The sequence below is a fragment of the Mastigoproctus giganteus genome, chromosome 13, assembly GCF_048544385.1.
Source record: "Mastigoproctus giganteus isolate SK-2022 chromosome 13, ASM4854438v1, whole genome shotgun sequence".
Taxonomy (NCBI): Eukaryota; Metazoa; Arthropoda; class Arachnida; order Uropygi; family Thelyphonidae; genus Mastigoproctus; species Mastigoproctus giganteus.
Genome location: NC_143587.1, coordinates 87,464,765 through 87,536,853, shown reverse-complemented (window position 1 = coordinate 87,536,853; position 72,089 = coordinate 87,464,765). Strand labels below are relative to the sequence as shown.

The 72,089-nt window shown below is 37.1% G+C and overlaps 1 protein-coding gene across 2 annotated transcripts; it reads left to right on the top strand.

The window, feature by feature from the left end:
* Window positions 1-26,378: 26,378 nt before the first annotated feature.
* On the top strand, window positions 26,379-56,157 carry LOC150076247 (uncharacterized). Of its 2 annotated transcripts, none has more exons than XM_090388166.1 (4): window positions 26,379-26,480; window positions 35,654-35,784; window positions 37,794-37,878; window positions 55,196-56,157. In XM_090388166.1, exons 2-4 carry the CDS (start codon window positions 35,665-35,667, stop codon window positions 56,116-56,118), a joined length of 1,128 nt encoding a protein of 375 aa, XP_090244292.1. In that variant the 5' UTR covers window positions 26,379-26,480; window positions 35,654-35,664; the 3' UTR covers window positions 56,119-56,157. The 2 variants fall into 2 exon arrangements, with proteins under 2 accessions (XP_090244292.1, XP_090244291.1); XM_090388165.1 differs by having other exon boundaries at window positions 37,791-37,878.
* The last annotated feature ends 15,932 nt before the right edge of the window (window positions 56,158-72,089 follow it).

Below are 72,089 nucleotides of genomic sequence, written 5' to 3'. Positions count from 1 at the left end.
TGGTCGTGACATGTTCTCAGGGTTGTAAATCTATCCTCCAAACATATAATAGAATATATAATATTTTTTTACACTTGAATTACAAACTTGAATTATATATCCCGTATATATCCTTTTATTTTAACACGTCAAAAGGTGTACGTTGGTACACCTTTTGACGTGATAGAGACTTTTTTATGGTGATTTTCGGAAGCAGTGCGTTTATTTCCTCCAAAATCACATATCTTCATTGCGAAGGTATTACAAAAAATATTTTTTGTTGGCTAGTGTAAAAACAGCCCGAACAGAACAATGCTAATAAATATAATTTCAAGGCACTATGCAATGTGAAAAATGCAACACACTGATAAAATGAAGGCTTAAATTAAATTGCAATAAGAACCACTTACTAAAAGTAAAATAATCTTTATTTTCTCAAGAAAAAATAAAAATGTAAAAAAAAAAACAAACTGAAGCTTTTTGGCTTATTCTATTATATATTTGGAGAATAGAATTACAACCCTGAGAACATGTCACGATCACTTAATACTTGGAAAACCTTGGCACAGCCTACAAAATAATCCAAGTGAAATTTAGTAAATAAGCCAAAAGTCCTCTCATACAATTAAATAATATCTGCTGAATACTTCTGCTGTTTGTTGTTAATATAAATGAGCAGTTAATATAAATGTTGGTATCCCATTAAATATAAATAGGATGACTTGTCAGATATGTAAATTGAATTGTATTACTAGGATTTAGAGTCAAAATTTTATTATCTTTTGTACATATGTAAATATTTACTTCGTTTTTTTTTTTTTTTTTGCTGGTTTCCAGGTTTGGGCAACCTGGGGACGGGATTGCTGGCACCCACCGGTATTGCACTATCTCCGGTGGGTGTGGGATTTGTGCCCATGGCACTAAAGGTAATAGTAGACCCAGGCTTGGCTGCTTGTGCCTGGGGGGCAGGCAGCGGCTGCCTGGGTGTTGGCTGCTCCCTGGTGGCAAGGTGGACATACACAAGCGATAAAAAGCTTGCTGAGTTTCTGCACCACCACAGACGTGCAAGGTGGAGATGGGCTAAGGCCTAGGAGCTACCCTTGATACAGGTAAAACACACACACACACACACGTGTTCATATATAATATAGTATATATATAGGTATAATGAGAATGATAATGCTAATGTATATAAAATTGTATATATATATATTCTCTGTAAGTTCTTGTATATAAAATGTAAAGAATTGTGTGTACAAATAAATGGAAAAAAAAACATGGAATGCTGTTTGTTGTGTTGACTATGTCTTGAAAATGCTGTCCTTTCCTTGAGATCTTTCATGATTTTTGAGTAATATAATTTCATGTGGTATAACAACATGTGTTTATTTGAATTATTATTTATTAAAAGATTACGAACTTATCATTCCTACTCTGAGATTTGTAACGGTGGCGAAATTATCATATCGCCAAGTCAGCCATTGCAGGGAGGTGGGAGCGGTTGGTGTGAAGTGGGTTTAACGAGTAGATAAAAATTCTGTTTATTTGCTTTACAAATTAAAAAAGAGACAAACAAAACATTTACAATTTTAATAATGTTTATAAATTTGAATAAAAATTAATAAAATGTAATGCACAGTAATTAGCAGAAATTACTCATAAATTTGGTTTAAATGTGAACAAAAATCAAAACTTCATTTTATTTTCCATGAAGTATTTTCGAAGAGAGTAATCAGAAGGAAATGGTGGGTCGATAAAGCTGGTTTTTTTTTTTTTTTTTTGCTCTTGGTGTCCCTGCTGATCATGATTGCCTTAACTGGACTGTAAACGATTATAATTCTGTTAAAATACGTGCCACAAGAAGAAAACTTTTACCTACTTTGCCAAAAAATCTATAAGTCCTAACAGACATTGACATGTAAGAAATCAACAATCAAATCCTTGTAACATAATATTTTTCTGAAAAACGAAGTTGAAAAATTTGTGCATGGAAGTTACTGCCCAAATATTTTTTCGAGCTTTTACACTCCATGGAAAATATAACAAACACTTCATAGAATTAGTGATACATGTAGACATGTATAGTCCTTGTGGGTAGCACAGTTGGTGGGATCGCAGTCCTCTTTACCCAAGATTTGTAAACAATATTCCATGATAAGGCGGATTTGGAATTTGCACATAGTGAATAGCTAATTAGAAGAAAAGAAACGATGAGAGCGAAGGAGAGAAAATTTTGTGTTTTAGATGCAGAGGAAGAAATATTTGTGATGTGCTTATACCAAGAGAGAGAGAGAGAGATTAGAAGTTAGGGCAATCCCTAATAGAGATATGTGATCTTGTCTAGAAATCTGAGTGTCATCGAAGATAAGTACAGGAGCAGAAGAATTCATTTTGCTGGATATAAGACAGGACGGAGTTTAAGAAGGATTGAAATTGACTAAGTTATCTTCACCCAACTGGAGAATTACCTGGAGATCAGCATTTAAGGAATTGGTAGTCGATATTCGAGAAGTTGAAGCTTTTTCCGCATGGCAAGGCTTCTCAGACTGGAAGGTGGAATGTAATTTGCTATCATCAGCAAAACTACGGATAAGATTTGCAGTCAATGGAAGAAGGTCATTAATATACAAGAGGAAAACAGTGGGAGAAACTTGGGGACAACGCATTAGGTGAGAAATTAGAAGACAGAGCCGTCTACCATCACCTGCAGTGAGTGGTCAGAGAGAAAACTCGATATTCAATTACAGAAAACAATCGGCAACCAATAAGATAGAAGCTTATTCATAAGACCTTTACGACAAACACGAGCAAAGCCTTCGAAATATAATAACAATAATAAATGGTAATAATTCACAATTTATAACAAAATAAGTCAACCTATCGACATGAAAATTTGTTACAGAGATTCCTAAAATATTCCAAGAAAGCACTGAAATTTTGAAATGGATCAGAACTACTGTTCCAAATTTATAGTAATATTTCTGAAAATGGGAAGGGACTGCTATGAAATCGAAATTGAACTTAGAACCATCCCTGGGTCAAATAGAATACACGTTGAAAATTTGGTAGCCATCTGCATATTTCTTTTCGATTAATAAGAAAACATACTTTCATTTTATGCCGATTTTTGTATGGGAGGAAGGCTGTGAAATCGTAACTAGACCTGAAATTTTCCCAAGGACCAACAGAAGAATATATATTGAAAGTTTGCTTCGATCCGACTTTTCGTTCTACAGTAATACGCGAAATAACTTTCATTTACACGGATGAGCCAAAACATTATGACCACCTACCTAATATGATGTTGGTCCTCCACGTGCAGCCAAAACAACTCGTACCCGGCGAGGCATGGAAGCTACAAGATTTCTAAATGTGTCTTGTGGTATCTGGTACCAACACGTAACCAGCAGATTCTTTAACTCCTGTAAGGTCCGTGGTTGAGACGCTGCAGATCGGAGTTGCTGTTCTAACACAAACCACAGATGCTCGATGAGATTGATGTCTGGGGAATTTGCAGGCCAAGGCAATACATGGAAGTCTTCCTCATGTTCCGCGAACCAGTCTCGAACAATCCGGGCGGTGTGGCATGGCACATTATCCTGCTGAAAGACGGCACTCCCAGAGGAGAAGACCGTTGCCATGAAAGGGTATACCTGGTCAACAATGATGTTTAGGTATGACCAGACCAGAGGAACAACGGTACACGACACTACACATATACAAGATCCATACACTTTGAAACCTCTGGCATTGATAGTGTTCTCTTTCACACCTACAATGTATACTACGCTTAGATGAGGAAACCCCTGGTGCCGTTTGACACTAAACACACTCTACACTCTTATAGGTATAGGTATGTTGAGGGTCAGACAACTCCGGGGATTTCTCTCATCTCCGCATATGTTCTATGTATCGAGTGACAGTACCCTGTCTATAACAGAGATTTAAAAATAATGTATGGGTCATGTGGTATGTAGTTTGTTGTGCCCATTGTTCTTCTGGTCTGTTGGCTGCCAGGCTCCTAGTGAGACCCGACGTTACCATACCTAGCGATAGGGACGCCGGCCAGGTGTACCAAGAGACTATTATTGGAGGCTTGAAGTGGTGAAACCTATGTTTAGTCTCTAGAGCAAAGTTTCTGGCATCCACCTCCCCCCATACTTCTCCTACCACCCATGCACGGTACTAAGTACTACTGTATAGGTTTTGATACCTTTCGTGTTTGGGGTTTTCATTAAAAAAAAAAAAAAATACTCTGGCAGGTCCTCCCACTTACTTTCCTGGGATTTCGATGTTCAGGTAAGGTGTAAGGTACGTTAGTGTCTAACGGCTCCTAGGATTTCTCCCATCTCCACGGGTGCACATTATATCGGGCCAGAGATTTGAATGTGTGTGCTGTATATTGTGTTGTGCCCTTTTTTCCTCCAGTCTATTAGCCGCCAAACCCCTAGTGGGACCCGACGTTACCACACCGTGCCACGGGGAGGCTGACCGGGTGTACCACTGATTCTACAGTACTCTGGCGGGTACTGCCACCTACTTTCCTGGGATTTCAGTGGCTAGGACCAGATTTAGGAATAAGATGATCGCTGTTTCTTGAGTAACGGTAGTGATTTTAACAGAGCGTAGGGTTGTTCGCTGATAACTTTTTGCTAGGGCCAAATAGGTCGGGCAATAATTTTGATGTATTTAGATTTAAACCTGTGGGGCATATAGGCCGCCGTAGCCTAGTGGTTAGGCGCGCGGGTACATAAGTACACGTGCCTTGAGTGACCGGGGTTCAAGCCCGTGACTACTGAATACGGTGCTATTTCTTGTATTCTGTCTATCTTGTTAACTCCTCTGACTGTTTGGTTGTCCCGCAGTATAAACAGAAAATTTATTTATACATACGTATAGACCAGAGGTCGCTGGCTGGACGCACAGTTCTTATGCTCCTCGGATTATAGTGTTAATTAGTTATTCAAAGTGATTAAAGTGGACTTATTTTGTGTTCAGAAAATACTATTCGTCAAGATCGGCAAAGGTAATGAGAAGTTATGACTATTTCAACATTTTGACTTGTAGCGTGTGATTACTACGTACAACGGCACACAGCATGGTGAAGCTATATAGGTCCGGCCGTTATTCAACATAGGTTTTTTTTTTTTTTTTTTATTTATTAAGGAGTTTGCAACTTTATTGTTTATTTAGATGTTTGACGTTATGCAGGATTGAAGCTGTTTCATTCCGATTTAGTTATATTTAATTTTTAGAAAGATTGTATTTGTCATTAATGAAATAGATACTCATGAAGATTTCGTTGAAATAATTACGTACATCGGCGGCGGCCATAACTTTACCATCAGGGGTAAAAGAAAGGGTTTTTGCTTCCGTAAAGGTGAGTACAGTGGTCTCCGACAGTTTTTAAATTCTGTACAGTGGGATCAACTGACGATGTTACCAACAGTAAATTCTAAGTGGGAAGCATTCAAGGAATTAATCGTGGAAGCTACTACAAGTTTCATACATATTAAGAAATATTGTTCAAGGTTTAGGTTATCTAATGGTTATCTAATGAACTAATGAGACTCGTAATAGAGAAGAAAAATGCATGGGATGCATATAAATTATCAAGCGACTCAGAAGCCTATGGCAGATATAAGCTAGTCTGTAATCAGGTGACAAAGGAGGTTAGGCAGGCGAAGGCAGATTACGAGAAATCCTTGGCAAAAGATGCTAAGAAAAACAGCAAGGATTTCTTTACTTATATAAACTCTAAAAGGAAGGGGATGAATCTGATTGGTCCACTTGACATCGATGGTTCGACTGTTGATGATCCTGCTCAGATAGCAAACAAACTGAATGAGTATTTTGCATCTACATTCACATATGAGGAATTATTAAGGTTTGAAAATGGCAGAAGGTTATCAAATTGTAGCAGGATACTTAATGATTTTGTAATAACTGAAAGCAAAGTGGAAGAGAAATTGTTGAAGTTAAACATAAGAAAAGCACCTGGGGTGGATGGGATCTATCCAATTATATTAAAGGAGGCGGCAAAGCAACTAAGCAAACCCTTAGCCATAATTATCAGAGCATTATTGGACTGAGGGGAGGTTCCCACGGACTGGAGATGTGCAAATGTATCCCCAATTCACAAAGGGGGATCGTAGGGTGACACGAGTAATTACAGACCACTTAGTTTAACTTCTGTTCCCGGTAAAATAATGGACTCACTGGTTAAAGATGCATTGCAGGATCATCTAGACAAGACTGCAGCAATAATTCAGACACAGCATGGGTTTGTTAAGGGAAAGTCTTGTCTGACAAATTTGATAGGATATTATGATGTGGTTACAAAGGAACTGGATGCAAAAAATAATTTTGATATCATATATTTGGATTTCAGGAAAGCTTTTGACACTGTTGCGCATGGAAGACTATTGTACAAATTGGAGCAGAATGGTATTAAGGGTAAGTTGCTACAATGGATAAAAGTATGGTTGAGTGGGAGAAGACAGAGGGTGGTAATTAATGGGTGCTGCTCTTCTTGGACTAATGTTATTAGTGGAGTCCCACAGGATTAGCTGTTGGGTCCACTGTTGTTTTGTATATTTATCAATGATATTGATGAAGGCATATCAGGCTTAATGTTGAAGTTTGCAGATGATACAAAGGTTGGCAGGGTTGTTAATGACAGTAATGGCAGTGTGCTACTGCAACAGAATCTAGATAATTTGGGCAGATGGGCTAAGAAGTGGCAACTGAAGTTTAACCTTGACAAATGCAAAGTACTGCATATGGGTAGAAATAACCCCAGAGAAACGTACCAACTGTGTGGTACTACACTTAAGGTGGTAGAAAATGAAAAAGACCTGGGAGTAATTGTGCAGGCAGATATGAAGTTTTCTGAGCAATGCAGACAGGCTGCCAGGGCAGGTCATGGGGTTTTGTCAATGATATATAGGAATTTTGCTAGCAGGGAAAAGGAGGTGATTATCCCTCTGTATAAGGCAATGGTCAGGCCACGCCTTGAATACTGCGTACAGGTCTGGAGGCGTCATTTTAGGAAGGATGCAGATTTACTTGAGCGTGTACAGAGAAGGGCAACAAGATTGGTGAGGGGAATGAAGGGATCCTCTTACCAAGAGAGGCTTAAGTTCTGCAAATTGCAGTTAGTGGAGACTAGGCACCTGCGCGGTGATCTGATTGAGGTATATAAGGCCTTGATTGGGTTGAGCACGCTGAATTCTGATGGGATCCTTGCACTTGTTCAGATTATGAACCTAAGGGGGCATAAATTCAAATTAAGAAAAGTCAGATTGAGATTAGATGTGCGGAAATTTGCCTTTAGCCAGCGGATGGTTAATTGTTGGAACAAGCTTCCATCTGTTGTTGTGGAAGTTGATAGGTTGAATAAATTTAAGGAGGAACTGGACAGGCATTTGGAGGGAATGGTGTGATTTTTTTTTTTTTTTTTGGCTGATGCTGCATAAGCTCATACACTTGCTTTCTTGCATCAAATGCCACTGCTTCTACTACTACTGCTACTACTTCTTCCCCAACCACTAAAATCCGAGGGCATTGTTTCCGTTATTTTGGTCACGTGACCATCAGCAACACCTCTCATTGGCCGGACCACTCTATGAGCAATATGTCGTCAGAAGATTTTTTACACACCTCTCAGGCCTGTCTGAAGAAGGTAAAACACAATAATCTGCAATGGCGACTGCGGCCGATCCCTATGCGGAAATTGCTCAGGACGATCACTGATTTCTAAAATGACAAAGGTAGCTAAAGAGCGTTACGTTTGGCCCCAATGCCAGTGCAAACCTGCCCCAAGGGCCGCCACAGAAGCTAACGTGTTGCCGGAGCAAAATGACGACCCCAAAGACTCTACATCACTGAATACAGATGCTAACACCATACAGGCACTAGATGGATCTATAACAGAACAAATTCATTCACTGCGCCTAAACCCGGAGGCAATAAAGAAATGCCACAGCGCCTCCTATCCTACGCCCAAGCGCTGAGGACAACTCCAGATACAACCGCAAGCATCAAACCACCATCAGCAATGAAGAAAACACTACTCAGCACGCCACATCTGGTCATAATAAAGCCAGTGGAAAACTCGACTATAGAGAGTAGCGAAGCAGTAAAAACTACCGTTGTCCAGAAACTGGCCAAGGACTTTAAAACCACAAGAATAAAGTCTATCCGAGAAACAAGAAATGTTGTAGTAATCATTGAAACAACAACCAAGCAAGAGGCTCACTCTATCATCACCAATCCAACAGTCAGCACCCTAGGTCTCACAGCAGAAATCCCTAAAAAGAGAGGCCCATCCATACGTATATTTGATGTGGGCAAGGATATCACTCCAGAGCCCATCACACATGAACTCTTCAACAGAAACTTCCAAGAATTAATTGACATAAGTAATGCCAAGGATCACATCAAACCAAAATATCACACTAGCTCCAAATCTCCCCAGTTATACGATTGGGTGGTGGAACTTTCTACACAGGCATGGAATATCCTCAAACTACAGGACAGAGTCTTTATGGGTTGGAGCAGTTAACCCCTCAAGGAGCATGTGCCTGTTCCAAAGTGCTTCCGATGCTGCCGTTTTGGGCGCACCACCCACACATGCATGCAAAACGTGTCTACCTGTGGGCACTGTGCCCAAAAAGGGCATGCCTATAATTCTTGCCCAAACAGATCCACAGATGCAGCTTGCGCAAACTGCAAAACAGCAAAACTTGATGCAACACATTCTCTCAGGGACAGTGAGTACTCTGTTTATCTAACAGCTTACAGGAACCAACAAATAAAGACCGATTATGGCAGCACGCCCTAAATTATTCAACAGCAATATCATAAAGTTTATCCAACTAAACGCCCAGCGAGCCCGGGCAGTAAGTGTCCAGATTAGAATCAGGGCTGAAGAGGAAAATGCTGACATATTAATTCTACAGGAGTCATATACCCATTCAAAGCTAGTCAGGGTATATCTCCCTGACTTTCAAAATCATACACACAGATGAAGACACGTCCTGGGCTGCCATAGCTGTCCGTAACCCTAACATCATGGTTACAAGGATTTCCTCCATATGCACTGCATGGGTGGCGTGTGCCCATGTAATTTTCCTGTTGGGTGCCTTTTACCTCATCTCCCTCTACTGCAGACCTGGCAAAGATATCACTCCAACAATAAATTATCTACGTACAGGCCTTGCTACACTTCCCATCAGCAAGATTATTCTTGGGGCAGATGTAAATTGCTGCTCTCCTACCTGGTACAGCGTGACCACTGATCGCTCTGGGTGCCACAATGGGCAGCTTCTTGAAGATTTCCTGGCCACTTTTCCCTTCCTGGTTCTGAACAAGCCCAATAACCTGCCTACCTATTCCAGCACTCTGTGGGAATCCACAATAGATATCTCCATAGCCACACGATCCATTTCCAGCAAAATTTCTGGGTGGCAGGTCAATGAGGCCTGGACCACATCACTACAATATCATCTACCGCCTCACTACAATATTAGTCGCTTTGCTATTAACAAGGCCAATTGGGAAATCTTTTGCTCCACGCTGCAGACCATGATCCAGGACCACAACTCTTCTGATCTTCCAGCACTGGACCCCGACCAACATCAAAAGCTCACAACAGAAATCATCATCCAGGCCTGCAATCAATCAATTAGAAAGAAAAGACCAATGCCTAATGCCATCCCATGGCTGTCCTAAGAGATGGAGCACCTTCGCCAAATTGTACACTCCAAAAGATAAGCCTTTCAGAGAGCTCGTACCTCTTGAACCTCCAAATGAGGTCAAGACTCTCGGTGAAGAATATCGAAGAGTCGGAAACGACTACACCTCCCTTATAAGGCAGCGTAAAAGATCATCTTGGGAACGACTCGTGAAAACGACTGGCAATACTGAACCTTGGGGGGGGGGTACCGCATCACCACTAACAAGCTCCCCAGGGGCGAAGTTATCCAATCCACTCTCACACCACAAGGCACTATGACTACATCGTGGGAGCAATCTATGGCCAATATTCTGGACACACTTTCTGGCACAGTTACTGATCCTCTGACAGTACAACAGCAAGAAATACCAGGCAAACAACACCTACTTCAACAATACTGTAGAAGACCAATTTACCACCAATGAACTGCAGCAGGCTCTTACCAAAATGAAGGAGAGGAAATGTCCTGAACCAGACCTCATTGAACCCGAAGTCCTTAAAAAGACGGCCCAAATCCACATCCAGTTTCTACTTGACCTCTTCAATAAGTGCTTGTCCCATGGATCTTTCCCAGAAGAATGGAAAAACGCCAACGTAAAACTCATCATAAAAAATCCGTCTAAACCGCTCCAACAACCAGAGACATGACCCATTGCTCTTTTATCCATGGTCAGTAAACTGTTTGAACGTCTACTCCTAGTACGGCTCCAAGACCATTATACCAAAGCTGGGCTCCAGTCCAACTTCCAGTTTGGATTTCGACTGGGGCGGTGCACAGAAGATGCACTGCAGAGGATCATCTCTGCAGTCTCAACTGCTACCTTCAAATACTACCTACTAATAGCAATAGATTTCGCAGGCGCCTTCGACAGGCTCTGGTAGGCAACTATCCTTCGCAGACTTAGGCAAGCAAATATTCCATTAAATTTATACAAATGCATCGAAAACTACTTGTCAAATAGGAAGGTTCTGTACAAATCTCAACGCACCGAAGAATCACCAGGTCTATCAACAGAGGTTGCCCTCAGGGTTCAGTCCTTGGTCCTTTTCTGTGGAACATTGTCCTGGATGAGCTCCTAAGTCCTGTAGCTATACAAGCCTTTGCTGATGATGATGTGACCATCTCGATTGAGGCTGTCAGCAGAGCTTCTCTGAAAGCCAGAGGAAACCAGGCACTTCAAATCCTTCAGAACTGGGTAGCCCTACACAAAGACTACACTAAGACCCTCACCCCAAAAGACACAATCCATTCTCCTGAAGGGATCACTGCAGCCTACTAGAAACGCCACTATCAAACTTCAAGGCCAAACCATCAAGCTAGTTTCTACGTTAAAACTACTGGGAATACTTGACCCTAAGCTCACTTTCTCTCCGCATCTTGCACACCTCCACGCGAAAGGGAGAAACTACACTGCTCCCATTGCACAGGTGAGTCGTCGTGATTGGGGATTGAACCGACGCATCCTTAAGGTTCTGTACAAATCAATCTGCCTTCCCTTCATAACGTATGGATCAGGGGTCTGGTTTCGCAGGGCAACTCTTTACAACAACAAACTTAAACTGGGAGCCATCCAGCGCACCATCCTTCTTACTATTACAAGGGCATGCTGCACAGTTAGCAACCCAGCCCTTCAGGTTCTTGCGGGTGTCCTTCTGCTTGATCTGGAGGTTATTCGAAGGGGCCTCCACTACTATCTATCCAGGGGTATACCAGCAACTATCCTTGGACACTCCATCAATAACTTGAATGAAATCAGCAGGAAAAGAAACAAATTGCCATCCTGCTACTTCAGACTTGGCAGGACATATGGACTGCTACCGACAAGGGCCCAATCACCAAGAAATTTATACCTTATGTGAATGCCGTATTTCCCAAACCTTCAAATTGGTTTTCTCCTGGTCTTTATACCACCTACCTCATTACCGGACACGGATCAATAAACCATAAACTAACATCCATGGGAATCATTCACAAGCCCTACTGTGCATGTGGTGAAATAGAAGACTGTAACCATCTAATATATACCTATCAACACTATGAGGACCTATGCAGCATCCTGTTTACTTGTATATAAGATAACCCTCAAGGAAATGAACACTTATTCATCACAGAAGAAAATTACTACTATGAGTTTACCAAGTTTGCACAAGCCCTCTTCAAAAGACGGAGCACCTTATTGCCAACACAAAATAGGAACAATCCAAACATCTGATCCTTACTTAACTGGCCAACTGATCTTAACCTGGATAGGATCAACTGGCGTACGGGCCACCTGATTCCTCAGTGGCAACTTACACGCAGCTCTCTTGCTGTCTTATTTATCGTCCTTCCCGGGTTCCCCTTTCAACTGATGGCGCTTATTACTCCATTGATAACCTGGAGGATGCCTTCGCCTACATCCTCCATATTTCTAGCTATATTCTCCTTTCTTGCGTACACTCTGTACTTCTCCGACTCTACGTTTTTTTTTTTTCTCCTTCCAGGAAGCTCTGGCGACCCTGACGGAGAGGCAAGCCAGAGAATAATGGGCAGACTGGCTATCTCCTAGTGGTGTGTGTGTGTGTGTGTGTGTGTGTGTGTGTGTGTGGGCAATGTGGAATCCCACCAGGGACCACAATATGTCGTATACAACACACAACACTTTTTTTTAGCATTTACAGTACTGTATTCCTTCACAGCGAACATATGGTGCAGATGTGGGAAACCACAGGTGCTGCCTGACCCTAATACTATGCACACTATACATATGTATACATATATACATGTGTAAAAAAAAAAAAAAAAAACCATTGTGTAAGAGAAAAGTAAGAAAAGTAATGTATATATACATATATATATGTACAGTATACATATATACACATATAAACAAAAAAAAAACCCTTGTGTAAGAGAAAAGTAAGGGAGGATGGCAGAAAACTGGACGGTAGGAAACAGAAGGAGGGGCCGACAAGGAAGATGGCCCCCTGCTGACAGTGTGGCATGCCAAGTGCCTCACCAGAGGGAAGAGTGGGGTGGCGGATGGATGAAACCCCCCCACACGAATAGAAAAAAATAATAATAATAACAAAAAAAAAAAAAGCATTGTGTAAGAGAAAAATAAAGGGGGAGAGTAAAAGGCCGGATGGTAGGAAACAAGAGAAAGAAGCCGATAGGGAAGATCGCCCCTGCTGACAGTGCGGCATGCCCAATGTCTCACCAGAGGGAAGAGTGGGTTGGCGTGGTGGGTTGAAAACCACCCAAAAAGAGAGAGAGAGAGAGAGAGAGAGAGAGATCAGGTAGGTGGTAGACGTCAGAGTGTCCGGCACATGAATGATGGTTGTTGTTGTTATTTGGTTTTTAGGAGCATTAGCCACTAAGGCCATATTGCTCTGGGGATATGCAGTGGTCATTCCCTGACCTTTCCGCATATCCGTATTTGGTGGTCACGGGCTCGAACCCCAGTCTAATCAAGAAGTGTGTGCTACGCACTGCTGCTGCTCCTGCCCACCTGACTACGGAGGCGGCCATGAATGATTGGACCCAGGGTATCCCAACAGAACAACGCCCAAAGCATGACATCACCGCCACCGGCTTCTTTTCGTTTCACAGTGCATCCAGGCTGGCACCCACTGGTATTGCACTACCTCCAGTGGGTGTGGGATTTCGTGCACTTTGGCATGTAAAAGGTTTAAAAAAAAAAAAAAAAAAAAACCAGGCCTGGCTACTCGTGCCTGGGGACAGGCACCAGACAGCAGCTGCACAGGTGTTGGCTGCTCCTTTGCAGAGGTCCTACATTCAATACAGATCCACTAGGTGGAGATGGGCTATGCCTAGGGGCCACCCTTGATACCAGGACACACACACACACGTATTTTGTACTGTGTTTCCTCAACTGTATTGTAAACAAAATATATATATATATATATATATATGCTAGGGTAATTATATATATGAGAATGAAAATGTACATAAAATTGTATATAGATTATTGTTTATGTTTCTTGAAATTGTACATAATATTTGGGTGTGTAAATAAATGAAAAAAATGAATGAGTGCATCCAGGCTGGAATCTCAATCACCAGATTAACTTACTTACCTCAGGACCGAGAACACCATCTCCTGGGCAGCTTCGATGAATATCTTGCGCTCACCAAATTTGCACAAGACTTATTTGCAAGAAGGAGAACACAAATTGCAATCAATGATGCATGTCGTTAGCCCAAGACTCCCTGCACATGAGCATCCAAACTGAACCAGACTATGACCGTTATGGTGGGACCTCACTCCCTCTCCCAGGATTGAACATCCATCGCAAAGGATAGATGGTCTGTCACCATCTATGCGGCTTCTACTAGACAATGATCTTTCTGGACAGGACTCTTTTTTCCATGTTCGACGCAACGACTGGACTTGACCACAGCAGCTCTGCTGCAGCACGACACCTGGTGTTCTGAACTGGGCACCCTTTCCCAGACTTAAAACCCCATTCCTAGGCAGGGAGAGGAAGAGATGGGCCTCTGTCTCAACCCCCTGCTCCCCTTCTTCCCCTGGTGGGGCTTGCTCCACTGACACTCCTGGGATCGCCTTCTCTTTCGTTCTACCTGTTTCCCCCAATCTTCACTCTCCCCCCCACTCTACCTTTACCGACCGACCGTGAATGTCCCAACTGCAAGCTGCTAAACTTTAATATGAAAAATTAACCCAACCTTCATTTAAAACCTATCTCGGCCTTATCTAAACCTCTAGCGTCTATCCCATTTTTTTTAACATAGGCCCTAGCCACTGAAATCTCGGGAAATTAGGTGGCAGGGCCTGCCAGAATAAATAATTGTAATACTGGTGTACCTGGTCTGCCTCCACGGAGCCAAGTGTGGGCAACGTTGGGCCTCAGTAGGGGTCCAGCGGCTAAATGACCAGATGAACAATGGTACATGACAGTGCACATGTACAATATCCATACACTTTTAAATCTCTGGCCTCAACAGTGTTCTGTTTCACATGACAATGTATACTACGCGTGAATACACTTTACAGAGCATTCAGGCGCCATCACTTACGCAGGTAAACGACGCACACGTACCCGACCGTCCACATGGTGCAACAGGAAACGTGATTCATCGGACCAGACGACCTTCTTCCTCAAGGTCCAGCTTCGATGCCTGCGTGTCCATTGTAGGCACTGTCGCTGGTGAATCATGGTTAGCTTGGGCACTCGTAGCGGCCTGCAGCTATACAACCCCATTTTCAGCAAGGTTCGATGTACTGTGTGTTGTGACACATTACTCCCGTCACCAGAGCAATCCAAATACCGGCTAGTTGCACCACAGTCGCCTTCTGTTGCCACCTACCATATGAGAGAGCCTTCGCTCACCTCGAGCATCGATGAGCCGTGGTCGTCCAACACGTCGCCGGGTTCGTGGGTTTCCCTCCTCGGACCACTTTCGGTAGGTACTAACCACGGCTGACCGTGAATATCCCACCAGCCGTGCCGTTTCGGATATGCTCTGACCCAGTCGTCTGACCATTACAATTTGGCGTTTGTCAAACTCGCTAAGTCCGCTGCCTTTCTCATCTGAAGAACAAGAGTAACACTGATTAACGGAGCTCAGTATCAGTTGTTTTTTATACTGTGTATCGACCCGCACACGGTTCACAGGCAGTTGCTTCGATTTGCATAACGACTCGCTGGTAATAGTGTTTTGGCCCATCGGTGTGTACATATATATATATATATATATATATTTATTTATTTATTTTTATTTATTTTTTATTTATTTATTTTTTATTATTATTATTTTTTTTTTTTTGCTTGTATTTTAACTCGACGGGCTTTGCCGTAAGTTTTTTTTAATTTAGGAGGTTTGATGTAGTTGGATGTCGTCAGCAAAACAACTTTCAGGCCTTTTTTTGTTGTTGTTTTTTAAGTTTCGTATATTCTTTATTCCAGCAGCGGTTAGTGTGGTATCAAGTGTGGTTTGACGATGATGAGACAGCAGTACTTGCAGCAGTAAGAATGGAGAAGTGATATATCCAGTGGCATTGTCTATAGATTGCTGTTTAATGGAATTATCATCAATAGAAATAACTTGTTTACACTTAGCCCAATGAGCTTGAGGGAATTTCTATTTCTTACATGGGCTGACTTGTGGAACACATGATATCTGTATACGGAAAATTATTGGAAAATGGTTACTGCTGAGAAGGTCATCTAGGACTGTTAGTTCTATGATTGGGTATAGGGTAGAAGAACAATTGGATAGGTCTATTGCTGAAATTTTTCGAGTGGGAAAACTTATATGTATATTACAACCATTATTAAGTATGATTAAGTTTTGTGTATCAAGTAATTTTTATTTTAGTGATCTCTATATCAAGTAATCATTCTTTCTCGCCCCATCTAATTTGGTTGATCCCCATAATGGGTTATGTCCATTAAAGTCGACCAAATTGTATATAGGTAGAGGCAAATTGAATAGGAGTTCTTCAAGACCTTTCCTTGTTAATGTTCCTTTGGTGGAAGACATAAGGACAAAGGTAAATGTGATGTTAATATTTAGGCATACAGCTATAGCTTCAACGAGATTGTAGAAGGATGTCTAAATGGAATTTTTGAATTTACTAAAATAGCTACACCACCATGAGTAGCATTTGCTGCGTTGCTGTCTCTACGGAAGAATGTGTAATTTTTTATATAACTGGAGACTTCTGCGTTTAGGTGAACCCTCTCTTAACACAGACCTGCAGGGCCTGTGTTAAGGGATAATTAATTCTTTGATATCATGAAATTGGGCGAAATCCTTTGCAATTCCATTGTATGATATTATACATTATTTGAATTTGGTTGATTATGAATGTGATATTTTTTAACAAATTTTAATTTTATGTTTTTTTAGAAAATGGTAGTCGCTCTGTATCCATATCATCTTCCTTGTGGATCTCTAGTATTGGTTCACCTTGGTTGCTTTTGTCGTCGATGACCATATTAGCTGCATATACATGCCTTTACAATTTTATATCAACTATTGCAAGAGAATACGATTCCACGCTCCTTTCGATTTGGCCATTCGGTATAGACTCATGGTAAAAAAACTCATGGTTTTTTTACCAGAATAATGTCCCATGCCATGCAGTCGCAGAAGAAGTTCTCTCCCCCCCCCAAGATCACCTTTAGCACCAAGACTTGGGGAGGGAGGATAATTGCCCTTGGTTACACCATCCACGTGGGTCGTATGGCCGCATGACATGATTCAACTTACACGTCAAAAAAACTTGTGCAATTTATTTATTTATCATATCTGCCAAAGGGGGCTAGACACGCTGTTTAAGTGAGTGGCAGTGATAACAATGCGAAACCGATATGTGCTGGCATATTTTTTGAAAGGCAATGTATATACACTCAGTAATCACTGAATTGTGGCGACCAACCTAATATTGTGTTGGGCCACAGTTTGCACTGTTAACAGCCGCTATTCACCTTGACATTGAATTTAGTACATGTCTGAAGACGTCCGCAGGAATCCTCAGCGATACTACCTGCAAGACAGTGTCGGAATAGGTGACGGTTGCGTGTCCATACGCCTCACTTTCCGTTCAAAAGCTTCTCACAAGTGTTCAATTAGATTGAGGTCAGGAGAATGTGGCAGTTAATGAAGGTCAGGGATATCTTTACTGTGTTCCTAGAGCTACTCGTGCGCAGTGAGGCCGATACACGGCGCGTCGTAGTCTTGGAAGATCCCGTTTTTGTCCGGGAAAAAAAAAATGCAACATGACAAGGTGCACATGGTCTACCTAGGAGTTGTCGGGAGACCTCACCAGTGAAACGTGATCCATACGCACCAGAGATCCTAGTTCTTGCCCCATATTAAGCAACCACCGCGACCTGCCTGGACAGTGGGCACCATGCACGATTGATCTGATCTGTGGACTCGTTGCTTACGCCACATACGAAGACGACCGTCGCCGTGTTGCACCAGGTATTTGTACTCATCGGACCAACACACTAATTCCTAATCCTCCGTTTCCAACCAGCGTGTTGTTAACACTACAGAATTCGCCGTCGACGATGATCAGCGGTGAGGAGGAAGTTTCTCTTCGGTCGTCTGCAGTGGTACCCCATACGTCTGAGTGTGCGGCACATCACCATTTGGGATATCGTTCTTGCATTCCCCATATTATATTGCTATGTCAACTGTCGCACAGTGACCTGCCGTTGAGCCCATACAACGCGCTGCACCCTTCGCTCTCCACGAATATATTCCTTGCGTAATCCTTTACAGCTCTATCGTTGGGAGGTGGTTTGACACCGTTCTTTTTACACCTTAAACAGAGTGGGCCGTAAGCAACCGACAAGGCGTGCCGTTTACGATATGGAAGCACACGACGCACGAGCTCCCACAATAATGTCCTTTTGAAACTCCATGATACCTTTACTACGTCCCATAACTGGTACTTGATCAATTTGACCTGCTCGACTAGATGCAAATTACCACTCCTCTAGCGTAGGAAGCTGTTCGACTTTTTAAACTGCGAGCTATAGTCCATTACAAATGGGGTGGTCATATTTCAGTGACCGCTGAGTGTAGACAGAAATACAGTTTAAAATTAAATCGGCATGTGTTGTTTTATATTAACACCTTATTGCAATATTTACTTGATATGCATCCAAATAAGGGATACTGTTCTGTCATATCGTTTCCAACGTAAATAGCTGGGCATTATTAATTTACACAAAGTTTTCTCTTATTTGAGAGTTTTTTTATTTTTTTATTTTTTTTATTGTTATTAGAGTCAACCCAGAATTTCTTCTATATACCCATTTATGTAATGTGTCTGTAAATTGCGGGCGTTCTCTGGTCGGCGTGCCTGTTTTTTCAAAATATCCAAAATACAGAACTAATCAGAATAAACAGCACGTCCAAACATTTTGGTTGGTTAGGGCCAAAAAAAAAAAAAAAAGCATTAAATATTTATCAAAAAATAAGGGCACACACACACACATTTTATTTATTATTATTATTATTATTATATATTTTTTTAATGTATACAAAGGTTGGATGAGAATATTTCCGTAAAAATGATGTATCCTTGTGAAGCTGTGGAATACTAAATAATTAAACCTGAAATCTTTCTATATATTAAAATAATTTTCCTCCTAGTGATATTTGTTCAGCCAATGGGAGAAGAGGGATGTGGGTTACGTGGTAACACGTAACAAATACGTAACACAAGCTTGCTTTTGATTTGGTAGTTGTTGGTGCATCAGCTTCTGTGGCCATATTGCACCTCCCAAGGTTTTTGCAGTACTTTGATCCAAGCCCGAGGCGTGAATCGAACCCGCGACCTTTGGGTTGCGGGGCAGGTACTTTACCCACTCGGCTAGCCCGGTCGGCTATAAGCTTGCTTTACTGTTGTAAAACATTCTTCTGTTTTAGCGTGATCATGCTAGATAAACCTCGTATACGCGCTTTGTTTATCTCGAATGGTCACGCGGTACCATTCTTGATTTCCATATGTAACGTATACTGGTGTGCAAAATATAAGGACCAGTCAGGTTTTTACCTGTAGCTTCTCATACGAGTGGCCTGGATGTGGGAAAAGCATACCAAAGAACCTCGTGAGGTACAGAAATGACGAAGGAAACAACACCGACACAACAACGGAAACAAAACGGTACAGAGGGACTTTATGCAAAAATGGCAACATAGCACTGGCTGCCATGACACAGATGCATCACTGCCAAAGATGGAACAAAGGGAAGAGGTGGTTCTCAGTAGGAGATATGGCTACCCCTAATGTCAATGTAGGTCCTGTCCATACTTAGAACAATGTTGTTGATAAGTTCTTGAGGTAACATCGTCCATTCCTCTGTCAGTGCCATCTTCAGCTGGTGAACATTTTCTGGTGGGTATGGACGTGCCGCAAAACGGTACAGGGCTGCTCTCGGGCGTCTCCCGAGAGCGTCCCATATGTGTTTGATGGGATTTAGAACAATGGAACGGGCAAGACAATACATACGAACAATGTGCTCACTTTTCCAAAGCATATCAACAGCTGCAGTACGATGGAGTGTGGCGTTATCATCCATAAACACACGAACTCGGGGCCAATGGCACCTCGGAACAGATGCACATGGGGAAGGATTGCCTCACTACAGTAGCGTGCACTGGTTATAGTACCGCCTTCCAGTATCTGGAGTTCAGTACGTCCATCCAAGATAACGCCTCCCCAGACGAGAAAATCTCGACCACCATATCGATCCCTTTCAGTGATGTTTGCGGGGTGATACCGTGTGCCAACCTCTCTCTAGATTAGCTGACGTCCAGAATCGCTGCTGAGACTGAATCTACTCTCATCAGTAAAAGTACCTTAAGAAAAGATTTTGTGGTTATAACCTTTAGAAATAGTGTTGGTCCGTACGTTTTGTACGACAGTGTATTTATGTATGCATAGCTGAATGAAGAGACACACACACAGTGTCGAAAGCTTCTGTAAGTATTTTATTTTATTTTATTAAAAGAAGCGAGCGCAGCGAGAAGGGCCGAAGCCCCCTAGTATATATTATTATTATTTACCCTGAGAGAGAGAGAGAGAAAACAAGATTCAGAAGTAGAAAGGAATCACCAAGAAAGAGAAGAATGATGATATCCAGCTCAAAACCCTTGGTGTGCCAATCCTCACCAGATACGAGCCCCTGGGGTTATATATATTCTGTATTTGCAAAAATTATTAGTATAAAAAATCATTTTTACCACAAAATCTACCTGTTGACGATCTCTGGTGCCATTGTTTAATCAAACATTACGCGATCGCAATATGTATGCGCAATTTTACTAGAATGTTTTTATGTCCTTAATTTTATATACCCAAGTTATCACCAACCGGTAACTATATGTGCGTACTGTATCAATGGCATGCTATGCAAAAGCACTGCATTAATTAGTACTTAAACAGGCAATAATTAGTTCTTATTTAGTATTTTCTTTCATGCTTTTATTTAGTATTTATTTCCTGCTTTTATTTAGTGTTTTATTTTATTGATAGTAGGGATAAGGAGGTGATTATCCCCTTGTGTAAGGCAATGGTGAGGCCGCGCCTTGAGTACAGGTACAGGTGATGAAGCTTCTCGGCTCCTCATTTGGTTCATCTTGAGCTTCGTCAGCATTTTCTTCTTTCACTATCGCTACCTGCAAGTCAATAATTTTTTCGTTAGATAATTCCTTGTCTTCTTCCTCTATTAACTCCTCCACGTCTTTAGCATCAACCTGCAACTGAAGTAGCTCTGCAACCTTTACAATCTTATCTGTAACCTCCTCATATGATTCGTCTTTTTCAAATTCTTCGAAGCCTTTTACGTGCCGTGGGCATATTTTCTTCCCTGCGCCATTTAAACAACTTTTAGTAATTTCCGCCCAGGCCTTATTAATGTTTAACATGTCGTGATAAATACTGTAAGATTTCCCAAAGTCTCTTAACGTAAATTTTTATCATCTTCTACTGCAGACAATGCCTAAGAAAATGTTGTGCGTAAATAGTATGCTTTTAAATTCTAAATAACACCCTGATGCATAGGTTGGATGAGTGAAGTCGTGTTTGACGGTAGAAATATGACTCTCACTTTCGAATTGAAATTATCTAAATACGTAGGATGTCCAAGAGCATTATCTAATAGAAGCAAAACTTTGAAAGGAACGTCGTTGTCTTTACAATATTTTTCAGCCTCGGGAATGAAGCAGCATTTAAACCAATCCTCAAAGAGAGATATTTTTATCCATGCTCTCTGGTTCGATCGGAAATCCACGGGTAGGGTGGCTTTATTGATGCCCTTAAATGCACGAGGATTTCCAGAATGGTACACAAGCAGTGTTTTAATCTGTAATCTCCCGCTGCATTAGCCCCAAGCAAGAGCGTGGCCTTATCTTTTGAAGCCTTGAAACCTGGCATTGTTTTTTACTCATTGGCAAAGTATGTTCGATTTTTTTTTTTTTTTTTCCAATACAGAGCAGTCTCATCAACGTTAAAAATTTGCTGCGTTGAATAGCCGCCTTCATCAATAATTTTTTTCCAACGCATCACAAAATTTCTGTGCAGCTGGAGAATCGGCACTAGCAACTTCACCGCATTCTTTAACGTTTTGGAAACTAGCGCGATGCTTGAACCTATTAAACTACCCGTCGCTTGCGACGAACTTGGGTTGGGGCTCGCCGTACTTATCCTTAATATCTTTATAAATACTTTTAGCTTTTGTTTGAATGGTCATTAGACTTTGGGGCACTCGCTTCTGAATTTGATTTTCCATCCATATTATTAACAGCTGTTCCATCTTCGATATAGCACCTGAAAGCTGTTTTGTAATCACTGTTGAACTTAAGTGCGTGGTTCCTTTGACATGTTCTTTTATACGCGCACTGTCCTTTAAAATAGTATTCACTGTTGAAGCAGCGAGACCCTCCCATGCAATAGATGACAAACTTTGTCCTGCTTCGTACTTCTTTAATCATTTTCATTTTCATTTCTAAACCAATTTTGTTTCGTTTCCTGGCACTACCACTTTCCGTTGGTCCCTTTCCCTTCACCATTGTAATACGTAAATAGGAATGAAGAGAAGATTTTTCATAACAATCATATAAAAAACAAATTTCTGAAAATTTGTTTTTTATATGATTGAAAATTCAGTGAAGAGGAACACATTTCACCATAATAGCGTAAAAACTCACACTTTGCATTTATCGGTATTATCGCAAATGCAATAAGATCGAGTTTACTACCCGTTTATAATTAGATGCACTAACAGAAAATCCCAATAAACCGGAAAGTGCATATTGTTTTTTGGTCGTAACCTCCAGAAACGTCCTTTAGAAAAATATCATGACCTTTTAGAGAGATAAATAGCTTAGTTATATAGCGAAAATTTCAACTTCCAAAATCTTGGAACGAATTACCAAAAAAAAAAAAAAAAAAACCAGTGTGTTATTGTGTTCACATTACGATATTTTCACGATACCTCCATTTACTCCTACGGGGAAGCAAAATATGTTTCCACGATTTTTTTAAAGTTTGCACCTGCCTGCAACAACTTACGTAAAGTCAAATTTCCGTAAATCGAGTATTTCGAAAGTCGGGGAGTTCCTGTAAATGGTATCTCTCTTACTCCATGTGCAATAAATTATTGAAAGTGTTCCCACTTCACTACTTTTTACGTTATTTTATATTTTATATAATCATCTGTAATTAGACATATAGAAAAAATATGTGCAATTTCTACACAAAAATATTAAACTTTGGAGAAATAAAATTCGTAAATGAATTCTGCTCTGATAAATTTGGTTGGGCAAATTTATAGGCAGAGTTTTTAAAACACTTTGAGTTTTATTATTTTAGTAATATCAATAAGCAAGGGAAAGAGGAGAAACTTAAATGCTGAAAACATTTAATTTTATTTCAGAACGATTAATTTCATCCTAGAATTTTCTCCAAATACACATGTTCAATAAAGGTTTTTACCACTTCGCCCGCGCCATCTGACCTTATGGAGGGTCCCGCGATGAAAAACCGAGGCTAGAGCAGTGGTTTTTTTTTTTTTTTTTAGTCTGTTCCGCAGAACAATGATGTTTCGCAAAGAGATCTCACGGTTCTGAAAACTTTCAGTTAATTTTTTATCATTGATTTTTTGAATTTAGACTATACACGCCTTACCCATTTAATTTGTTTAATAAATGTTTTTAAATGGTCGAAACGGGAAATTTTATGAAATTAAAAATGTTTGTGGACGCTTGTTATTAAATATCTTATGTTTAATAATCAAGTATGTAAGTATTTTAACTTATACGTGATCTTACAGATGATTGTGATGAATTGAAACGGCGTTCCGGTTGATCTCGAGCAGCCCTGAATATTATTATTATTATTATTAACCATATGATGCAAAGAAGTCTGAGGCTTTTGCTGCACCAGCCAAATAAAAAAAAAAAATTCTGAGTTACCCTTAGAGAGAGAGAGAGAGAGTCAGAAGTAGACGGGAATCTCCAAGAAAGAGAAGAATGATGACATCCAGCTCACGACCCTGGGTGTGCTAAGCCCATACTCACCAGATGTGAATTCCACGGAAGATAAATAAAAAATCCCCTATTGTAATTAGAAGCAGGTATACCACATCCTATCACAGCTAGTAGCCTGGGATTAACATTGTATACCAGTGAAACGAAAATTTAGATTTGTAGAAGAGTTCAGCTGTCAGAAAAAGATTGAAACCCTGCTTTAGAACATGGTATACTGCGGTGAAAATGGCTTTTGAATAACTAATGGGGGGGGAGATACTTTAGCTTTGTAGTTCTAGGAAGCTACCCAACCCCCAGTAACATTAGTACAGCAATACCCCGCATAGCACTGACAATTGGTACCGAAAGTGTTCCGTGTTATGTGAAACCATGCTGATTAAGGTATAATTATAATGGGTTTTAATTGAATGCGTACCAGAGAAAGTAAATAGATAAATAAAAAATCCCCTATTGTAATTAGAAGCAGGTATACCACATCCTATCACAGCTAGTAGCCTGGGATTAACATTGTATACCAGTGAAACGAAAATTTAGATTTGTAGAAGAGTTCAGCTGTCAGAAAAAGATTGAAACCCTGCTTTAGAACATGGTATACTGCGGTGAAAATGGCTTTTGAATGACTAATGGGGGGGGGGAGATACTTTAGCTTTGTAGTTCTAGGAAGCTACCCAACCCCCAGTAACATTAGTACAGCAATACCCCGCATAGCACTGACAATTGGTACCGAAAGTGTTCCGTGTTATGTGAAACCATGCTGATTAAGGTATAATTATAATGGGTTTTAATTGAATGCGTACCAGAGAAAGTCTATAAACAAATTATAATAAATCTATAAACAATTTGCACTTGATAGCCAATTAAAAGGATTTGAAATAAAAAAATATTGCAAAAATTTTATTAATGAAAAGGTAACAACATGAGAGATGAGAAAAAAGCTTTGTTTATTTAGTATTTTAATAATAAAGTTTGGTGAAGTTGTTTCTTCTTTTTCTTGGCATACAAGTTTTTGTGGCATCGAATCCCATCTTGTAAAATTTGCTACGTCGATGCTACGTTCAACATCCGGATCTCAATTCATAATTACCTCTCAGGCCACGTCAATCCCCCAAACAACTTTCTCCAATTCTCTGTTGAAAATTATTTCGGTTCCACTTCAGTGTTATCCTCTTCAGAATTGCTTTCCTCTTTTTCATATGCAGTTTGCTCATCAATTTCAAGGAGAGTTGCATCATCTAAGTCATTTGCATGTGAGTCAGTGCAGTCACGTACATTTGCAATGTCCAAAGTTTCGAATCCCAAATCTCTTCCAATCTTCACAACGTCTTCGGTGATTGTCTGAATTTGCGATTCAAAACCAGCGAAATCATTTGCCAAATGGGGCAAAACATGCTGCCAAACAGAACGCATGTTGGGGGCAGTGATTTCTAGCCAAGATGCAAATATAGTTTTGATCGTATTTAGAGGGGTAAAAAATAAATTGTGAAATGAAAAGCTATCACATCATCTTGTCAGGATGGAATTAAAAATACTGAACACTGTTGCACGTTGCTACTGGCTGCCCGAAGGGAGCTATTGGCACATGTGCATGTGAGACAATAGAGTTGGCACCGTAACATAGGGCTCACATCTGGTGAGTATGGGCTTGGCAAACCCAAGGTCCTGAGCTGGATATCATCATTCTTCTCTTTCTTGGTGATGCCTTTCTACTTCTCTCTCTCGCTCTCTCTCTCACACACACACAGGGGGTAACTCGGAAATTTTTTTTAATAATAATAATAATATATTTATGCGTACCTAGGCTATGACAATGCAGCATATATGTAGAGTAAGTGTCTAGGCTATTGAATGTGTTTTAATATTATTAATTATTATTATTATTAATAGCCATATGGTGCAAGGAAGCCTGAGGCTTATGCTACACCAGGAAAAAAAAAATTCCCGAGTTACCCTGAGAGAGAGGGAGAGAGTCAAAAGTAGAAGGGAATCACCAAGAAAGAGAAGAATGATGATATCCAGCTCAGCACCCTGGGTGTGCCAAGCCCATACTCACCAGATGTGAGCCCCCGGGATTAATATATGTACAGTCAATTTTTGACTTTAAATTTTTAAATTTTTGACCCCCCCCCAATGTTCCTCTGCATTTCTATCCCTTTTTATTTACACCAATTTAACTATATATATATATATTTATTTATTTATTTTTAATAAAAAAAAAAGCCTCTTATTAGTGTATCTAACATTATTACTGTATTTGAAAATTTTCTCTTGGCGTTTGGGCTTATATTTATAAATGCGTCCCTGATATTTAGGGCCGAAAAGAGAAAGAGAGAGTTTCAGAAAATGCAAAAATTAGATATTTCTTGGTGATGATCAAAATAGTGCTTCTCATTATTGTTTACTGTAGTTGTTTGTCACGATGTCGGGCTGTCCGTTTTTTTCCCCTCTTCCCATCTTTAATTGTTCTTTTGCCTCCCTAACCCAGCTGAGAATAACACATACATTTTTTTGTTGTTTCCGCTCCGCGAGTTGTGCGCATGACAGGACGGCTGCCTGAGTTTTGCAACGCTCTTAAAAACGGCTGACTGAAGCGGAACGTGGGTCTTTTATCCGTCTGAGTGCGAGTCTGTCGTTTGTTGTTGTATTACTGGTCCGACAGCGCTTTGTTCTTTATATTTTTTAAATATTTATTTATTATTTCTGTAGCTGGCACTACCTGTTTGTTATAAGGTAAATACTTTAGATATAGCGGTGTACATATTTTAATTAAATTTTCATTTGAGTTATTGAAGCTTTTAGAGGTTGCTTTAGTTTGTTGTTTCCCTCGTTAAGGTGAGGTTAGATTGGATGAATGATTGCTCCTAACTTTTCGCTTTTGAAGTTGAAACTCAACACAAAGTGGCTCTGTGGTGTTACGTCTTGGCAGAGTTATCGGGTATATCTCTTGGCGTTATTAAACGTTATTGTATGGTCGCTTTATTCTGGAAAGTGACAATGGGTTTAATGACAATTGAGCTATGTGGGAAAGGGGATTCTCTTTTTCCAGAAATTCTTCCCCTGGTGTCTTTTTAAATGTTTATCAACGGATAATCTTATACAAAGCAGAGGAAAACAACCTTTTTTTTTTTAAGGTTGTTTTCCTCTGCTTTGTATAAGATTATCCGTTGATAAACATTTGGCTACTTTGAAAGCCTGAACCTCTATTACTTTCTTTCATAAACATTATTGAAACATCCTTTTAGTACATAGGGTAACTTCTTGTATCCCTAGAAAATATTGGCGGCTGGTAGGCGCTATAAAGCTAGATTTATTGACGGGCAGTGATCATTTGCTTCAGGGGTTCTAAAGTCATGGGGCCCCTTTAGTTGTATTAAATTTGCCGTAATTATTGTCTTTTTCGTTTATTAAATTAATGTCGTAATTAGTCTTTCGAATTTTAAGTCTTTATTACCATTCCTGAGCAATTCCCCTCACTCTCCTAGTTAGGAGTGCTGGTCATCTGCGCTCAACTAGTAGCTGGAAACAGCTCCTCCAATAACAACTGACAATGTTCCACAATACTCAATGTCAATATTCTATAATTCAATTAGTGTTGTTTTTTTTTTTTTTTTTTTCTTATCAGCTTGGTAATGGGTAAAAGGAATTTTTGAAAGTCCTCTTGGCATCAAGGATAACTTGGGAGTAGGAATTTGACTTTATTCTTGTAACTATCTTGTGATTTTATCGAAATTTAATCTTACAAGATTGGTATCTTGTATTTAAGTAAAGGATGAATAATTCATAAAAAAACTGGCAGTAGTTAATGCCTGTGCTGTTTACTAGTATGATGGATTCATACTTAAGTGGTGATGTGAAGGTATGACTTTTTTGCAATGCAGAAAGTAAGTCTCCTTGCATTATTTATCCTTTATAACAAGTCTTCCAACCATATTTGGCTGCAATGTAAAAAAAAAAAAACTTTTGATTAAAGTAGAAAACACTATATACCCAAGAAAGTAAATACTTAATTTTGGTTCTAAACTCCTAGCTGGGAAATCCTGGTTATGAGTGAAAGTCTGTGTAGCAGGTACAGCCTTTCTTAATAAGACTAAGGAGATGTGAATTAAGTCTTTCCTTAGGCTGTTATCAATAGTGGCAAATGATAAATTTTTATAAAGCATAGCTAAAAAAAAAAAATAGACTATTCATTCCCTCCAATAATTTGTCTAGTTCTTCCTTGAATTTATTCAAACTGCCCACTTCCACACCAGATGAAAGTCTGTTCTAACAATCAGCTGGCTGAAGGCAAACTTCTACACAATCTGTCCTGCAACCATCCTCAACTTGAATTTGTTCTCATGTCTTCTTAGGAAGAATGCCATCAGAATTGAGCTTACTCAATCCAGACCCTTAACTACCTCAGTCAAATCTCCTTGTAGGTGCCTAGTCTGCAGATGTTGCAATTTAAACAGAGGCCTTTCTTTGTAAGACCACCCTCTTGTTCCCTTGGCCAATCTTAGTCAGAGATTGAGGGGAACAAAAGGGTGGTCTAACTAAGGAAGGTTCTGATTCTGCATTGTAGATTTACAATGACAATTCTAAACTTGATTAAATATACCATTTTTGAATTTCAAGAATTTCTTGCCCTAAAAGAGGAAATATTTTAATTGATCATAACATTATTTGTTATGTTTAGTCATCAGACTAAATCCTATCAAGGATAGTCTAATGATAGCTGCTATCATTAGACTTAAACTCCATAATGCAACTTGTGTGGATTTGACTTGATCATTTAATGTTTAGTACCAAATTAAAGGACTGGCATATTAGGTAGTGATATCAATTTGTGTAATTTTTTTAACTTAAACTAACTGGAACTTCATCTCTTTCAAAGTTTGAATTTTGATATGCTAGTTGTGGATAGCTTTCAGCTGGTATTCTAGTTTGAAACATGGATTAGTGTTTTGAACCTACCACTGAGTGACTTAGCAGTATTCTGCTACAGTGATTCCACTGTAGCAGAATATTGCTAGGTGTGAGAGTTGCTACCATGTTATAAACTTATATTTAATCCTCTGCTGCTCATATGGTATCAGATGCCACTGCCATTTTGATTAGGAAGTAATCAGTCCTGTGTACCCTTTACTACTATTCTCTAAATGATTATATAGCATTCCTTTCTATTTTGATATACTAAATTCTCTTTGGTATTTAACAGATGAGAGATAGCTATAGAGCTTGTTTTGATAGCTTGTCAGAAACTACACCAGATAATCTGGCAGATGCCACTACAAGCTTCTACTTGTATGAGTGTCTTTTAAATTCTAAGAAATAAACATTCATTAGTTTCTTTGTTCTTGTGCAGTATTTTGCAGTTAAGTGTAGCAAATCATTTAATAGAGTACTTCTTTAAAAGCTTAATTAAAGCCAAGATGGCATCAAATGCCATGTGATCCTTTGCACTAATTTAGGCCATGAGTGCCTACCCTTCCGTAAGTAAAACTTTTTTTTTTTTTTTTTTCCAAAAGTTTTTTCTTGCCTCTCATTTATCAGGCTTGTCTGCTCAAATCTTTCAGTTAAAGTAAAACTAACTTAATTCTTAAGTACATAATCTAGTACAATTCTATGTACTCTAACCATTATGGTTAGTAAATAAATGGCATGTGGACTTTTATATTTAGATTCCCTTTAGAAATTCTTTCCCATTATTTGAGAAAGAACTTCTGAATATCAGATTTTAAGTAAAATGAGATGACTTAAGCATCACTACCCAAAAATATGATGGAAAAGTTTATTCTATATTATTGAGGATAATGAGAAAAATTTTTTTTCTTTCTTCATAGGATGAATGAATACAATCAGTTCTGTTATAGGACAACTTAAGATTTGATAGCTTTAATATCAAAGATTAGAATAAAACTGGTACTACAGACACCTAGATACAATGTTTTCTGCCACATTAGCAGAGGCATATGATATAAGAAAGCAAGCTTATATAGCATAAGCCAAAAACCCCCTTCCCATTTTGCCTATCCATTCCCTCCAAATGCTTATCTAGTTTAACTTAAATTGTTGATCTCCACTACAACAGTTTTTGTTCCAAGTTTCAACCACCTGCTGGCTAAAGGCAAATTTCTGCAAATCTCTTCTACAATTGTCTTTCCTCAATGTGAAGAATCACATTAAGCTTGCTCAAACCACCTCAGTTAGATCCTCACAGGTGTCTAGTTTACAGACACTTAAATTTCAAGAATTTAAGCCTTTCTTTGTAACAGCAACCCTTTGGTCCACTCAGTGTCTTTGACTTTCATTAAGATATTTCTATTATAAACTAAGTTTTTTGCACAATTAGAGCAGTTCTAATACTTTCTCCACTCTTGGAGAAATATAGGAAACAAGCTTTACAAACAATCTTGCAGTTTACTTTCTCTATCCTTGATATTATGATCTACACTGATCCAAAACGACCAGAGAGTCTTTATGCAAATTAAAGCAACTGCAGGTGAACTACAGCATGGGTTGGGACACTGCAAAAAAAACCTGATACTGAGCTCCATTAATCAGTGTCCCATCTTGTTCTTCAGATGGGAAAGACAGCAGACTTAAGCAAGTTTGACAAAGGCCAAATTGTAATGGCCAGACAACTGGGTCAGAGGATATCCTTCATTCATCTCTAGCATTGATGAGCCATGGTTGACCATGGCTCATCAATGCTAGAGATGAATGAAGGTTCTCCTGGACAGTGTGTGGCAACACAGTGGAGACTGGTCCAATTAGCTAGTAATTGGAATGCTGGTGACGGGAGTACTGTGTCACAGTACATCAAACCCTGTTGAAAATGGGGTTGTGTAGCCACTCAGTGCCCATTCAGTTTACTGGTGACAGTGTCTATAATGGGTACACAAGCATAGAAACTGGACCTTGAGTGATTGGAAGAAGGTAGTCTGGTCCAATGAATCTTGTTCCACCATGTGGATGGCCTGGAACACGTTTATCTGGGGAAGTGATGTACCATGGGATGAAAACAAGCCAGTGTCATGCTTTGGGCAATGTTCTGCTGGGATATCCTGGGTCTATTCATCCATGTGCTGAGCACTTGCACCTACCTAAACATTGCTGACCATGTATATCCTTTCATGGCAATGGTCTTCCTCTCTTGTGGGGCAGTCTTTCAACAGGATAATGTGCCACACCACCCAGATTGTTCAAGACTGGCTTGCAGAACATGAGGAAGATTTCCAGGTATTTCCCTGGCCTCCAAATTCACCAGACATCCAACATCTGTGGCTTGTGTTGGAACAGCAACTCCAATCTGTGGCATCTCAACCACACTCCTTCAGGAGTTAAAGGATCTGCTGGTTACTTCTTGGTATCAGATACCACAAGACTTAGAAATCATGTCCATGCCTTGCTGGGTATATGCTGTTTTGGCTGCATGTGGAGGACCAACATATTAGGTAGGTGGTAATAATATTTTCTCTCATTGGTGTATATTTAAAGCACTTGTTTCTGTTCTAGAACAGTGAATTTGAGGATCTGCCTATGAAGCTCTGCCACATTTTTAATGGAAATACTTAGCCTGAACTTGATGTAATCCATAAAGTTCTATCATTGCACCTTGGCTTTAGTTTTTTTGATTTTGCTTCATTGAGATTAGTAACAAGGGCAATATGTTGGTACAAGCTAGCCATTTTCACAACAAATGATAAGCTTAGTAAGATTGATAATGTGAGATCTAATTAATTTAGATGACTTTCAACCAGTGAAATACCACCACTTTGCTTATTGGAGGCTTCAAGTGGTGAAACCCATGTTTAGTCTCTAGAGCAAAGTTTCCTGCATTCCCCCCTCCCCCATACTTCTCCTTCAACCCATGCATGGTACTAAGTACTATAGGTTTTGATACCTTTTTGTGTTTGGGGTTTCCATAAAAAACTTAATTTAAAATTTAAGAACAATTGCCTTTATTAAATTATTAGTATATAAAATCAATAACAAAAATAGTTTTTATACTATTAACCCACCTTATAGCTTTTAAGGTCTTGTCCTTAACTTGAGAAGATTACTTAAATCTTTTAGTATAAAAAGAATAGATATTGTTACTCTAAATGGGTATCACATTTGTTAACACACAAAGATTAAGTGTGGTATGGGATGGCAAACTTGTTTTGCACCTGGCTTTACAAATACAAAAGCTCTTTGTGTTTGTAGCACTTTAGACAAAGCTGACCAACTGGAATTATAGCATTCCAACCTTATAACACATATCCTCAGTTGCTCTATATGCTTCTGCTCCCACAGTTCACCTTAACCACAGAATATTGGATTCTGTGGTGGCCAAACTTAACTGGGAAAGCAGTTTACCATCTGTAGTAATAGCACTTACTTTCCTGAACTGGATCTCCTGGTAATTAATTTAAATGTATCCTTCCCGTCAAAGCTGATTTCTGAAGAGATTCCAAATCTTACTAAGATTGTCCTCCACCAACAGGCCTTATCATGGTAAAGCCTTACTGCAGCAACCTAACTGGAGAAAGAACCTTCATTTGGTGTTATTGGTCTTGACATGGATTGAACAGCCTTTGCAAAGAAAAGGCCTAGCAGATTGATGCTAGGCCCTAGTAAGCAAACATTAATAAATAATTTTTAATTATAATTGTTATTATTGTACATAATCTTTATCTAAACCTCATAACTGAGGCTTTAGCTTGTGGCACACCTACATCAGTATAATTATCACTGATATAAAGTGAGTGAGTTCACCTGCTTTGTTGGGAGATGGATTGACAGGCAATGGTCAAATCAGGCTTGAAAGTAAAACTTCCAGATGGAAAAAAGTACAAAACTGGGGAGCCTCTTCCCAATAAGTGTTTAAGTGAGTAATTCCAAGACTTAAGCTTGGAATATGGATTCCCAAAAACTTGTTCAACAGGATGAATAAATATTAATATGATGGTTAATATCTTGTAACTATGCATTATAGGTAATGTAATACAGAATAAGAGTATTGACAGCCTAGTTTAGTTAACTATTTCCCTGTAGGCAGGTTAAGGCACAACTAAGTCCAATGTCAACAAATATCTTTCGTCTTCTCAACCCAAGCACGGTACTATAGGTTCTAACACCTCGTGTTTGGGGTTTACATAAAAAAGACAAGACATGGACATGACCAGCATTTCAACTAGACAAACTGACAAGTTTCTGTAGATGCTTTGAATTTGAAGAATTCATATAGAATGACAGAACTTTTTGTATTTAAAGTTTTACACTTAACTTTAAATAGAACTAATTTGAGTCTTGAGAGGAAGTATACAGAAACTAGTATTTTAATACTTTTCTATTGAATCTCAAATGGCTATAACTGACCACTTGTAACCAGAAAACCAAGCTATTAGAAACTTGGTTCAAAAGTATGATCACACAATTTAATCAGACAAAGAATGCCAAACTATCTTGTTTGAATGGAGATATTCTAGTACTTCAAAATATCTCCATTAGTATAACTTCTCATCTGCCATAAGATTGAACTTTGGCCTTCAGTGCCAGACCTGAAGTTTTTATAGGCATTGACCCTTGCAGAACAAGATAAGTAAATATCTAAATTTTATAACAAATAAAGTAGTACTTTCCTTTATTTGCTCAATTTCATAATTGAGCAAACAGTATCTACCAGCTATACAATTCCCTAAAAGTCTGGCCTCAAAGGAATAAGCCCTTTTCAACAATCTCAATTTAACCTCGAGGATGAAAAGAAGTACTAGAGTTCTGAATTAGACTAAGAATGTAAGTAAACTGGATTTTGGAATCAAAAGATGGAAATTTCTTTTGGAGAACTTTAAACAGTGACTAAATTCTTTAGTCACAGCTTATGTTTCTATGGTACTTGCCTCAAATTAATAGGACTGAATTACTCTAATGATGAATATATATCTGGATGGCCAAAAAAGTTAAGGTCTCTTTTCCTTCTAAAGCAAAAGGAAATCCTTGCTATCTTAAGCCTTTGTTGGCAGTTAAGACAGTAGGCTAGGTTCTGTGCTACTTAGCAGGGGTAGCAAATGCCTTTCCATCTGTATTAGGTTCCTCAGTATAATTTTGAACTCTGTTTCTGTTATAGATGAACAGTCATACTTGATCATGTACTTTAATCTAATCTAAAGTCTCAGACTTTTTTGCTTTGGTCAAACTTGAACAGCTGCCATTTTTCAGAAACTAACAAAGAGCAAGGATTTAAAATAATAGCAATGCATATTAAAGCAGATATGGAATAGTCTGTCCCTAACATACATAAGATGTTCCAGGACTTTTTTAAGTAACTTTGGAATGAATAATAAAATTGCTAGTATATTCCTTTTATGCTAAAATTATAAAAACTACATAACTTCTTTTATCCTTCTTAGGATATTAATATGCCATGACAATTAAACTATCTAGGGACAGTGTGGAGTGGCACATAAGGAAAGAAAATATAAAAGGAAGAAATAAATGTTATTGTGCATATAAAAACTATTTCCTACACTGTGTAGGCTTTATAAGGGCTAACTAAGGGAATCAAAACCAAAGTGTACATAATTAAGAAAATTGGTCTAAACCACACAATGAATCAGTCCATTCACTTCAGGTGATGAACTGAAGGTAACTTAAAACAAACCTGAATCATTAATAAAACATTAATCACAGGGTGTAGGCAATTAAGTAGAGGTTGGTGGGGGAAGTACATGATATGAACTCTTTGATTTTCATATGCTTTTTTCTCTTTATAAATTTCATAATAAGCAATCTTAAATTTTCAAGAAACATTTGGTGTTTTCATCTATTGCATCAAATAGACTTCCTGAATTTTACAAAGCATTTCTGCCATTTCCTTTAGTTTGAACTGCTTCTTGGGTTGCTCTGATTCCTCAATAGATTTGGCTCTATGCATTTAACTGGGCTAGGTCTTCTGTTAAATCTTCACTTGTTCATCCACAGGCTCTTCTACATCTTGGTCCTTCAGGACCAGCTATAACTCTTGGGCTAAGTTTACAATTTCTTTGGTAACAGAAGACATCTTGGGAGCCCAAATTATGCAAGTCCAAAATTACATAACTTGGGCTTCCATAAGTTGGATTAACTACAGTGTTGAATGCCCAAATATCTTGCTTCACTAGATACTAGCCTCCACTATTGAATAAGCAAATTGTCTACTTCAAAGTACATGCCTAACTTAACTAGTTCATTTCACATAATACAGTTTAATTTATTGGTATTAGATGTTGGTAATTTAAGCCAGATCTTTAATAATTTTTATAGTTTGCTTACTATTGATATTATTAATTGACTTATTTCTGTTTTTAAGTCAACTAATAAAGGGGTAACTAGCCTGAATGATATTTAAACTTAATGGTTAAAATCCAGAATAACTTAGGAACCCCTGCTTTTTCCTGAGTTAGCAGTACTACATCTAATCTATCATTCAGGCTGGTATGTTGTCTATCTGGTGTTTGTAATTAAATTAAGCTTTCTAGAACATTTGTGTGTATATATATTCAATTAACTTGTTCTTTCTTTCAGTTTTTTCTCATTAGTTTATCCTGTCTGTCAAACTGATTTATTGAAGTACTATAATCAGGTATAGTACTAAGGACTCTAAGCTAATTTGGTAGTTGCCCAAATAGTCATCAGAATCTTCCTGAATTTTAATAAAACAATGACATAACTTCAGCCTTAATACAAACTAATTGTCAATTAATTATATATAGTGAATTGACCTAATTCACTTGGTTTTTTGATAGTTTTGATGACCATTTCAATTGTTACCTCTTGAACATAGCAAGGATTATACATTTTTAAAATAGACTACCATTTGGAAGTTTGTAACTTAAAGGGTATTCTTACACTTAATTTTAAGAAAACTTGTACCACATTCTAAAGGTGGAATCTTATAGGTATTCCAAAAATGGCTTCTGAAGCTGAAAATGCCCCATCCTGTCACCTAGCTTCAATCTCCTTAGCATTAGGATTCCTGGTGATCTGGACAGCAGTATTAGCAGGTGTGCTTGTTTCCCATACACTTAAGGTAATTTGTTTCTAAATATAATAATCTTTTGGATTAGGTTTAAATATTTACACAAAACAGATTTTTATCTTAATGTAATAAGTTTTAAGTATACATGTCAACTTTCTTTAAAGATCACTAAACAGGTAATTCCTTAATTATTACCTGTTTTTTAAATAAAAAAACCAGTCCAATTAAATATCTAGTCTATTATTAAATAGATACTGCCTCAAATATCAAGACAAAATTTTGTATTAACTTTACTGCCACTTGCTTCAAAACTCCCTTTGGGTATGTTACTCTCCTGGGTAAGCTTCACTAATAGTTGGATTGCAATAGGTAGTCATGAAGAATGGTAACACATTGAGTTATTGACAAGATGTTAGACTGCTTGACTGACCATTTCATCCCACAGTTGTTTCTATAGGGATTCACATTGGGATTTTTTCAAAGTATTTTATTAAATTTTTGCAGGCTCCAGAGGTTCCCCCTATATGCCAGATTGGGATTGTTTTAAGCATTTTACTGTTAAAACCAACATTATTAGCCATATGGTACAAAAAAGCCTGAGACTTGCTGCACCAGCCAAAAAAAAAATTGAGTTACCTTGTGAGAGTAGAAATGAATTGCCAAGAAAGAATGGATTATATCCAGCTTAGGACCTTGGGTTTGCCAAGCCCATACTCACCAGATATGAGTTCATGGGTATAAAAAGAACCATTCCATCCTAAGGAGCATAGAAGCCTTCAATGTTAAGGCAGCCAGCAGTGTTTGTTCCCCATGTAGCCACTAAAGATCCTAAGCCATACTGTGGGAAGTGGTGTCAACCATAACTGTTTTCAACTTCATTATTTGTATAATGCTTCTTAGCAGCACTCTTCAAGTATCCCTTATACCTGCCAGTCTAATTAGTGTAGGGTGTTATGATCTATTCTTGACATAAGACACCTACTGCAGTGGACCAACTAGGCAAGCCTGATCTGGCTTATGCCTCAACTCTCCCATAAATGTACCAGGTTTTCATCAATTTGAATATCAACTCCTGGTTGATATTTTATAGGGATTGAGTACTCAAATGAAGTGAACCTCCATGGTCTTTGTGTTGCCAGCTACTGGTATAACCCAGCTTGATAGTTACTTCATAGCTTATCCATTCCTAATTACTAAGCTTATAGATGTGATATCTAACAATAGCCCCCAGTCAGTTGGCTCTAAATGCTATGAAAATGTAGAGTACTGTTCAAGTACTTTGAAGGTATAGTGTACCTTCAAATAGTTAACTTCCAGCTTCTGTTCTAGAAGCTTTAAATGAGGATGGGCTCTTCTAGCTATAAAATGTGGTTTAAAAAGCTGTCTACTTAGCTAGCAGTATATTAACTAATAAGTTAACTTTTGATTATGAGCATGTTATAACATGCTAGGCTAGAGTACCAAAACTCACTGAAACAATATTTTGTTACCTAGTAACACAAAGCTATGTTAAACACTACTTGGAAACTGCCTTTAGAAGTCAGTGGATTTGGCAATATTTAAGTCATTCAGTCCTCTACTGGTACTGCAGTTTAATTTACAGATTTTAATAAGCAATACAAATACTATTCATCTTGACAATAGCTCTGATTGGAGCTATTGTTGGAGTAACTTAAATACATTAAATTAACACTGAATTTATTTCAGACATTCTGGGAAATGTTAGCCATTTTGAAGAACAGCTAATTTACATTTAAACCAGTCTCTTAAACTATATTTAAGATCTTTTAATTTAAGACAATTGAGTCTAAGGTGGCTAGACATTTGTTAATTTTTTTACTATTTGGCATTTAGTAAGTAAGGCTTCAATTCTAAAGGGCAAAGATGTGTTAATTGTTTGGGAACTAAGCATTCCACCACTCAACTAATAAAATTGTGACTATTATTACTACAATAGATATTTTAAGTAACTTATATTACTAATCTAAATAGTAATTCTTGGCTATTTGAACACTACCAGCATATCTAGAGACTAACTAAAACTTCCTTTTTAAAAGGAGGAAGCCAAAGCTAAAGAGACAGTAACAGTCTTCAGCACTCATGAAGATATTGGGAAAATCTCATTTGCAATGGGGCATGAAATGGGTGAGTATGGTTTCAATCTTTACAAAGCAGTTCAATTTTTTAAAATAAATTGAATCACAATAATTAAAGATAAACTTAAACAGAAGAAACTTGAGCAAATGCCACTACTAAAGATAGTGGCCATTCTTCAGACAAATTTGTGCAGGGTCTTTTGAGACCCTGCACAAATTAACCTCCATACCTTTCTACTCATCCATATAGCTAGCATTTCCAATAAATTTCTATTAAATTCCAGAAATTGTATTATGCAAACAGGAAACTTTCAAAATAAGTATGAAATAAGCCTTTTATTTACTCCACTTGTAAGTAAGTTGCTCTCATTAAAGCTTAATTATTGGAATTGCTGTTCTTGGGTTCCCCCTGGTGAGATAGGATTTAGCTAAAGATGCTATAGCAGCCTTTCTCAGCTAAGGCACCTATCACATTATAGAAGTTCTTCAGTGTCTATATTGTATCCATTAATTTCATAAATTAATATTGATAGCTGCAACTTCTATTTAATTCAAATAGAAAGTGCCATGTTATGTAGTAGATCTACTCTTGCTCATAAGTTTATATTATGAAAATATTTTTTCAAGAAAACTTTCTATTGGAATCTTTGCAATTTGCAGATACCAGCAATAAAATCTAATTGGAACAACTAACTCTTGCAGTTAAGATTTTTAGAAACTATTGGGCCTCTTGGACTATGCATGGCTCCAACTTAAGTAGTAAAGAATCTAAAACAAAAGGTCAAGGAAATATTCAAGTTTTAAATGTCTGTTTCTTGATGTACTTGACTAACATTTGTTAGTCTGTTCATTGACAATTTGTTTTTACTAGTTGTGTACCCTAGCAGGAATGGGTCAATTTTCTAATCAAACAAATATTGATTGCCCTGCCTTTTTGATAGCAACAACTAACTTGTATTGTACTATAAGATGACAAATAAATACTATCCACAAATTCTGGATCATTCGGTTAAAAGAACTTGGTAAGACCTCAGTTGAAAGAGCAGATTCTTATTGTAATACAATATAAGATTATTCTGCACTGATTACTCTCAAGAAAAGTGGTATTATATTAACTTAATATCATATAAAGGAAGATATCCTAAGGAGCCTAAAATTACTAAGGAAGTGGTGGCAACTAGTTAAGTATTTTGAAGTGCTCAGTAACTAATAAATCTAAAGTGAATCTATTCAAGGAGATTACTATAAATCAGGAGAACAGAGGCTTTATTTCACAACTCTTTTCCTATGTTTTGGTTAGCAATTTAACTTTTTTAGCTCTTTTTGAATTGCTAACAGAAGTTATTCCATATTTGTGAGATTCTATTAACCATGCTTAATGATTTTTCTCTTTCTGAACATTAAAAAACCTATATTATACTTCCTACTCTACCTTCAAGAGAAGGTGATACAAACTTCTCCCATAAAGAGATTACTTAAATACTCTCTGCCAGGGATACTGCAACTATTCCAGTTAATGCAGGTTTAGTCAAACCAAGCATTCTTTTTGTTAGCCATATTTTCCTTAGTTACCATCAGTTGTGTAAACTAAATTTTGGATTTGAGCCTTGTTTTTCTGTATAATTTAAGCTATCAACTTAGCTAACACAGTAGCACTCTATATGGGTGATCACTTTATTAGAGTAACTAAAATGCTCCCCTGTGTTAGAAGCTTGTTCTTCTACCCTGGAATATATTGAAGCTATGGAATTTTAGTCCATTTTCCAGTCTTAAAACTAAAGGACATTTGAACCTTTAACAACTAACAGTTAATTACTTAACTATAAATAATAGTGCCAAGGATATTGTTTTGACAAATGGATATTCCTAAGATTGGTCTAAACATTGAAGTTGGATTACTTTTAGTATAGTAATTGATTTTTTGTTAACATCAATTTAAAGTTACTAAAGCAGACTAGCTGGCTGCTGGTCTAGGTTCCTCAAATTTGGAGGAAGACTTGTACAGGTGACCCCCACTTAATGCAGACTCTTTCCTGAAAAACAGTGCTAAGAGAGCACTGTATTCCCATAATGTAACATATATGTATTTGAGTCATAGTCTATGCCATAGGATTATTTTCTAATCAATAATAAATGGTAACAAAAATAATTACAAGTCAGTCAAAATACTTAATATTAAAAATTTGTACATGTAAGATACTCCATTATGAACTTACTTATGTGGTAAGTAAATACATTTGTATCAAAATTACTTAATGTCAGTTAAAATCATTGATTTATTAATCAATGGCCCTGGGCTACAGAGTTTTTATATCTTTGATAGATTTTGGGTTGTACTTTGGCCATCTTCTTAATAAACTTAAGGGTTTTACTTAAATCCCGACAGTTACCACCCAACAATAAAGTCAACCGATCCTTTGCCACTTTGAAGCCTGGCGTGTTTTCTTTCAATATGAAACATGCCTTTAGGCATTAGTTTCCAAAAAGCTAAGTTTTTGTATATGTTAAAAACTTAGTTTAACACCACTCTTCAATAATTTTTAGTTCTTTTGAAAGTTTTGGCTCATTGATCTACACTTTTGGCTTCTCCCTAGATTTTAAATCTATTTTGCCAGCCCTTACTAGTTAAATGGTTCACCTTTTTTTAGGTGAGCTTTCTTCAGATCATTATATAGGCCAATTGATTTTTCTTTAATACTTAACTTAATGGAATTGTGCATTGGATTTAATCTTCAGTAAAATTATTCAGTCTCTGTTTCAATTATAATAGCTGGCTTAGTTGCTTGCAGTGGAACAGCAGTCTTTCCCACTGCAACAATTTATTTATAATTGTTCTTACAGTTGAATCTGCCAGTCCTGAATTATTGCAATATCCACTTGTCACTGAATGGAATAATTTGCTTCAAAACAATTAATTTTTAAATTAGGTATTTTTCTTACCTTAGGCTTGGTGCCATGTCCAGATGTTGTTCCTTTTTAATTATCTGCCATTATTAATCTTCAAAAATGTAACTGTTGCATTAATTATGATACAATGTTAGAGTAGAGTCTTATGGACTGTCTGTCACTGTACAAAGTGACACTAGACTTCAGATAAATGCAAATATTATAAGCAATATACATTAAACATTTTAAAAAATGTTTATCTGGGAAGTACATAAGTCACCATAGTGCAGTTGGCTTGGGAGAAATTTCACAATCAGCATGGGAAACTTTGCTATTCATTTTCAAGTTATCAACTACATGTTTTTGTTAAACATGCCAAAAATTCAATCTTTACACTGGTAAAAGAGCATAGTGAGTTCTCAGCATTAGAGTAAGATATGGGTTATAATATAATAACAGCATTATAGCAAACAATGTTATAACAAGGGTCTGCTGTACTTTCATGGTACATCCAATGCCCAGAGAAATTTTGGTCAAAAACATTTCATGTTTCCATGAAATGTATGATTTTAAAATCTGACTAGTTCTCATTTTTGAAAAACTAAATGGCAATTTCAGTAGCTAAAAGATTTAAGTAAATTTTCAACTAAAATGATATGTCATTAACCAATCTCTTGGAGGGAAGCCTTGACTGCACAATTATCAAGTCTTTCATTTTACATATCCTGGGTGTAGTATCACCCAGTTGCTATGTTAAACTTCAACTGCCTAACTTCTAGTAGTAGGTTACCTTGATTACTGTCATTAACCACCCTGCTAAGCTTTGTAGCTACAAACTTAGACATTAAGCCTGATGTACCTTTTTTTAATAAATATCAAAAACAATGTGCCTGTCCTGAACCTTTAACTCCATTTAATAACGTTAGTCCAAGAAGAGCAGTGTCCATCAATAAATTATCTTCTCCCACTCAACCATCCCTTTATCCATAACAGTAAAGCCCTTAATGCTATTCTGCTCCAATTTATATATCAGTCTTTATGTGCAACATTATTCAGGACTTTGAAGTACAAAAATATTACATCAATTATTTTGCATCCAGTTACATACTTAAATTTTATAGTACATCCTATAGTTTTCATTGTTCATGAAGCTGTACTGTTTCTATCAAGAAATGGACAGATTGATTAGAATTAATCTCTAAGACAAGATTATAAGTACCTTAAATCTTTCAAGAGTTTGATTGGTAGCAAGCATTGAGTAGTTCCTGAATTTATGTGGAGGAAAATGTTGCTGATAGCACCTGAAGGATATAAGGCATAATAGATGTAATTATGCAAACAGCTTTTTCTGTATTTAATTCAAAGGTTAGTCAACTAGAACTCATTTTCCACTAAGTTTTTTTGTACTTGTTCTGCAAACAAGCCACACTTGTTTGCAGAAAATTTTTTTTTTTCTGAGGCTGGATTCATAAATGGCTTGATTAATTTCCTTCCCTTATGATATGACTAAGAAGAGAATCAACATGCCCTCAGTCAGTAAGGCACAAGCAATTTGGTATTCTTCTATAGGAAAGTCATTATTGGCATCACTTCTCTGAAAGAGGAACTAGAAAACTTAGACTTAAAGAGCAACTTACTCAGACCATTTACCAGATGGTCTTTTGTTAGCCACTATATGGCTGTTATAATTGTACTTAACTTACAGTATCCCCAAAATACTGTACAGGACCCATGGTGTGGCTTACTGAGTTCCTAGACCTGAATCCACTACTTTGTCATGTAAAACCCATTTTACATGACCCCCCCCTTAATAAAGAGCCTTGTTAGAACAAGGATATCAGCAAACTTGATAACTGGAATCAGTGGACAGTCTATAATAAGGTGAATAATCCACAGAGCTAGAAAATTAAGTGAATTTCAGATTAGTGTTAATTTTTTTCTTTCAAATCATGAAAGTGCAACTCACATGTTAACCACCTGTATTTTTGTAGTGAATTGAAGAACCAAGGTGGTTCTCCATAAGTATCACAAACTTCCTATATCTTCCATCTACAGGTGGTAGATGACTCATCAACTGGTGCAATACCACCACTTTGCTTATTGGAGGCTTGAAGTGGTGGGAGCCAAGTTCCAGTCAGCCCTTCCCTATCTCTTCCATCATGCAGTATGATTGACTTGAGGTTATGATGAACATCGTGGCAAGATCCAATATTCCTTACATTTCAAGGGTACAGCTCTAAAACAGTGTTTGCAGGCTGGCTGCTAGTTAGTACACTGGACTGAACCTATTGGTAACTCTCTAGGAGGCTTCCAGATCAGCTAGCATATAATCTTGCTACCTCTACTCTGCCAGATACTGACTGGAGGGACTCAGTAGTGTATGTGGGGAGCATTGTCAAGGTCATGTTATGTCAAGAATCTGGGTATATTCTTACCATGTGTACACAATACCAAAAATTTATTACTTCATACAGCATGTCCTGCCCACTTTTTCTTATCATTGAATACACCATGAATTGTCAAACTAATAGAGCAAGCTTATCTGCAAAAAGATCTAAACCTACCAAGCACTTCCTAATTCATTTCACATATGTGGTTTCAATTCTAATCTCAATGATGTCCATTTCCACTTGCAGTCTGCCAAACCCATGTACTTTTTCTGACAATCTCAGTTATCAGTTGATTCAACTACTGCTAATCTCAGATGCCCAAATTATTTGATGTATGATTCCTTTTGCCTCAAAGGTGGTACTTATGCATATCTGTTCTGATATTCCCTGTCAGAGACTTGGCAATTTGAAATCTTCTCTGGCTTAAAATCTCTACCTCATTGTGTCAAATTAATCTGTGTGTACCATTCTCCCAACTCTACTAAGCTCTTTGACTTTTTCTCTTTGCAACTTTACTTTCTCTAGTCCAATTTTCCTTGGTGATTTTAATGTTCACAACTCCAGCTGGCTTCCATTTTCTAATCACACCAACCCAGCTGGTCAAAATGCTGAGGCTCTTGCAATTACTAATGACCTTACACAGATTGTTCATTTACCTACAAGAATACCAGACAATCCTAATCATACAGCCAATACGCTTGATCTTTTCTCACAAACAAACCTAAGTAAATGGTCGAAGTGAGAGGTCCTTTAGGCACTTCAGATCACAACTTGGTGATTGTCTTCTCCAATGGAACCTTTATCTCATGGCTATTCCTAACCTAGTGTTTGGTATTACAAGAATGCAAAATGGGATGACCTGCGAGACTTCTTTTCCTTGGTCAGATTACTGTTTCAAAACTTCTGATGTCAAAGTTTGCTCAGATCATGTCAGTGAAATTATTCTTGCAGGAATAGAATCCTTATCCCACACTCCACTTTAAAATCTAGTCCTTTATCTAAACCTTGGTTTTTTTTTTTTCCAATAAATGTGCTAAGGCTCTTCAAGAGAAGAATGTTGCATATCATAATTGGCTTGTTTCTAATTCTTCAGTTTCATTTTTCTGCATACACCAAAGCTTGCAACAATTGTAAAGCAGTTATTAGTCCAAACTAGTTTGAACAGGCTAAGAGTAGAAAACTTGCATTCTTGCCATAATGGTAGCCGAGCATTCTGGTCTCTTGCCAAGCTATTGGCCGCAATGTTTGCCCATCTCTGCTCCCACCTCTGTCCAAACCAGATGGTTCTGTTGTCACTTTGGCAAAGGATAAAGCTGACCTGCTAGCATCCCATTTTTTCCAACTCATATATTAATGATCTTGGTAAAACACCTCCCATTCCCAACACACTCCATTCCATGCCCCCTGTGGTCTTCTGTGAAAAGGATGTCAGTTTTTTTTTTTTTAATCTTGATGCTAAGAAAGCTCCAGGTCTCAATGGTATTTTTCCACTTGTTCTCAAAACCTGTGCTCCTGAACTTACTCCTATTCTTTGCCACTTTTTCACTTTCTTATTCCAAAGGTGTTTTTCCTTCTGCTTGTAAATTTGCTACTATCCAGCCAGTTACTAAAAAGGGTGCCAAATTCATTCCCATCCAATTATCTTCCCATTTGAAATTACAAATCAATTAACCTCCAACTCTTAAACAACATAGAAACCTTCAATCTGATCAAAGATCACCAGTATGGATTCTGTCAATGTCAATCCACTGGTGATATTCTGGCTTATGTTAACCATTTTTGTACAAATTCAATGGAAAGTTTTTTAGTGTAACACAAGTAGTTGCTCTTGACATCTCAAAGGCTTTCAATCATGTTTGGCATAAAGGTCTTCTAAACAAGCTTCTATCTTATGGTTGTATCCCATTGTCACCAGATACAGAGGATGTAGAAAGGTCTGGGAATGACCACTCCATATTCCTGGAGCAATATGGCATTAGTTGCTAATGCTCCTAAAAACCAAAACTATCATATGGTTTGCCAACTGTTTTTTAATAATTGGTTATCCAGTTTTCTCTCTGATTGCTCACTGAGAGTAATGGTAGATGGCTCTGTCTTCTAACTTCTCCACTAATACTGGTGACCCCCAAGATTCAGTTCTTTCCCCCACTCTTTTCCTCTTGTATATTAATGACATTCTTCCATTGACTAGAAATCCTATCCATAGTCTTGCTGATGGAACATTTCTTTTCATTTTGAGAAACTTTGTCCTGCTCAATCAGCTTCAACTTCTCAAATCTGCTACCAATACCTTAAATGCCAATCTTCAGGTAATTCTCCAGTGGGGCAAAGACAACTTAGTTGATTTCAACCCTTCTAAAACTCAATCTTGTCTTATATCTTGCAAAAAGGATTCTTCTGCTCCTATGCTTATCTTTAGTGACACTCCGATTTCTAGGCAAAATAATCTCTTTTGGGATTACCCTGACTTCTAATCTCTCTTGGCACAAGCACATTACAAATATTGCTTTCTTTCCATCTAAAAATCTTGGTTTTCTCTTTTGCTCCCAGTGTTACTTTTCTTCCAAACAGCTGTTCACTGTGTGCAAATCCACCCTACCACAGAATATTGTTCCCACATCTGGGGCAGCCCCAAAACATCTCTCTCAGGCTTCTAGATTCCATTCATAAGAGGGCAGTTAGGTTAATTAATGACTTCTCTCTAACAGTCTCTCCACTCACTGTCTCATAGATGTACTGTTTCTGCTGCATGCCTTTTTCTACAGTTACTTCTATGGCACTGTTCTTCTGAATTGGATTCTATAATTCCCACTCTTTCAAAACAGTCTGAACATGTGCTGCCACCAGCAGACATCCATTTACTGTCCAACTTGCAGAACCAACTTTTCATCTTCCTCATTTATTCATTCAACTCCAATTTTCTGGAACCACCTTCCTTCATACTGTATTTCCTGAAAATTACAGTCTACAGAAGTTAAAGTCCAATGTCAACCAATATCTTTCGTCTTAACCTCCAACCCAAGCACAGTACTAAGTACTATAGGTTCTAATACCTTATGTTTTGGGTTTACATAAAAAAAGTAAATGAGTTTATCCACAATTTCCCAATTGATGGATGCTTTAATAGTGCCTTCTAGGCAAAGGATAGGTATAATTGCCTCTTATTTGTAACAAATATTTCCCCAGTTTATCTTACTTCAGCTGTCCTTGAAGCATTTCATTGGAGTCTTAACATTCCAAAGGCTCTTCCTTTTTTTTTTAGGAAGAAAAATTGTAAGGAATAATTGGTCTTTTTACATAAAAGAACCATTCTTTTGTATATTCCTTCTCATATATTCCTTCTTGTAACTGGCCCACTTTCTCTAATCTGATTGGCTTAATCAGGTCAAGAAACTTGGTGTACTTTAAGACTTGATGTTCTCTTGTAATACTTCATTCAATCTTTGCTGTGTGGATCTATAGAACTATTCCAAGCTCAACAGGAATCCTAATCAAGTATTCATATTTTTAGTCACTTATAATAATGGATGTATAAAATTAATCTTTCTAGAAGATTCCAGAACCAAATTGGCTTTTTTATTTTTTTAGAAATAGTGATCACATTTGTTTATCTGACATGAACAGCTTCAACATTTCAGTGACATTAAAGTAAACCACCTTATAAGAACAAAAGTGGTCCATGACAGTAAGCATGGTTTGTTACTGCAACAAAATCTAGAAAAATTAGGCAGATGGGCTAAGAAGTAGCAATGGGATGTTTAGCTTTACTAAACTTCCCAAATTTGAAGTTTTGGTCAAGACATCAAAAGTGAATATTGTTGTGATATCAGAGACATGGTATCACAAATATTAGGAATGCAGAATTGGAATTTGGGGAGTATGTGTATGGGAAGGAGGGGTTATGCTGTTAAGAAAAACAAAACCAAAGGAAGTGCATCCAGTTGACATAGATGGACAGTGCAATGTTGTCAGTTTGTGCATTGGGAAAGCAAAAATAACCTACTTTTCTCTGTACAACAAACAATTGTACAGAGAAAAGTAGGCAAGTAAATCAATGTCTTATGGGTGATTTTAACTTCCCAGATTGACTAACTTGAGTTGGACACTACCAAGACTTGTGGATTTACTGGATGATTGTTTTCTGCAGCAGCATGTTAGATAGGGTAAGACTCTTGATCTGGTTATCAGCAGTGATCATTTGTGTATTAATAATTTGCAGCTGAAGGAACTACTAGATGGCAGTCAGCTGGGGCAAGACAAACAAGGCTCTTGCCCAGCTTAAAAGCTGAAAGGGTTACCAAAAGGAAATTCTTTTTAATCAAAAGATTAAAAATATCACTAACTATAATTTGTGATATTTTTGACAAAACATTTGTTTTAAGTATTAATGTTATTTTTGAAATGAATGATATTTATATTATAATAAATACTGCTTATGAGAATAATCACTTTAAAAAATTTAATTTTTTTTATTAAAACATATACCAGAAACTTTTTTTTTTAATATTTTAGGGAGGGTGCAATCTCTCATTCTTGCCTCTGGTACAAAATGGCTCTGGTGGCAGTGATCATACTGATGTGAGATTTACTTAAAGATATAATTGCCATCAGGGGTAAATTAAAAGGGTTTTTGCTTCCATAAAGGTGGCTACAGTGGTCTCAGACAGTTTAAATTTTGTATAGTGGGACCAAATGTTACCAACATCAAATTCTAAGTGGGAAGCATCCAAGGAATTAATCATGGAAGCTACTAGTCTTTTCATACCTAATTAAGAAATTGTTCAAGGCCTAAATGGTTGTCAAATGAGCTGAGATTTGTGGCAGAGAAGAAAAGATGCATAAATTATTGGGTGGCAGATTACAATGAATCTTTGGCAAAGGATGCTAAGAAAAACAGCAAGGATTTCTTTTCTTTTTAGAGTTCATATAAGTAAAGATGACTCAGATTGGTCTACTTGATATCAGTGGTTTGACTGTTCATGATCCTTCTCAGATAGTAAACAAACTATAAATGAGTATTTTGCATCCTCCTTCCCAGAAGTTTTTTATCAAATTGTAACAGGGTGCTTAATGATTTTGTAATAACTGAGCACAGTGGAGATGAAATTGTTGAAGTTAAACATAAGAAAGCCACCTGGGGTGGCTGGATCTATCCAATTACATTAAAGGAGGCAGCAAAGGAACTAAGCAAACCCTTTCTTATAATTATGAGAGCATCCTTGCACTTGGGAAGTCCCCCCCAGACTGGAGATGTGCAAATGTATCCCCAATTCACAAAAGGTGACAACAGTAATTACAGACCAGTTAGTTTAACTTCTGTTCCAGGTAAAATAATGGAGTCACTGGTTAAAGATGTATTGCTAGATCATCTAGACAAGACTGTAGTAATAATTTGGACATAGCATGGGATTGTTAAGGGAAGTCTTGTCTAACAAATTTGATTGGATACTATGGTGTGGTTATAAAGGAACTGGATGCAAAAAATAATTTTGATATACTTGGATTTCAGGAAAGCTTTTGACACTGCATGGAAAACTGCAAATTGGAGCAGAATGGTATTAAGGGCAAGTTGCTACAATGGATAAAAGGTTGGATGAGTGAAGACAGGGTGGTAATCAATGTCCACTGTTCTTTGTGGACTGATGTTATTATTGGAGTCCCACAGGGTTTGGTGTTGGGCCCACTGCTTTATATATTTATCAGTGATATTGATGATGGTATATCAGGCTTAATGTTGAAGTTTGCAGATGATACAAAGGTTGGCAGGGTTGTTAAGCACAGTGTGCTACTGTCATTTCTATAGGATCTAGAAAATTTGGGCAGATGGCCTGAGAAGTGTCAACTGAAGTTTAACATTGACAAATGCAAAGTACTGAATATGGGTAGAAGTAACCCCAGAGGAATGTATCAACTATGTGGTACTCTACTTAAGGTGGTAGAAAATGAAAAAGACCTGGGAGTAATTGTGCAGTCAGATATGAAGCTTTCTGAGCAACACTGCCAGAGCAGGTCATGGGGTTTTGTCAATGATATATAAGAATTTTTCTAGCAGGCAAAAGGAGGTGATTGTCCCTCTGTATAAGGCAATGGTCAGGCCATGTCTTGAGTACTGTGTACAGGTCTGGAGGCTTCATTTTAGGAAGGATGTGGATTTGATTATGTACAGAGAAGGGCAACAAGATTGGGAATGAAGGGATCCTCTTACCAAGAGACTAAAGTTCTACAAATTGCAGTGGCTGGAAACTAGGGCACCTGCAAGGTGATCTGATTGAGGTGTATAAGGCCTTGAATGAGTTGAGCATGCTGAATTCTGATATAACTCTACTTGCTCAGATTATGAACCTAAGGGGACAATTTTTTTAAATTGAGGAAAGACAGTTGTAGAACAAATGTGGAAGTTTGCCTTTAGCCAGTGAGTGGTTAATTGCTGGAACAGACATCTGTTTTTGTGGAAGTTGAGAGCTTAAAGAAATTAAAGGAGGAACTTTCCATTCTTTTAGAGGAATGGTTGTGTGAAACTTTTTTTTTTTTTTTTTTGGCTGATTCTACATAAGCTCATGCACTTGCTTTCTTGCATCACATGCCTCTATTACTATCACCTTGCTGTAAACAAGCTTCCCATAAGCTAGCTTTCTTGTATTTACTACCAAGTCTAGGCAGTAGCCAATTGGCTTTAAATTTAATATGGTATTAAGGACCATATATCCTTACATTACATGGTGTAAGTATAGTTTTATGAACTTACTTATATAAGGCAAGTTGAAAGCCTAGTAATTCTGCTTTCAATTTTCATTACTTGAAGAAACTTCAATTGCATATTTTTAGTAGCTTGGAAATTGGTCCAAGCATACTGAGTTTTTACTCCCACAAATGTGGGTGGGTAGTTAATGTAAATCTACTTGTGCTGCTTTCATGATAGTTGATCTGTCTTGCAAAATCAGAATTTGGCAACCTTGAGTACTGCTGTCACTGTATGTATCTTCTCTATTAAGAAAACAACTTATAAGCCTTGATAAACTTCAACTTGTGATCTTCATTTCATATTGAAATGACTATCTCAGGTCATTCAATAACCTTCATATAATGTATATGTACTAGGTGAAGTCTTCATTATTAAGGAACATTATTTATCCAAAAGTACTTTAAACACTTAAATTCAGCTCATCTCCTTCCCTTGCCTACTTCTGCTTAGGCATACAATTTAATTTTCTATTCTAGAATAGTTGTGTAGCATAACTTCATGTGCTTCTAGTTTAGTCATGAATTCATTTAATGCTTTGCAGAAGCAAATTAGCATAGCTATCTGGGAAATGTCAAATTAAGTTGCTTGTCAGGTTTAATGAGGCCCCTTGTCCAAGTCATGGACAAACTTTATTTTCAGTATAACTGACATCTGTTTCATATTTGGTTTGTCTGCTTTTTTGATCATATTACCACATCCATTCCAATTCTAACAATGATTACTATAATGAAAGTTAGATAGCTTTAGCTATCAGTAAAGCACCTTATCTAACTGGCTTTACTTTCCTTTTCAATGTGGCAAGTTTGCCATTTCACTTCCAGCTCAGTGGGTCTGTATAATTACTTCCTATATAATAAACATTATCCTGTCTTTATTTATAAATTGATGTCATAAACATGTACTTAAAGGAATAGACTGACCCCTTCCTATCTCAGGAAGGACAGGACAGGGTACTTAAGTTCCTTTATCCAACAGTCTGGAATCCATAAACAGATTCAGTTTTCTACTGAATCATTGATTGCCATTTTCAGCAGCACATCTAATAAACTTTCATAGGCCAACTTATAGTGAACCAGGTACTAAAGTTTGTTCCTTGTTATGGGATCATTTAAATTGTAAGAAACTCCTGTCAGTTCAAGACAACTTGGTGCATGATATTTTGCTGTCTGACAATGAGTGACTACAAAACTTCTCTAAAAGTAAAGTAAAAGGTCTGGAAAACCTAGATTTTCTTCACTTAGAAAGGGAAAAAGTCAATTTTAGATTATCAGTTTATTTAGTAAAGTCTTTGAACTGATTCTGTCAACAGGCATGTTATCTTTATGGTAACTGTTATCTAGAGCAACTTCTCTATATGCAAGAACAGTATGTAGATCAAGAGCATTCTTGGGCAAAGGCTGCAAGCTATGTGGGAGTTTACTGATGTACAGGTTAGTGCAATTGCATCATTTTTGTATGTGGCAAACTACCCAAAGTAGATAAATAGCATGGGTTTTAATTATCTCATTGTGAAAACCTTTACAACAAATTGCCATGAGGCAATTAAAACTATGCCATTCCTACTTTTTGTAGTTTGCTATATACAAAGGATACAATTGCACTAATCCATATGTTAGTAAACTCCTACATAGCTTGTGAGGCCTTTGCCCAAAAATGCTCTTAATCTAAATTATGGCATATCATTGTGGAGTTAACTTGACTGAATTGTCACAATTGCAACACCATGGTACCTGCCCACCCACCACAGGCAAAAAAGCCTGTGGTGCCATCTGGGTGGTGGTATCCTCAGACTAACTAACAATAGTCTTTTCTGCATTTTTTTTTTTTTCCCATGGGTGAAGCATTACTTATTCAAGATAGTGCAATAGTATGGAAACTCTTTCACAAAGAATTAAAACAATACCATTTACCTACTCTGGGTAGTTTGCATATATAATAATTATGCAATTGCACTGATTTGTATATATCAGAAGTCATGTTTAAAGATGGTGAATAGCATACTTGTCCAATCTATGTATGCTATTGTAGAAGCAGTTGATTGGTGGGGGGGTTGGAAAATCAAATTGGTCACAGAAACCAGGTGACAAAATTATAAGAAATCTTAATATAAATTTCAGAAAGGTACAGAATTTTTAAAAGAATGGAACTTAAACATCAGTTATTAGATGCAAATACAGAGAAATAATTGCCAAATATGAATTTACATAAATTCATGTAATACTAGTCTTATTTTCAGATATGCTGAAGACATGCTTTTTTATTTTTGCACCTAAAAAAGGTGGTTAGTGCCCTTGTTAAAAAAATATCAATATATATGCTCAATCACCAGATTATGACTCCATCTGTAATGGACTATGCTACATAGCTTGGTATATAAAGCCAAACAGCCTCATTTACTAGAGTAGTAAATTGCATCTGGCTGTTCAACTTGAACTTATGGTATCAGTTATAGGACACATCAGTTTCAAGAGCCCAAGATTTTGGGAGCTTTTGTTGGGTACTTTATCAGGAACATCTTCAGTCACTGTGGTTAAGAAGTACAAAGAATGGTGTTGAACAAGTCAAACTACCTCCTGCCTGCTAATTAACCTGCAACTGGTTAATTATAGCCCAAATTGAAGTAATTTTGACTTGTTTAAATTAAGTGACAAATATTCCATTTACTTGGATGCAATTATTCCAATTGTTAAAAGATATATAAGCCACAGGCTTAAATTTGTTCTAAACAACTCTTCAGCTTAGACTTAAAATTGATTTTACTCTAATTCATGTTCAAAATAACTTTAATCTTTTGTGTGTTAAGTTTGAATAGCTTTTCATTCTATTTAGAACTTTAAGGTAAAGTGCTAACCCCTGATAGTTATTGGTATTAAAATAGCAGAACACTGAAGCAAAGCTTAATTGCATCTTTTTTGCAGATGCACTTGTGTGGATTTTATTATATAGTCCATAGATTCTCAACTTGAATCAGTACAAGTAAGGAAATCTTTGCTGCTCCATTAACCTAGTTTTTAAGTTTAAAACACTTTCAATTCTTATTTAAGGCTTCCCAGACTTAAATTTTACAAGTAGTTTTAAATTTTTGCCAGTAAAATTGTACCATTAAATTTGAATAGAAAGATAGATATAGAAATGCTTAGTTCTAAACTATTGCATTTCAGCATTTGTCACTTAATTTAATTAAGTGACAAATTATTTGTAATTTAATTTCAAATATTATCTGGCCATGATATGATTTTTACTTGCATAAAAACATATGCAGCCATAGAATAAGATAATCAAATATTAGACTTTTTTTTTTATGCAAGTCATCAGATTCAGTGAAATATTGATTTGCACTATCTTAATATTAATTTTTTTTTTTATAACTAAAGGTTTTTAATCTCTAGCTTAGCAAAGTTAGCTGCCAACCTATGAGGAAAAACAAAGGCTTTGGCCATTTGAATCTACTTCATTCTTAATTTTTAATTCTAATATTTAGAATGGTCTTTTGTATAAAACTTCTAAAGGAATCTCTTTAGAGAGAATATTAATTAATACACTAGTCTAATTAAACAAATTTCTACAACTTGTAATTGAATCTTTTTCTTTAAAATTTGGTTTGCATGAACCAGAGCTTATAATGCTGAATAAATATTTTATCTTTATCAATACTTGTAAAAGAATGAGTAGTTTATCTCAATATGTTACATAAACACTTCCATATGATACTCTCCAGAAATTAAAATGAACAATTAATTAAAAAAGCAAGTCTTGCATTACAGTAAGGAATGATTAAAAATTAATTTAATGAAAAAATTGCAAAGCTTTTCCTTCCTGAAGCTGACAATGCCTTTTGACCCATATGTTGTGATCACAGGAACAAATTACCAAATGGGGTGAGCATGAATCTTAAAATAGGGATTGTCTTCATGTATACACTTTTAGACCATGAATCAGAGATTAGATATGGCTGGTAAACATTAACAGAATTCTCATGTAATTTAAACTCAACAGTTTCTGAAATTAAGTCTTGTATAATTACATTAGACACAAAGTATTTTGACCTTGTTAAATGTGTTTTTCATGAAAGGCTTAATTCTGACATGGCTGAAAGAGAAAAACAAACTGAGGCCATCTGTTGATTAATACAAATTCAGACAAAACCATGTAGAACCTTGGTAAGAAGTGTCTCAGTCACTGCAAGGAATGTACTAGGCCTCTTTGTGTTGCAGAAGAGGCAAGGACTGAGCAGTTGTGTAATGTATAATTTCTGTATTGGCCTGGCTACAATTTCAAATTTGGAATCTGTTAAGTTGTGCCACTGTTAAACATATGGGACAGGAAATAAAGTAATTTTTTGATATTGTTGGTTGGTATAATTTTTGTATCCTATCCTTAGCTTGTACCCTAATTCAGTTCCCTGTAGGAAGGGGGTAACCCCTGTTTAAGAATATTCTGGTTAATTTGTATTTCTGAGCCCAAAGCAAATTCCATTGAATATTTATAAGCATTGAGAAATTGATTAAAGATATTCTACCTTTTTGTAGGTGAATGGGTGATATCTCTTATAATGCAGAAGCTTACTGGTGTTTGTAAGTTTACAATGTTAAATTGGATTTTATTAGAGTCCAGAGTAAGTTTTTTAAATTTAGAAAATTTAATGACTTAGTATCTGTATTCTCCATTTCCAATGTAAATTTGAGTCTAGAATGAATATTATTAAGCAAATGTAAAATGTCTTGGATACTATTACTATAAGTAATAATCATCTAAATTACCTCCCATAGTGTGTTTCTACAGGGTAGAAAAAATGTCAAATATATATGCTATATAAAAGGCTTTATATGTCTACACATTGCATTATGAAATGTAAAGCCTTTACCCAATGTAATTATAAGAGACTATTAATTGTAGAAACCATAGATTGAATTACATGAGAATTGTGTTAATTTTTGCCAGACATGTTCTCAGATTCATGGTCTTGCATGTACAAAGACAAATCCCTATTTAAGTTTCATACTCGCCCCTATTAGGTAACTTTCATTCCTGTGATCATGACATTGTCAGCTTCAGGAAGGAAAATAGTTTGCAATTTTTTTGTTAAATTGATTTTTAATTGTGTTCAATAGAATTTTTTTAATTATTTCTTACTGTAATATAAGGTTTTTTTACTTTGATTTCTATAGAGTATCATATGGAAGTGTTCTACATATCATATTGAGGTAAACTTCTTGTTCTTTAATATATATAACAATTTGAATCTAGAAAGACTTCAATTTTAGTTATTTTTAATTTTGAAATTCAGGTTTCTTTTCTAGTATAGAAAAATTGTATAATTTAACTAAATGTAATTAATTCTCTTCTAGTTACAACAGTAGATTGGCTGCTTCCACAGAATTTGCAACATCAACAAGGAATGGTTAATGTTACATGGAAAATCACAGATAGTATCCTTAAAAGTGTAAAAGAAAAAGGCAGTTCTTTATGGATGAACAGTATTCCTAGCCTTATGGATACTCTTGTTCTAAAGCTGAATGAATTTAGAGGAAACATGTTGGTCACAAATACTAATCCTATAGATGTTATAAGATTCTACCTAGACTTGAATAACTGGGTCCTTGAAAGGATAACTCTACTAGACTATAATGATCGTCATTTACCTGTACACTGTCTTTCTTATTCGCTCTTTATAAGAGGAATGTTCCAGCGATTTGGGGAACTTGCATTAGGAACTGTTTATGTTAAATCAGATATCCCAGTGAATAAACAAGAATTCATGGAATTGCGAGCTGGTAGCCAAGCACTAATGGAAGCAGCATTTCACTTTACACCAAGAGTAGCTACAAAGTGGTGGGAACTTCAAGAGCAAGACCCACAAGTCCAGAAAGTGATGGCTGCCCTAACTGATGACATAATAAATAATGGGGCCCTAAGAGGCCAGAGAGAACTTGCTGTTGCATACTTGGAGGGAATAAAAGAACAGACTGCAATGCTTCTCTTAACTAAAGAAGTGCTCAACAGCACATTAGCTTCCTGGGTTAATAATCTGTTACAACGTTCACATAACACCCTGGCATTCCACATGTCTGTTGCAATAGTAGCAGTAGTTGCTGTTATCTTGTGTTTAACAGTAACAGGTTGTGCATGTAGCTATCTTAGCAAAGGTCAAGTTCCCAGCTTTCTTCATAGAGAAAAACTAAATGTTGTGAAAAAGCAACAAATTGGTATGTGTTATGGTACATCTGACTCCCTTGGATTGATTAATGAGAAGGCCCAATGCTATATGTAGACTCTACTCTATTTATTTAACTTTTAAGATTTTACAACTATAATTTTTAGTAATGATCCCAAAGATGATAATAAAGGTTTTTATACATAAACTTGGTGTGACTTTACTTCAGAAGTATTTGACCCTAATGCTTTTTATTGTATTTCCATATATTATCAAAACATTAACTATGAGAATAAAAATTCCTCCTGTTCTTTCATTATTAGTAACTTCTCTCCAAAGCTCACCATGTTTGAATTCTTTTCTCAATATCATATTTAACTTTTGCTGTATGGCAGGGTTTCTTAAGAAGGGAGGCTACTTTCCCTTGGAGGTAAGGTTTCTCAGAATTGTTTAGGCAAAATATTATGCCTATTCATTTTTAAAGTTTATGCAAAATAAGACTATTCAGAAATTATTTTCTGAATGTCTCATTTAACTTAAAAAAAAATAAAGGAAGTAAGATAGTTGGTATTCACTATAGCTAATAATTATCTTTTGTTTGTTTGACAGTAGTCTGTCATGGTAGGATGACTACATTATCATTTAATGGTAATAGAAATTGAACCAAATTCTAGAACCTCTTGTTAAATTTCTGGTCTATAACACTTGATATAAATCTTAGTCATAAATAAAATGACTAAGCAAACTAGTCTATTTGCTTTTAAATAGAATGTGTAGACTACCTGTAGTCAATTTTAATGAAATTGAAATACTTCAACAGTTTATCCATAACCCTGTATAGTCTCTTGCATAAATTGTTTCAAGGGAAACAATTGTAAACCATTCTGATCCCACAATTATCCTAGACCACAATCAAATTAGAAGCTAATGTCACTTAAATCCAAAAGTGAAACTCTAACCAAGGGTATAAATTTTTTTTAGTGGTTTCAAGTATGGCTATTGAGGTGAGGGTACTCTGGAAATGTTGGCTAAAAAAATTTAATTTCATTTTCAAGAGTATATGAAGCTAATAGCTAAAAGTGAAACCATGGATAACCCTAACTGATGTTGGCCATGAGTTAGGGTTATCTTGCTCAATGGCAAGTCTGATAGTAAAGGATAAAGAATGAAAATAGTCTTGACTAACTGAATTACTTAAATCTTGTGTACATAAGACAAGAAATGCATTATCATTAGTAGAGGCATATGATGTAAGCTTATGTAGCATCAGCCAAAAAAACTGCTCCCATTTCACCCCTCCATTTGTTCCAAATATGTGCTCAGCCTTAAATTTATTTAGGCTTTCAACTTCTACAACAAAGGATGGAAGTCTGTTCCATCCACCAACTACCTGCTGGCTAAAGACAAACTTCTGCACATCTCTTTCCTCAATTTGAATTTATGCCCTCTCAGGTGATTATTGAGCAAAAGGAAGAATCCCATCAGCATTGAGCATATTCAAAGCTTTATACACCTCAATCAGATCACCTTTCAGGTCTAGTCTCCAGACATTAATTTGCAAAACTTAAAGCCCTTTCTTTGTAAGAGCAACCCTTTGTTCCATTCACTAATCTTGTTGCCCTTCTCTGTACTTGTTCCAGCAGTTCTACATCCTTCTTAAAATGAAACCTCCAGACCTGTATATAGTACTCAAGGGGTGGCCTGACCATTGCCTTTATACAAGGGGATATCACCACCTTATCCCTGCTAGAAAAATTCCTGTATATCATTAAAGACACTGATCTACTCTTGCATACAGTCTGCACTGCTAAAAAACTTCATATCTGCCTGCACAATTACCCCCAGATCCTTTTAGTTCTCTACCACTGTCAGTATAGTACCACAGAGTTGGTATGTCACTGGGGTTACTGCTTCCCATATGTAGTACTTTACACTGGCAATGTTAAACTTCATTTGCCACCTCTCTGCTCAACTCTTCTAGATCCTGTTGTGGTGGTGTACTGTCATTAGTTTCCTTAACCCTGCCAACCTTTGTATCACCTGCAAACTTGGACATTAAGCTTGATATACCATCATTTATAAATACAGAAAACAATGGACCGAACACTGAGGGACTCCATGATGAGCAGTGTCCATTGATTACCACTGTCTTCTCCCACTCAACCATCCCTTTATCCTTAGCAGCAATTTGCCTCCAATGCCACACTGCTCCAAGATTTTCAGAAATCTTCCATGTGCAACAGTATCAAAGCTGTTCTAAGATCCAAACATGATATCAAAGTTATTCCCTGTATCCAGTTCCTTTGTGATCACATAGTATCCAATCAAATTTGTCAGGCAAGACTTTCCCTTAACAAAACCATGCTGTGTCTGAGCTATAACTGAAGTCTTGTCTAGATGATCCTGTAGTGCTTCTTTTACCAGTGCCTCCGTTAATTTTCCTGGTACAGAAGTTAAACTAATAAGTCTACAATTACTTATGTCAGCCTTTGATCCTCTTTTTGTGAATTTAGGTCACATTGCATATCCTCAGTCCATGGGTACCTCCCCTGAGTCCAAAGAAGCTCTCATAATTATGGCTTAAGGGTATGCTTATTTCCTTTGCTGTCTCCTTTAATATAACTGGATAGATCCCATTCACTCTGGATGCCTTTTTATGTTTATCTTCAACAATTTCTCCTCCACTTTCCTATCAGTTATTACAAAATCATCTAGCTCACTGCTAGTTTAACTTGCCTCTGGCATTCCCCTCCCTAAATAACTTCTCATGGGTTAATGTAGATGCAAAATACTCATTTAGTTTGTTAGCCACCTGAGCAGATCAATGGTTGAACTATCAATATCCAGTAGACAAATCCGATTCATCCCTATCCTTCTAGAGTTTACATAATTAAAGAATTTGTTGTTTCTCTCTGCATCCTTTGCCAAGGATTTCTCATAATCTGCCTTTGCCTGCCTAATCTCTGACTTGGTTAAAGACCAGCTTATATCTATCATAAGCTTCCATATTACCCATTAATTTATATGTATCCCATGCATTTCTCTTCTCTGCCATCTGTCTTATTAGTTCATCTGACATCCATTTAGGCCTAAACCTTGAACAATATTTCTTAGTTGGTATGTAAAGCCTAGTAGCTTCCAAGATTAATTCTTTGAATGCTTCCCATTTTGAATTTGCTAACATCAGTTGGTCCCACCATATAGGATTTAAATCCTGTTTCAGGCCACCATAGTTGCCTTTACAAAAGCAAAAACCCTTCCCTTTACCCCTGATGGTGGCGCCTCCATAGCCAGGTGGGAAGGAGCAGCAGTGCATAGCAGTCTTCTTGATTAGACCGGGGTTCGAGCCCGTCACCACCAAATACGGAGTATGCGGAAAGGTCAAGGAATGACCACCGCATATCCCGGAGCAATATGGCCTTAGTTGCTAATGCTCCTAAAAACCAAATAACAAACAAATAACCCCTGATGGTAGTTACCCTTTTGAGTAAATCCCACTTTAGCACACTGTGATCACTGCCACCTAGTGGTTCCTTTAGCTGCAGATTCTTAATGCATGTTTGTTTGGTTTTTAGGAGCATTTGCAACTAGGGCCATATTGCTCCAGGTATGTGGTGGTCCTTCCATGGGTACCTCCCCTAAGTCCAAAGAAGCTCTCATAATTATGGGAGCTTTCTGTATTTGGTGGTCAAGGGCTTGAACTCTGGTCTAATCAAGGTGTATGCTGCTCCTGGCTATGTAGGCACCCATTTAATGCATGAAGAATCACTACTGATAATCAGATCAAGAGTATTGCTCCCTCTAGTTGCCTCCTGAATATGCTGATGTAGAAAACAATCATCCAATAAATCCACAAAAGCCTTTTGTGTGATCAACCCACAAATTCCAGTCAATATCTGGGAAATTAAAATCCTCCATTATAAGACTGATTTACTGGTCCACTATTTCCTGCTACAGTTTCTTTATTATACTCCTCAGTCATGAGGCCTATAACACACTCCTACTCTAAATTTTGATCTCCCAATGCTTATGTCACACCAAACTGACTGGACACAACACTGTCCAGCAATGTCAACTGGCTTCACTTCCTTGGACTTGAGTAACTGAATTACTTACATCTTGTGTACATATTACAAGAAATACAGTAAAGAAAATCTGGGTATTTCTGAATCTTTGGGAATGTATCTTGGCAAGAGGTATTAATTTTTCTAGGGAGGAAATTTAATGTATGGTTTCAAAAATGTATTGTGTGTATTATTCAATGTTTCATAACATACAAATTGACGCTTTTCTTTTTCACAATTTAACATTTTTTTTTAGTCTAGATTTGTGGGGCAAAAACTAGTTGCTTAAACTACTCCTTTCAAAGAATTATGCTAGTTAAGTGATAATATTAAATCATCTCTTTAATTTAGGAACAATGACACCTCTGGAGTTTCTAGAAAAATTGTTTTAATGATGAAATTAGCATATGTTCAAGCCAAAGCTATGACAGTATTCATAGCTGTCATTTGGTTCTGTTATCTTTTTTGTTCATTTTGCAATTCTCTCCTGTTTAAACAAAATTCAAAAACTTTAATCTGATTTTGTAAAAGTCTTGGCTTGCTTTTTTCTATTTCTGTGTGTATATATTACTGTCATTCTCATCTCTTGCAAAGTGAATTGTTTCATCTTGAATTTTCACCTTCAATTATTTTTTGAGTTTGTTCCTCCTATAAACAATTTTTTTTTTTTTTTTTTTCTCCTCTCTCAATGACCATAGGCTATCAGTGGGAAAGATCCATCAAATAGATTAAGCCTTAACTGAAAAACTTTTTTCCTAAAAAGTTAACAGACTTGGGAGTAGCAATGATGTTGGCATGTAATGGCAGAAAATTAATTTTCTGAAATATAACTGATCTGATACTTAACCATGGCCAGTCATTTTGTTAATAAACATCAGGCCATTTTTGACTTGTTTTGACAATAAAGTTGAATCAAACTTGATTTAAATTGTCAATTCAAAACTTAAATCACCTCACAAACTTAATCGTTATATTACTTAAAGCCAAAATCATAATGGTGTAGATAGGTACAATATTTAAGTTTTCAAAGCTCTTTATGCTACCACCCAAACTGTTTGCTATTAGCTATATACACAAATAATATGGCAGTATATACTTGAACTAAATAATTACTTGAATTGGTAGTCTAGTCTAGATTTTCCTATAACCCATATGTAAAACTTGGATTTTTAAGTAAAAGGAACTTGAGAAATTTCTATTTTCTATAGAAATAGTGGTCATAAAGGGAGGACTTTATAGTTTGAAATGTTTGTTTGTTTTAACAAGAGAAATTTTTCTAAGTATAAAAAGAGCAGATTCCCAGAAATAGTTTTCAGTAAAACTGAAATGGGATAAAGTAGCAGGGTTGCTGTTATGCTTCAGGTATATCTACTGCACTCAAGTTTAAAATAGAACTACAGAAAAATTTCTAGAACTTTGATGGTTATGATGTGATGTCTGTCCCTTGGATTTGAAGGCTCTTAGTTCAATCTGATGGAGGATGTGAATTTAAACATCCTACTCATATCAAAGGGACAATGGCAATGTTCATATTAGTTTTTCCTCTAAATAAAATTATTTAACCATTCAATGACTTACAAAATCCTGAAAAATCTATTAAATACCCAATATCACTTGGTATGACAAATTTTAGTGTAATAAAGGATTGTGGGTTTAGTTATCAAATATTAATATTTGAGTATTAAAGTTAAATAGCTCTAATCTTAAGACTTCCTGGCATATTAGGACAACCTGTTAGGTTTTCAGCTAGAGTAAATAAGTTTTGCTTTATACTAAGTGTAGTTTTAAATTATCTAAGACCAGAAAATTGCAAAATAAGCAGCTATAGCAATGTATCTTTGATTAGTTTTGCCAAAAGGCTAGTCTACCACATATCTACCAGTTGTAGGTACAGAAGCAGCTGGTATGTAATTAGTTTGGTTCTTAATATGCAAGAAACCTATTCCAGCTTATGTAATACTATGACCAGTGCTTTTTTTAAAAAAAAAAATAGGTGCCGGTACTCATTCTTTGCTATTAGGAAAAATTGAAAACATGAAAAGTATAGTACTCTAAAAAAAAAGTGCTTCCTGACTACTTTAGTAGTAATGCTTTTGGAATAAGTACAAATTAAGTCTAAATTTTTATATTCAAGTATATAAAAAAAAGTAAATTGTGTAAAAATTAGTAAAATTAATTTCATAAATTTTTTTTTTTTTTTTTTTAATAGAATATTCCAAATTTTTATTGTTTTCATCCAACACTATGCAGACTTCTTTTCTTACTGTTTGTGTCTGATGAATGAAGTTTCTGAAGCAGCCACGAATCGACATTTACTGGATCAAAGTGTCACCGGTGGGCCTACAATTTTAAGAAATAGTAGGGAAGAAATTGTTTTTGTCATCAACGAAGCTCTGGTTGGGCTGATGATCAGATTCATTTGTGAAAATCCTCGTTCATATTCACTTGATGAAATTGGTATTGTACTCAGAGTGTTCATCAAATACTCTTCAATTTTTCTGAAACCATCTTTTCGATTGGATATTCTGGAAATCCACGAATTTTATCTCTTTCATTTAATTGAAGCCTAATTGACAATTTTCTAACTTCATTTTCACCAAATGCCAACATTTCACGTTTAGAAGGTTTAATACCTTCGTTGTCTTCATTTTCCTTCTTTCGTCATCTATATTGTCACTAGTTAAATTTGAATTTTTTTTTTACTGTCCAAAATGTAATTGTCATTTGGATATTCATCTACTGTGACCATGTAAACAGAGATAGGGAAAATGTGGATAACACACTTCTGCAAAACAGATGATTGTGTTGAACTAAAATTAAATCTCTCTCCCCTAATTCTCAAATGGGGTGCTTACAGTTGATTCACAGTGGCATCCAACCTATGGCCCCTGCAGAAAGTGAATACAGCATTTTAAATTTTGCTAATTATCAAAAAAATCTCATTAAATGTAATAGTGTATTGTACTTAATAAAATTTTTTAATATTTTAAATTTTAGGTTCATCATTATTTTTATTTATCTTAAGCAGTGATCCTTTCAGGTTGTAAATTTTCTAAAGTGAGCATTTAAAGGCAAAAGTAAAGTGTTTTTTTGAAAAACAGTCATATTTTTGATTTTAATAAATCTAAAATATAAAATAGTGACAGAATTGTTACATGTAAAAGTATTGGGAATTTGCATTTTTTTTATATATAGCCCGAAAATATAAAACGGTAACTGAAAACAGAAACTTCCTTTTACATGTAACAAGATACGGAAAATGTAATGCACTAATTTTTCTCTAATCACTCAGTGCAGCCCCTGGAAAAATCTAACTTTGAATATGGCTCCTGTATGGGAAAAGGTTGGATGCCACTGTGGTAGGTGAACCAGAGCCTGTTAGGAATACCCCTTGATCTGCTCACCGTTGACCAGCACGACTTCTCCATATGTGGGACAGGTGGTCGGATAGGTTTTACCAGGTACCACTAAGTTGTGCAATGGTAATCCCTTTAGCTCTCTCAATTCTTGTTTAGCAGCAGCACTAATTTCTTAAGGTGCCCAAAGGCCAAACAGTATGTACCTAGTTAAGTCTCACTTAAGCCATTTGTTATATGAAAATTTTCTTTGCTCAACAGAAACTATTTTAAATGTAATTTCCAAGGGCAATTTTAAAAAAAATTGCCATAAAGTTTGAACAGAATTCAGACTAATTTAGAATTCTAAAAATGGTTCTAAGGTTTTATATAGAAAATACCTTAACAATAGACAGTGAAAAATTTAAATTTAGTTAAATAACTAAGCCTATTTGAAAAGTAAGGTAAATTGTGAAAATTTACAGAATAGTACAACTTTCAAAGTGTACAATCTTAGGTCAAGATTGTTCAAAATCCTTTTGACAGAAGACAACTAGATGTATTGAATGGAGTGTACTGGAATGGTAGGAGGTGGTTTACCAAGATCATCAATACATGAGTTGGAAGCAAAGTGGGATGCTAGCAGGTCAGCTTTGGCTCAAGTGGCCATTGAACCACCATCTGGTTTTGACAAGAGGTGGGACTAGAGATGTGCAAACGTTGAAGCCAATAGCTTTGGCAAGAGACCAGAATGCTCAGTTACTACTAGGACAAGAAGTAAACTTTTTCTACTCTTAGCTTGTTTGAAATCTAGTTTGGATTGATTAATAACTGCTTTGCAATTGTTGCAAGCTTTGGTGTAGGCAGAAAATGAATCTGGAGATTTTGATACAAGTCAATTGTGATATAACATTCCTATCTTGATCAGCCTTTGCACACTTATTGCAAAACCAATGTTTAGATAAAAGATGAGATGATGGTGGAGTATGGAATAAAGGATTTCATTCCTCCAAGAATAACTTCTGACACTATCTGAGCAAATGTTGACATTAGAAGATTTGAAACAGTAATCTAACCAAGGAAAAGAAATCTTGCAGATGTCCCATTTTGCATTCTTGTAATGCCAAACAATGCTAGGTTGAGAATGGTAACAAAAGAAAGTCCATTGGAGAAGAGACTATTACCAAGTTGTGAATTGACGTGTCTAGGGACTACTCACCTCTGTACTTAGAAGGGTTCTTTGTGAGAAAAAGATCAAATGTGTTGGCTCTGTGTTTTAGGATATTCTGGTAGGTAAATGAACAACCTGTGTGAGTTCATTACTAATTGCAAAAGTCTCAACTAGCTGGGTCCATCTGACCAGAAAATGGAAGCCAGTTGGAGAAAGATCACCAAGGACACATCAACTGTTTGAAAAGTTGGACTGGAGAGAATCATGTTTCAAGGAGAGGAGTTCAGAGCAACAGATGAATTTGACAATGTGGTAGACATTTTAAGCCAAAGAAGATGGAAAAGATTCCAAATTACTGAGCCTCTGGAATATCAGAATGGACACATGCACAAGTACTACCTTTTGAAGCAAAAGGAATTGTACAGCAAATAATTTGGACAACTGATGAGCAGTGGTTGAATCAACTGATAATTGGGATTCTGTCAGAAAAAGTTCATGTGGTTTGGCAGACTGTAAATGGAAATCAGAGACTGGAACTAAGACTACATATTTGTGAAATGAACAAAGAAGTGTTTGGGAGGTTTAGATCTTATCAGATGTTTTTTTTTTTTCTATTAGTTTGACAATTCATGATATTCAGCAGTAAGAAAAGGTGGGGAGGAACTGCTGTATGAACTAATGAAATTTTTAGTTATGGTGTACACTTGGCAAAGACATACCCAGCTCCTTGACATAACATGGGCTCGATAATGCTCCCATATACACACTACTTGGACTCCCTCCAGTCGCTATCTGGCAGAATAGAGGCAATGAGATTATACACTAGCTGATCCTGGAGCCTCCTAGAGTTACCAATAGGTTTGGTCCAGTGGACTATCTAGCAACAGTTTTAGAGCTGCATCCTCAATTTAAGGAAGATTGGATCTTGCCATGATGTCCATCATGACCTCAAAAGACATCAATCATACTGCATTATGGAAGACAGATGAGTTTCCAGAGCTTTGCTCTGGAGACTAAACATGGGTTCCAACACTTCTAGCCTCCAATAAGCAAAGTGGCAGTACTGCACCAGTTGATGATGGTCATCTACCACCTAGTATTGCCTGGTAACACAGAGGGGTGGCATTCCTTCATCTGGTGTAGGTGCCACACCTTGAGCCCTGCTTACATTGATTCACATCTGGTGGGAATCTCCAGTATGCTAGGTGCTTTATTTCAGGACTTGCACATGGGGGTTATACCCAGGATTACTAAGTTCCACCATTGTGTAGGTGCAAGTAGAGGATATGGCTTGCTGCAGACCAACCAGACTTTGCTGAAATTAGGGTCCACTTGACTTGAGTGTCACCTGAATATCAGTTCCATCAGCATTTTAGACTCCTAGGTAGCAAGCCCAGCTTGGCATACCTGAGAATGTCTGACAGCCTCAACTTTTCCACTGCTGGAGTAGCAGTATGGTGATTTCTTTCTTGCTTCATGTTGTTAGCAAGATTTAGTAATTGCCATGAATTCAATGGCAGATGGCTCTTCAGGCAGTAATGTAGCCCACTGTGTATTATCTCAAGGTCAGGTGGGAGGGTGCCAGCTAGTACCTGCAAAGCTGGAGTGCGGACTGGCAAGTTATGGTTAACAGGTTTAATTTTCTGTATGGATTCTAGTTTTTCTTTTGTTTCTGACTATGGCTGCCCTGGAGAACCAGACACCAGCTCCATAACAGATAACTTGCAGGAATATTGCTTTGTAGGTTAGGGCTAGTTTCTTTTTAGACTCTGTCTCCGTGGGCAGGAGCAGCATAGCATACACTTCTTGATTAGATTGGGATTTGAGCCCGTGACCACCAAATACGGAGGATGCGGAAAGATCAGGGAATGACCATTGCATATCCCCAGAGCAATATGGCCTTAGTTGCTAATGTTCCTAAAAACCAAATAACTTTTTAGACTCCAGTCAGAGTGGCCAATGAGAGCAATCATGGTGGTATAGTTTGACTTTTCAAAGAAACTTCAAGATGCAGGTAAAAGGAGCTCAACACAGGAAGCAAGGTAAGAATAGAGGGTCAAACTGCCAAGCCAACTGCTCCCTCAATCTCTTTCCCCATGCCTTGCTACACCAGTAAAGCATCCAAAAGTGTTTTGCAGCATAAGTCCTCCCCAAGCCTAGCACAAATGTAGTTCAGCCAAAACACTTGAATATCTGCTCAGAACAAAAAGATTCAGATCCTGTTAGCAAGATCAAGAAGTAAAAGTGAAGATTAGATAGAACTGTAGGCAGCATATAAATTGATTTTTCAGTTGTCTTTTTGCCACAAATAAAGATTGTAATGTATGGCCTATCCTTGTCTAAATTGTTAATATATTAGTTACTAAAATTTTAAAATCCTTCATTACTGCATACCTACATTGAAGTTAGTTATTTCTCTTAATTTAGACTTAATTGAAAAAATGCCTTCCAATTACTAATGGTACCCTCAATTTCATACATCAGTATTTTCCTATGCATTTAATTGAATTTTTTGATATGTGTTCATTTTGAAAGTAAACCCAAAAACAATCAAAGGAAAATGTGATGCATTAGTAGAGGCATTTGATGCAAGAAAGCAAGCTTATGCAGCATCAGCCAAAAAAAAAACCACTGGGGTTTGGGGTTTTCATAAAAATAAAAATGTATTATGGAACCTGAAGCAAAAGGCCTTTTCCTAAGTGACCTATGTAAATGCAGGTAAATAATTACATAGTGATATTGGCTGAAGAACAGGTTAGTATACACTGGCAGATACTTCGATTAAAGCAAGGAAGATGGCGATAATTGACAGGTGAAGGCACTTCCCTTTTCTGCTTGTTTTATGTCATCGAGGAGGGGAGCTTAGCTTAGGTAGGGTGTTTATTCCTCCATCCCACTGTTTTAAAATGGGAAAATGAGTTCCTGATTTAAAAACAGCAGCAAATGTGGGGGGAAACACCCTAGGCATATCAACCTAGGACAGTGGGCAGGGAGAGCAGTGGCATCTGACAATTACTGCTTTGTTCCTGTCCATTTGTCGAAATATGGGAGTCACAACTTGTTAATCACTGTTTTGCTTGATGCCATGTTGGAGGGTGTACACCATTCTGAAGTTTTACTGTGATAATTATTTGACCTTGAGAATGCAGTGCACTACAAATGCACAGGTAAATAATTACATAGGTCATTTCCTGATTAGATATCAACCAGCGCATTTTGACAGGTGTCTTTTACATAGAAAAGATTTAACTTACTCCATATGGCTGATGCTGTATAAGCTTGCCTTCTTGCATCATATGCCCATGCTAATATACCTCTACATTTCACGTAGAAAAGCACGTGGGGGTGGGCGAGCATGAGCAAAGCCCCCTAGTTTCCATTATTATTCTTTCTGTGGTTTTTCTTAGACGTAGTATTGCAATTATCGTGCAAAAAAGAGACATGCAAAATTTATAGTATGTATGATAAGTTTGAGAATGCCAAAAAATGACTAGAATTTTCTAACAGAATCCTGCTTATGTTGCAGTTTGATTCTCTGAACCCCCCCCCCCATTCATCTCATTATAATGAGTTTCACCTATATTAGCAAGTACAGTAACATTTTCAACTGCACTTATTAATACTAAATATTACTGAAATGGCTGTCTGGGAAGGGTGTAGTTGTCACCACATTCAAATATATTAAATTTCAAATATAAGTAGTATTGTACCCCTCTTTGGGGGAGTGCTGCTTATTTATAGTGTTAGCAGTTAAGGAAATTTATAAACTAGTTTATCATAATAAACTAGTTTATAAACAGTGCCAGAAGTGTCTGCCACTGTTAGCAATGTATAAATTCACTCTTTTGATCATCTTATGAGCAATGCAACAAAAATTGTGTTGATAAACTCCTGACTGTATTTTCAATGCTTGCTTTGAATTGCTAAATGCTTCATGGATTGCCCTCATAAGCATTCTGCTTTAATAACATCCACAAAAAAAGTCTGGAAATATTAAACCAGAAGACCTTGGTCTCCTGATTTCTTTAAACCTTGCAACATTTCAGTGGTTATGTGTGTAGTATGGCAGATTGCCCTATCCTGTCTGTCAGAACTGGATATCCTTCAGTTTCCTTTAACAATGTAATGAACTACATTATGTGATGCCTTGGTAAACATTAGAGGTGACCGTCTATTCAAAGAATGTGGGGCCAATTATCCTTCTTTCAGATATGCCATGCCAACACTAATTTGTTTGGGCATGTATGGGGGTTTTGCAAAATGTAGGTTTTTGGTGCTTATATTCTCCAATTTTGGCTGTTGACATAGCCATGAAGGTGAAACTGCATTTCATCAGTGAAATGAATTTTATCCAAAAATATCAATACCTTTTGTGTTGGGGTAAGCAATGAGTTACCATGATACTGCACTACCTTGAATATAATATAATGCTTCGCCAATGGAGAAGAATTACTTATTCTTGGTGGATACCACCACCCAGATGGCACTGTTTCATAGCTTATTGGCTCTTCACCAATGGGTGAGCAGGTACCCCGGTGTTGCAATGATGACAACAGAGTTGCATATAACTCCACAATATGAGAGACACCAGACAAACAATAAAGAATTGACAATTCATTTAGGGCAATAGCCTCAGGTTATGAAGAAGTTAACTAGTGCACAAGTTTGTACAATAGCATCATGTAGTTGGCTATGTGTAGACATGATGCCACTGCACAAACTCATGTGCTAATTAACTTCATAACCTGAGGCCTTAGCCCCAGGGGGATCACATCTGGTGAGTATGGGCTTGGCACACCCAGGGTTCTGATATACCTGGATATCATCATTTTTCTCTTTCTTGGTGATTCCTTTCTACTTCTCTCTCTCATGGTAACTCAGGAATTTTTTTTTTTTGGTCAGCGCACCATAAGCCTCAGGCTTCCTTGCACCACATGGCATAATAATAAGATTTATGTAATTAATTACTGTACAGGCACCTCCGTAGCCAGGTGGGAAGGAGCAGCAGTGCGTAGCACATGCTTCTTGATTAGACCGGGGTTCGAGCCCGTCACCACCAAATACGAAGGATGCGGAAAGGTCAGGGAATGACCATCGCATATCCCGGAGCAATATGGCCTTAGTTGCTAATGCTCCTAAAAACCAAACAAGCAAGCAATTACTGTACACCATCAGGCATCTCTCATATTGTGGAGTTATATTTCACAACTGGGTTGTCATATTTGCAACACTACCCACACACCAATGAAGAGCCAATAAGCTCAGAAACAGTGCCATCTGCATGGTGGTATCAGCCAAGAATAAGTAACAGTAGTCTTCTCCATTGGTGAAGTGTTACCTATACAAGTTAGTGCAATATTATGGTAACTCACTGTGAAGGTATTCTCAATATGAGATATACTTAAATGATGCTACTTTGTAACTACTTTGTAGTTGGCTACATGTAGACATGATGTCATTGCACAAACTTATACACTACATAATTTTTTTTTTTTTTTTTTTTTTGAGATCATTTGTAGCAAAATGGACTAACCTGTGTGCTGTTTAAATAGTTCTGATTAGATTTTATTACAAAAATTCTGAGCCTTAAATAGTTATGGAAGTTTTGTTTGAGTGCATACATTTAAATATTTCAAATAAAAGCTATTCTTTATGCTGCACATGTATATGGTTATATATTAGATAGTATGAACCAGAGCTGTAATGCTTAATACATTCTACATTGGTATTTCTGGAGAGTATCATATGGAAGTGTTCTACGTACCATATTGAGGTCAACTTCTCTTATTATATTACAAATATGGGGGGGGGGGTGTGTGTGTGTGTGTGTGTGTGTATACACACACATCACTAAAGAATACCAAATGTATCAAATCCTATCTTGGAGATTTCATCAGTGGCTAATTTTAAAATTAAGTTTAAGTAAGTTTAAACTTAATTTAACTCAAAATTAAAAGTAATGAGAGTTATTTAAAAATATATTTTTATGCAATTTCTAGCTTAGCATGTACATTTAACCTTAATTTTAAAATTAGCCCCTGTTGAAGGCCTCAAATATAAAAATTGATGTGTTTAGCATTGAGGAATGTAGTAGTGGCATGTGATGCAAGAAAGCAAATGTATGATCTTATGCAGCATCAGCCAAAAAAATCACACCATTCCCTCCTAATGCCTGTCCAGTTCCTCCTTAAATTTATTCAACCTATCAACTTCCACAACGACAGATGGAAGTTTGTTCCAGCAATTAACCACCCACTGGCTAAAGGCAAATTTCTGCACATCTAGTCTACATCTATCCTTTCTTAATTTGAATTTATGCCCCTTACTATTTGTAATCGGAACAAGTGGAAGAAACTCATCAGAATTCAGCGTGTTCAACCCATTCAAGGCCTTATACACCTCAATCAGATCACCACGCAGGTGCCTAGTCTCCAGCCACTGCAATTTGCAGAACTTAAGCCTCTCTTGGCAAGAGGATCCCTTCATTCTTGTTGCCCTTCTCTGTACATGCTCAATGAAATCTACATCCTTCCTAAAATGAGGCCTCCAGACCTGTACTCAAGGCATGGCCTGACCATTGCCTTATACAGAGGGACAATCACCTCCTTTTCCCTGCTAGCAAAATTCCTATATATCATTGACAAAACCCCATGACCTGCCCTGGCAGCCTGTCTGCATTGTGCAGAAAACTTCATATCTGACTGCACAATTCCAGGTCTTCCATACTACACTTAAGGTGTAGTATCACACAACTGTAATACTACACCTTAAGTGTAGTATCACACAGTTGGTACGTTTCTCTGGGGTTACTTCTACCCATATGCAGTACTTTGCATTTGTCAAGGTTAAACTTCAGTTGCCACTTCTTAGCCCATCTGCCCAAATTATCTAGATCCTGTTGCAGTAGCACACTGCCATTACTGTCATTAACAACCCTGCCAACCTTTGTATCATCTGCAAACTTCAACATTAAGTGTGATATACTTTGATCAATATCATTGATAAATATACAAAACAACAGTGGACCCAACACTGAACCCTGTGGGACTCTGCTAATAACATTAGTCCACAAAGAGCAGCACTTATTGATTACCACCCTCTGTCTTCTCCCACATAACCTTCCTTTTATGTAGCAACTTACCCTTAATACCATTCTGCTCCAATTTGTACAATAGGCATTCATGCACAACAGTGTCAAAAGCTTTCCTGAAATCCAAATATATGATATCAAAGTTATTTTTTGCATCCTGTTCCTTTGTAACCACATCTTAATATCCTATCAAATTTGTCAGACAAGACTCTCCCTTAAACCCATGCTATGTATGAATTGTTGCTGTAGTCTTGTCTAGATGATCCTGCAATGCATCTTTAACCAGTGACTCCATTATTTTACCTGGAACAGAAGTTAAACTAACTGGTCTGTAATTACTCGTGTCGTCCTTTGATCCCCCCTTTGAATTGGGGATACATTTGCACATCTCCAGTCCGTGGGAAACTCCCCTGAGTCCAAGGATGCTC

Coding starts and splice junctions, on each gene's coding strand:
- LOC150076247 (XM_090388165.1), top strand. CDS start 35,665: ATGGCTTCTGAAGCTGAAAATGCCCCATCCTGTCACCTAGCTTCAATC. Junction 35,785..37,790: donor TTGTTTCCCATACACTTAAG/GTAATTTGTTTC, acceptor CCTTTTTAAAAG/GAGGAAGCCAAAGCTAAAGA. Junction 37,879..55,195: donor TGCAATGGGGCATGAAATGG/GTGAGTATGGTT, acceptor ATTCTCTTCTAG/TTACAACAGTAGATTGGCTG.